Below are 72,089 nucleotides of genomic sequence, written 5' to 3'. Positions count from 1 at the left end.
TATTCAAACATAATTTTTAGGGCTAAAAATAAAAGGATATGCGTAATCAACCATCTTTGTTGACATTTAAGCTCTTTCAAGATTTTTGCAATTACAAATAATGTGATGAATATGTTTATACACTCTCTTTTTAAGGGTACATTTTAGAAATGGAACTATTGATTCAAATATTATGGATATTTATAAAGCTTATGATACATATTGCTGGATGCTCTCCCAAGGGGTGGCAACAATTTACACAAAAATTAGCAATGCATGAGATTTTGTCATCTTTCAGCACACTTGAAAGCATTTCATACTGACATTTCAAAAAAATCTTTGCAAATGTATTTAAGCAATGAAATTTCATTGTGATGATTTTAATTTTGCATGACTTTGATTACTGTTAGATTTAAACATATTCTCATTGTTTTTTAAACAAATACATTTCTACTACGGAAGAGCTATTCTTTTCTGATTTATCTGTAAACTTCCAAGTACATTTTCTTGATCTGTTTGAGCTGTCTATTCATTATTGATAAAACTTTCTGCCGTATTTGTTATAAATATGCTGTCTCAGTAATACATTTGCATGATCATTTTATATACCATAGGTTTCTTTGCTTTAATTTACATTAAAAGTCTTTTTTATTTCATTCACTCCTTTTTATTTCATCCAACCTTTTTGGGATTAGAAGGAACTTCTGCTCCTACAGCAGTAATTTTCAAAGTATGATCTTTAGATTTCCATCATCAGAATGATCAGATGTTCTTGTTAAAATAAGCAGGAGTAACTCAGAATCTCTCAGGGTAAGCTGGAAACCTGTATTTCTGAAAGCTCTTTGTGATTCTTATTTTTGCTAAAGTTTAAAAACCACTGCTCTAGAGATTTGAGCTGCTGTTCTCCCTTAGTTTTTAGAAAGTATATTTTAAAATGTATTTAATGATTATTATGTTAGTAGTTGTAAGGTGGTATGTGATTGATGGGTGGTATGTGTTTTTTTAATTCTGAAAAGAAGAGTTAATACATGAATACATGTAACTTTATAAACATATTTAACAATTAAATTATTAAATAAATATATTGATGTATTGATTATTAAATAAAAGTATTTAATATTTTTATATTACATGTAAAATTATTAATATTTAGGGAGCATAATTCTGATATTTATACTTTGCTTCATCTCTCTTTTTAGGCTTGGGTCAAAATTATACAGATTTTTTATTTTGTAGCTTTATAGTATTTTAATATCTGATAAGATTAATTCTCCCACATAAGACTTCTGTTTCAAAACAATTATCTGCTATTTTTGCATACTTATTTTTTACAAGATAAATTTGGATTAATCTTTTCCAGTTAAGTAGACAATCTGTCATGATTTTGATAGAAATGCACTCTAATTTAGAGCTATCTGAAAAGAAATAATAGTTTAGAGTCTTTACGTCTTCTAACTCAGAAATATGATCTCTATCCTAGTAATTCAAGTATTATCTTATATTTCTCAGTAATATTTTATAGTTTTCCACAAATGGCCCTGCATATTTCTTGTTAAAAATGCTCCTAAGTATTTCCTTCTTTTGGTCGTGGTTAATGGAATATTTTCTGATGAAGATTTTTAAATCCAGTTTTTTGCTGAATATACATGTGCTATTTAGTCAGTTTACTGAGTTTTCATTGATTATGGCAGTTCTTTGGATAATTCCTTTGGGAAAAAGCATCTGTAATAGTAATCTATGGCTGCATGACAAGTCACTTCAAACTGTGTGACTTTAGACACAACATTTATTGTCTCACGATTTCTGTGGGTCAAGAATCTAGACAGGGCTTAACTGGGTTCTTTGGTCCAGGTTTTCTTTTTGTTTTTAAACTTCACTCCTATGTTCATTGCAGCACTATTTACAATGGCCAAGATCATTAATTTGCCTAAGTGTGTGTGTGGTTTTTTTTAATTTTAGCTTTTATTTTAGAAACAGGGGGTATACGTACAGATTTGCTACATAGGAGTATTCTGTATGAGATTTGGAGTACGGATCCTGCCACCCAGGTAGGTAGTTTGTTAACCCACCCCTCTCCCTTCACCCTCTAGTAGTCAATAGTGTCTATTGTTCCCGTACTTGTGTCCTTGAAAGACTGTATTTAAGATGTAGAGAGGGCAGCTTGAGTCATCTTGAGGCTTACCTGGAGGATGAAGCTCTTCTAAGCTCATGCACGTGGCTTTTGGCAGGACTCAGTGCTTCATGGGCTGTTGGAAGCCCTTTGTAGCTTGCTGGCTGCTGACCATGAGCCAGCTTCAGTTTCCTGACACATGGACATTTCTGTAGGCAGCTTGCTTCATAAGACTGAAAAGAGTCAGAGAGAGCAAGAGAGAGAGAGAGATAGGTTGAAGTCACAAATTTTATAACTAAACCTTGCAAGTGGCATTCTATCATCCTTGCCATGTTCTTTTGGTTAGAAGTGAGTCACTGGGTTAAGTCCAGCCCATACTGAAGGGAAGTGATGCACAAGGAGGGAAAACCAAGAGGTTGGGGATCATTGGGTATCAATCCTGAAACTGTCTACTGCAGTACATTTTCAATAATTTAATAAATCAACAATTCCTACTATAATTTTAATTCCAATTAATTTACTACATCTACCACCAGGTAATCACAAAAGCAGTTCATTCCCTTAGTGAAGACTACAAAATTGGACAACTCCGTATAAGAAGACCACAGCTGATTGTGTGAATTTTGGGTTACTCTTGTAAAGCTTTTAGGCTGGACTGAGCACAATGTTCTCAGACCCAGAGGATGGCCAGCCATAAAGTTATCACTTTGGACCAGGCTACTCCTATGTATTCATAACCTTATTCCATCACACAATCCCAGGTAAGGAAAATGAAGATGAGGGTACATGGGTGGAGAATTATGTATAAAATTATAGTGTATGTAAAGGAGAGAATGGTATTTTGCTCCCCAATCACCAAATCAGAGTTGGATTTTACTTTATTGGTGAAGAATTAAGTTGCTGTCCCTTTCATTTATTTTGAAATAGAAAAATGAAAGTTCAAGGGGTCTCTCCAGCTTTCAAAAGTTTGCAATCCAGGACTCTATAAGCACTACATGAAATGACACTAATCACTTAAGGAACTTCTTTGAAACTGAGTGCTTTATTCCATCTTCAGGGAGAAAGAAATGGAGTCAATGATTCCCTCTTGCAACAATAGACACTTTGTCCTGCCCTCAGTTGAAAGGAGAAAATGAAATAAGTGTTAAGTGAGAATTGACAAGTGCTTGTGCTGGACTACCAAAGGAAAGTGATAATGAACTCCCGAGTTTTTACAGTGTCTCCCTCTATGATCATATCCATACTCTCATGATGCATATTTCCTCAACCAAACACAGGCAGTAAGCCCTAGATTTTTCTTTTTCTCTTGAAAATTAGGAGATTGAATTTAGAAAGAATGAAAATGACTTGAGTTAGTAGCAAGACCATGTACTGGAGGGAATACAACATAGGGTCTGAAATTTACATCTGGGCTTGAATCCGACTAATCCAACTGCTTAACTCCAAGGTCGCGGTCCACATGACCTCGGAGATCTCTGCTTTTCTGAGTTGGTGGCCCCCATATTCTTCAATGGTAATCCCTTGCTTATATATTCATCCACTCATTCATTCAATATATACTTACTGAGCACTAATTATGTGCTAGGCATTATTGTTTATTCTAGAGATATGTTAGTTAAAAAAAACACAATGTCCTATTAAAGAGATGTAAGTGGTAAGATATGTAAATAAATTCAGTAGTGATATGCGATAAATCGGGTTAGTGTGAGAGCCCTGGTGATCAAGAAAGGCTTCTCTAAGGAGCAGAATAATCTGTATATTTTATAGATGGGGAGACAGAAGCCAGAAGAAGAGATAGGATGGGGCTGAGGTAACACAACTGGATTTTAGTCTAGGATATTCCACATGCAGAGTTATCTGGGGGCTCTGTGTTTGAGTCCAGCTTTGCCCAGTTCTGGAACCAAAGAAACCCTGATCTGGATGGACATTGCCTGACTGCCAGTGGAGCATTTTCTTATTCTTAGAGTTCTGTCAACTCCCATATCCTACAGAGCATCAGCCCAGAGCATGTGGGAAGTAGAAAATGGAGTGAGGGCGGTGGAGAAATCGACTGGGCACGGTGGAGCCAGGCATGGGAAATCCTGCTTCCTGCAGCCCTCTCCCTTCTCTTGTACTCTCCCCATTCATCATTATGACTCTCAGACCTGATCCAGTCACTCCTCTGCATGGCTGGGTCCCCTTTCTCATCAGAAAAAGACAGATTCCCTCCATGAAGAGGTAACTTCGTGACCTGCGCCTTGGTCACCACTCCGTCTTTCTCTACTGCTATTATCCCAACTCCTCTTGTAACAGTCTGAAAAAAATTAAGCTTGTTGCCATTTCATAAATAGGCCATGCTCTCTCAGCCTCTGAAATTCGCACTTGTTTTTTCTCTGTGGTTTCAATATCCTTTTATTCCCTGATCCACTCAAAACATGCCCATTCATCCTTTGATCCTCAAAGTTGACATCACCACCTCTGGCCAGCCGACAAGGACTTCCATGGCCCAGGCCAGGTGCTTAGCTCAGCTGTGTGTTTTCCACTCACTGCACACTTAGCTTCATCCTGATGCCTGTCCCCTTGCACCTGTGCACTGTTTTTTGTCTTTTCATGTCTCTCTTCCTTTCTCATTAGACCATAACAAAGTCTCCCAGAGCCAGGCAGTGGCTTGTGCCTGTAATTTCAGCTACTCTGGCGACTGAAGCAGTAGGATCACTTGAGGACAAGTGTTTAAGACAAACTTGGGCAAGATAGCAAGATGCTGTCTCTAAAATAATAATTAATTTAAAAGCTGAGCATGTTGACATGTTCCTATAATCCCAGCTATTCTGGAGGCTGAGGTGGGGAGATCACTTGAGCCCAGGGGTTCGAGGCTGCAGTGAGCTATAATCACATCACTGCACTCCAGCCTGGGTGACAAAGCAAGATCCTTTCTCTAAATAATAATACTGATAAAGTATCCTGAAGCAGGGACTATGTTTATTTCACTATGGAATCCTAAAAGCCTTACACTGTATTGCAATGGAATAAACACCAATAAATATTTGTTGAATAAACTTATGGATGAATGTTTGAACAGAAAACCATAGATGGAAATCATTAGGTCTCCTCAATATTTTAGGATTTTTCCCCTTTTTGAGATAAAATAAGGAAATCAAAATTTGATATGTTTAAGGTGGAAAACATGATGTTTTGATACATGTATATACTGCAAAATTATTACTACAAGCTGATTAACATTTTGATCTACTCACATATTTATTTATTTATTTTTTGGTGTTGAGAACATTTAAGATCTACTTTCTTAGCAAATTTCATGTACCCAGTACCTTATTATTAACTATAGTCACCATGCTATACATAAGATCTCCAGAACATATTTTATAGGGTTTGGATGTTTGTTCCCTCCAAATCCACGTTGAAATGTAATCTTCAGTGTTGGAGGTAGGGCCTGATGGGAAGTGCTTGAGTCATGGTGTGGATCCCTCATGAATGGCTTGGTGTCCTCCCCTTGGTAATGAATTCATATGAGAGCTGGTTGGTTAAAAGAGCTTGGCATCTGTATTAGTCTGGTCTCACATTGCTATAAATACCTGAGACTGGGTAAATTATACAGAGGTTTAATTGGTGTATGGTTCTTCAGGCTATACAGGATGCACAGCAACTTCTCCTTCTGAGGAAGCATCAGGGAGCTTTTACTCATAGTGGTTGAGCAAAGGAGCAGGCATCTTACATGGCAGAAGCAGGACCGAGAGAGAGAGAATAGGTGCCGTACACTTTTAAGAAATAAGATTTCATAAGAACTCCATATTGGTGATGACAGCACCAAGGGGGAATGTGTTAAACTATGAGAAGCTGCCCCAGTGATTGAATCATCTCCCACCATGCCCCACCTCTAGTATTGGGGATTACATTTCAGCATGACATTTGGGTGGGGACACAGATCCAAACAATATTATTTCACCCCTGACCCCTTTCAAATCTCCTGTCCTTCTCACATTGCAAAATACAATCTCCTAATAGTCCCCCAAAGTATTAACTCATTCCAACATTAACTCAAAAGTCCACAGTCCAAAATCTCACCTGAGACAGGGCAAGTCCCTTCTGCCTATGAGCCTGTAAAATAAAAAACAAGTTAGTTACTTCCAAGATACAGTGGAAGTATAGGGATTGGGTAAATATTCCCATTCCAAAGGAAAGAAATCATACAAAAGAAAGGGGCTACAGACCCCATACTAGTCTGAAACCTTAAAGCGCCAAAATAATCTCCATTGACTCCATGTCTTTATCCAGGGCACAGTGGTGTGAGGGATAGGCTCCTGTTAACCATCACAGCTCCCAAAGTCTTAGGCAGCTCTGCCTCTGTGGCTTTGCAGAGTTTAGCCCCTGTGGCTGCTCTCATGAGCAGAACACAAGCTGCTGGTAAATCCACCATTCTGGGGTCTGGAGGATGGTGGCTCCCTTCTTACAGATCTACTAGGCAGTGCCCCAGTGGGGGCACCAACCCCATATTTTCCCTTCATACTCCCCTAATAGAAGTCCTCCATGAGGGCTCTGTTCCTTCTGGGTGCTTCTGCCTGGGCACCCAGGCTTTTCCATACATCCTCTGAAATTTAGGCAGAGGCTTCCAAGCATCAGCTCTTGCACTCTGCATACATGCAGGCTTAACACCACATAGAAGCTGCCAAGGCTTATGGATTGCACCCTCTGAAGAAGCAGCCCCAGCTGTACTTTGGCCCCTTTTAGCCACAGCTGCAGTGGCTGGATGTGCATGGCAGTGGGGCTCAGGGCCTATCCAATAAACCAGTTAGTCCTCCTATGCCTCTGGGCCTGTCATGGGTGGGGCTGCTGCAGACATCTCTGAAATGCCCTGGATGCCTTTTCCCCATTGTCTTGGATATTAGTACTTGGCTCCTTTTAACTTTTGCAAATTTCTGCAGCCAGCTTGAATTCCTTCCCTCAAAATGGGCTTTTCTTTTCTACCAAATGGTCAGGCTGCAAAGTTTCCAAACATTTACACTGTGCCTCCTTTTTAAATATAAGTTCCAGTTTTAGGTAATTTCTTTGCTCAGACATATAAGCATAGACTCATAGAAACAGCCAACTCTTGAAAGCTTTGCTGCCTAGAAATTTCTTCTGCCAGTTACTCTAATCCAACACTCTCAAGTTCAAAGTTCCACAGATCCCTGGAGCAGGGGCAAAATGCAGCCAGGTTCTTTGCTAAAGCACAGCAAAAGTGACTTTCACCCAAGTTTCCAGCAAGCTCCTCATTTACATCTGATACCTCCTCAGCCTGGACTTCATTGTCCATATCACTATCAGCATTTTGGTCACAATTTAACAAGTCTTTAGGAAGTTCTAAATTTTCCTTCATCTTCCTACTTCTTCTGAGCAATCCACACTCTTCCAGCCTCTGCCTTTTACCCAGCTCCAAAGCTGCTTCCACATTTTCAAGTATCTTTACAGCAATGCCCCACACCTCTGTACCAATTTTCTGTGTTAATCTGTACTCACATTGATCTAAAGAACTCCCTGATACTGGTTAATTTATAAAGAAGAGAGGTCTCACTGGCTCACAGTTCTGCAGTCTATATAGGATACATAGTGGCTTCTGCTTCTGGGGAGGCCTCAGGAAACTTTCATTCTTAGAGGAAGACAAAGTGGGAGCCAGCGTCTTACATGGCAGGAGCAGGATCGAGAGAAAGAGGGGAGGTGCCACACACATTTAAACAACCAGATCTCACAGAAACTTGCTATTGTGACAACACCACCAAAGGGGAATGTTATTAAACTATGAGAAAATGATCCAATTGCCTCCCACCAGGCCCCACCTCCAGCACTGAGGATTGCATTTCAACATGAGATTTGGGTGGGGACACAGATCCAAACCGTTATCAGTATATCTCTTGCTTCCTCTCTGGCTATAAGATATACATGCTCCCCTTTCATCTTCCACCTTGATTGGGAGCTTCCTGAGGTCTCACCAGAAGCAGATGCTGACACTCTGCTTCCTGTACAGAACCATGAATAAAAATAAACCTCTTTTCTTTATTAATTACCCAGTCTCAGGCATTTCTTTATAGCAATGCAAAATGGACTAATACAATATTCATCTTGCTTAACTGAAACTTCACATCGTTTGGCCAATATCTCTCCATTTCTCCCACTCCCCAATCCCTTTCCACCACCATTCTAATCTCTATTTCTACGAGTTTGACTTTTGAACATTCTATAAGTAAATGAGATCGTGCAGTATTTGTCTTTCTGTGCCTGGCTAATTTAACTTACCACTGTGTCTTCCAGTTTCATCCATGTTATTGAAAATGACAGTATTTCTTTCTTTTTTATTTTTAAAACCTTTTAACTGATACATCATGGTTGCACATATTTTTAGAGTACAAGTGATATTTTCATAATGTATACAATGTGTTATGAGCAAATCAAGGTCACTGGGATATCCATCACCTCAAATATTTATATTTTGTTTGTATTGAGAACACTGCAATTCTTCTTTTCTAGCTATTCTGAAATAAACTAAATTATTGTTAAATATAATTTTTATTCTTATTATCAAACTCTAGAGCTTATTCACTCTATACAACTGTACATTATTACTCATTAATCAATTTCTCTTCATCCCCATCTTCCACATTGTTTTCATTTTTAAAGCCAAATAATATTCAATTTTGGGTGTGTGTTTGTGTAGGTGTATATGTTTAACATTTTCTTTATCTATGCATCCATCTGTGGACACTTAGTTTAAGTCTATATCTTAGCTACTATGAATAATACAGCAATGGACATAGGAGTGCAGATGTGTCTACAACATACTAATTTTATTTCCTTTGAACATATACCTAGAAGTGGGATTGTTGGATGATATGGTTTGGCTCTTTGTCCCCACCCAAATCTCACCTTGAATTGTAATCCCCCTGTATCAAGGGAGTGACCTGGTGGGAGGTGACTGGATCATGGCAGTAGTTTCCCCCATGCTGTTCTCATGACAGTGAGTGAGTTTTCACAAGACCTGGTGGTTTAAAAGTGTTCTTTAGTTCTCCCCTCACTCTTTCTCTCTCCTGTCACCATGTAAGATGTGCCTTGCTTCCCCTTTGCCTTCTGCCATGATTGTAAGTTTACTGAGGCCTCCCCAGCCATGTAGAACTGTGAGTTAATTAAACCTCTTCTCCTTGTAAATTACTCAGTCTCAGGTAGTTCTTTACAGCAGTGCAAAAACAGACTAATACAGTGGATCAGAAAGTATTTCTACTTTTTATTTTTTGAGGAATCTCCATACTATTTTCCATAATGGCTGTACCACTTGACATTCCAATCAATATTAAACAAGGATTATTTTTTCTCACATCCTCATCAACGCTTGTTAGATTTTGTCTTTTGGATAATAGCCATTCTTACATTTTCCTGATAAATAGTGATATTGAACATCTTTTCATTAATCTGTTGGCCATTTGTTTGTCTTCCTTTGAGAAATGTATTTTTGGGTCCTTTGCTTATTTTTATTTTATTTATTTTTTCTTGCTAGTGAGTCGTTTGAGTTACCTATATATTGTGGATATTAACTCCTTATCAGATTATTGCTTGCAAATAGTTCTCCCATTCCATAGGTTGTCTCTTCACTCTACTGATTGATTCATTTGCTGTGCAGGAACTTTTTAGATTGATGCAATCTCATTCGTCTATTTTTGCTTCTGTTACCTAAGTTTTTTGGGGTCAAAAATCCCCCCCCCCAAAAAAAACGTTGCTCAGACCAATGTCAATAAGCTGTTTGCCTATGTTTTCTTTCCGTAGTTTTACAATTTGAAGAGAGACTTACATTGAAGTCATACAATTTGTATTCTTTATCTTTTAACGTGTTATATCACATTTATTGATTTGTGTATATTTAAGGATCCTTGCTTCCCAGAGATAAATCCCATGTCATCATGGTGTATGATATTCAATGTGCTGGTGATTTTAGTTTATTGGAATTTTGTTGAAAATTATTGCATTTATGTTCATTATAGACATTGGCCCATATTTTTGTTTCTTGTGGTATTATTATTTGACTTTGGTATTAAGGTAATTCTGGCTTCATAAGATGAGCTTGGAGATGTTTGTTCCTCTTTCATTTTTGGGAAGTGTTTGAGAAAGATTGACGTTAATTCTTCTTTAAATGTTTGTCAGAATTCAGCAATGAAGATTTTAGCTCCTGGGTTTTTCTTTGTTAAGAGATTTTGCTTACTGTTTCAATCTTCTTACTCACAGTTGCTCTGTTAGATTTTCTATTTCATCATGATTCAGTTTTTGGAGGTTATATGTTTCTAGCAATTTACAGATTTCTTCTAGCTTGTCTAATTTATTGGCATACAATTGTTCATAGTAGTCTCTTATGATCTACTCTGTGGTATCGGTAGTAATGTCTACTCTGTCCTTTATAATTTTATTTGTTTGAATCTTCTCCCTTTTTCCTTAGTTAGCTTTGCTAAGGATTTGTTAATCATATCTTTAAAAAAATTCTTAGTTTCATTGTTATTCTCTGTTGTTTTTCTAGTCCTTAGGAATATGAAGAGTCAGGACACAGCATGATTATGAGACAGTTCTTGGAATCTTTGAGTTTTCTCTAGTATAAGTTTTCTTCTAGTTTTAACTAGTCCTTGTTCTGTAGTCCTCTGGCAAAAACTGTTGGACTTTTCTAATCTAAAATGTACATACATGTTATATCTGTATTTACTTCTTAGGGCTGCCTTAACAAAGTACTACAAACTAGGTGATTTAAACAACAGACATTTGTTGTCTCACATAAATGACATCACATATGTATGAATGTTGGGGCAAAACAATTTAATCCGTAACAGATCTGTAGTGAGTTGAATAGTGTCCCCTCAAAATTTATGTGTACCAGGAACATCAGAATCTGAATGCATTTAGAAATAAGGTCTTTGCAGATATCATTAGTTAAAAGTAATAGATTTCTGTGGTTTAAGACCTCAGTTTGTGGTACTTTTTCATGGAATCCTTAGTAAGTGAATGCAGGGTGTATTGTGTCTACACTTCAGGTTAGGTAAGCCCAAACCAGGTCTGTCAGAGATTTACAAAGCAAAATCTAGTTCTACAGGAAGGGATTATTGCAACTGGATTAGGTAGTCAGGGTTTAAAGATTGACTATCAGACCTAAGAGGAGAACGCAGAGACTAACAGTTAAAGTCTAGCTTTAGAGTTACAGTGTTCGGTGTTCATTTCCTAACTCCATCACATATAAAGTGGTTAAACCTGAGAAAACAATTTAACCCCTTGGTGCTTCCATTTCCTCCTAGGTCAAGTGAGGAAACCAGCCCCCTCCTTGCTAGAATTGAGTGAATAATAAAATAGTTGATTGTGTGTAAAGTGATTGGAGTGCTCTTGGCTCAAGGTAAATAAGGGATAGACAGAGAACCTCCAACTCACCAAAGGCAGGCATAGATAAAAGTGTGTATATGGAATCTGTAGCATGAGGCCCATGTGAGCCCACTGGGCTCAGTCACTCCTGCACCAGGGCGGAGTGACCCTGGGTCACATCCCGGTGTGAAAGAGTTCTTTATAATAGCAGATGGATCGAGCTTCTCTAGCTATGCTGGGAGGATAATGGGTGGGTCTGATTGTGATCCAAATCCTTAAGAGGCTGCAGTATTGTCTATTACCAAGTAGATCAGGAGAGGCCTTAATCCTATCTTTCTTGAGCTCCTCATTCTCAGCCAACCAACAGAAGGGAAAACCCTAACTCTTACAAAACTGAGAACCATCATTTTGCCAGATTAATAATCCTTGTTTGTTTGTCTGAGTTCTAAACTCCCAGGGCACACTATTTCCATGCACATCATTATCAAATGTAAACACAGCCTCTGTAGTAATTATGTTTCTAGGTCTGTGTTTGTGGTTTGAGCCCCTTCATCAGGGAGGATTTTCTCTTAGGCAAGATGTGGTCAGACGTTATCATGTTCATGTGAATTACCTCCCCTTATTTCTGCACCCTGGTATAGTCAAATGAATTCTTGGGCAGGATCAGTTTGTAAGGAAGATGTTGTTCGATTATTACGTTATTTATTTTCTCTTTACTTTGGTTGCACTTACCTGGAATTTTCTTTACCCCATTCCCCATCCCTATCTTCTAAGTAAAAACACAAGACTTCAGGGAATATAGAAAATCACTTGAGAAGGTGGGAGGGTTTAGTACCAAAATTTTACTTTTTGCCTTTAATAGTACCCAAGTCACCACTTGAATGCTTTGCTGCTTAGAAATTCCTTCCACCTGACACCCTAAATCATCTCTCTCAAGTTCAAAGTTCCACAAGTCTCTAGGGCAGGGGCAAGACGCCGCCAGTCGCTTTGCTAAAACATAACAAGAGTCACCTTTGCTCCAGTTCCCAACAAGTTCCTCATTTCTATCTAAGACCACCTCAGCCTGGATTTTATTGTTCATATCACTATCAGCATTTGTGTCAAAGCCATTCAACAAGTCTCTAGGAAGTTCCAAAGTTTCCTACATTTTCCTATCTTCTTCTGAGCCCTCCAAATGTTCCAACAACTGCCTGTTACCCAGTTCCAAAGTCGTTTCCACATTTTCAGGTATCTTTTCAGCAACACCCACTCCTGGTACCAATTTACTGTATTAGTCCATTTTCATGCTGAGAAGGTGGGAGGGTTTGGTACCAAAATTTTACTTTTTGAGAAATTTAGCTAGCCATAAATTCCTCATCCAGTTGTGTGATAAGTTAAAATCTGTTTCACAGTCAACAGCCTTCATGGAGACAGCACACAAGCTCTTCAAGGCAACATGTCAAGCAGTGTCATGAGGCTGCTCACTCACCCCTAGAAAAAATAATACAGAATGGGAAACTCATCCTGGGAAGCAAAGAGGCTCTCTCAAGGACCCCTAAGATCAGAGTTAGTGACAACAAACAAATATACCATATTAGTCCGTTTTCACACTGCTGGTAAAGACATATCTGAGACTGGGAAGAAAGAGGGGATTAATTGAACTTACAGTTCTACATGGCTAGAAAGGCCTCAAAATCATAGTGGGAAGTGAAAGGCACTTGTTACATGGCAGCGAGAAGATAAAATGAAGAAGATGCAAAACCGGAAACCCCTAATAAAACCATCAGATCTCGTGTGACTTATTCACTACAACGAAAACAGCATGGGGGAAACCACCACCATGATTCAAATTATTTCCCACCAGGTCCCTCCCCAAGCCCAGGTACTTGGTGCCTGGCATCCCAGCTGTTCCAACCATGGCTGAAGGGGGCCAATGTAGAGCTCAGGCCGTGGCTTCAGAGGGTGCAAGCCTCAAGCCTTGGCAGCCTCCATATGGTGTTGAGCCTGCAATTGCATAGAAGTCAAGAATTGAGGTTTGGGAACCTCTGCCTAGATTTCAGAGAATGTATGGAAATGCCTGGATGTTGAGGCAGAAGTTTACTGTACAGGCAGGGCCCTCATGAAGAACCTCTGCTAGGACAGTGTGGAAGGGAAATGTGGGGTCGGAGCCCCAACACAGAGTCCTTACTGGGCCACCACCTAGTGAAGCTGTGAGAAGAGGGTCACTATCCTCCAGACCCTAGAATGGTGGATCCACCAACAGCTTGCACCATGCACCTGGAAAAGCCACAGACACTCAACACCAGCCTGTGAAAGCAGCCAGGAGTGGGGAAATACCCTGCAAAGCCTCAGGGGCAAAGCTGCTCAAAGCCATGGGAGCCTGCCTCTTGCATCAGTGTGACCTGGATGTGAGACATGGAGTCAAAGGAAATCTTTTTGGAGCTTTAAGATTTGACTACCCAGCTGGATTATGGACTTGCATGGGGCCTGTGGCCCCTTTGTTTTGGCCAATTTCTCCCATTTGGAATGGCTGCATTTACCCAATGCCTATACCCCCATTGTATATAGGAAGTAACTAACTTACTTTTGATTTTACAGGCTCATAGGTGAAAGGAACTTGCCTTATCTCAGATGAGATGTTGGACTGTGGACTTTTGAGTTAATGCTGAAATTAGTTAAGACTTTGGGGGATTGTTGGGAAGACAGGACTGGTTTTGAAATGTGAAGATATGAAATTTGGGAGGGGTCAGGGGCAGAATGATGTGGTTTGGCTCTGTTTCCACTCAAATCTCATCTTGAATTGTAACTCCCACAATTCCCACATGTCAAGGGAGGAACCCAGTAGGAGGTGATTTGGATTATGGGATTGAGCCTTTCCTGCACTGTTCTCATGATAGTGAATGAGTCTCTTGAGGTCTCATAGTTTTAAAAAGAGGGGTTCCCCTGCCGAAACTCTCTCTTTGCCTTCTGCCATCCATGTAAGACATGACTTGCTCCTCCTTGCCTTCTCCCATGACTGTGAGGCTTTCCCAGCCACGTGGAACTGTAAGTCCAATTAAACTTCTTTCTTTTGTAAATTTCCCAGTCTTGGGTATGTCTCTATCAGCAGCATGAAAACGGACTAATGCAAACATGTAGGAATGGGAAGAAAGGAGTATTGCAATGTTATAGTCAGTGTCTCAGGAAGACTTCTTCAGCAGGGTGGCATTTTAGTCAAGGCATAGGGCGATATGGCAGTAAGTCCTGTAGATGTTTGTAGGAACAGCATTCTACCCAGAGGGAACAGTAAATGCACAGGAAGACACAGGGAACATTTGAAAAGAGCAGGGAGAGACCTGCATGGCTAAGCTGAACAAACAAAGGGAAGGGGCTTGGAAATGGAATTGGAGATGGCAGCAAAAGTACCCAGGGCCTGCTGAATTAACAGTTTCATTTATTTATTTATGTATTCATTCATTCATTCATTCATTCATGTGTCTATTTATTTTTGAGACAAGTTCTCACTCTCTCACCCAAGCTGGAGTGCAGTGGTGCAGTCATGGCTCACTGCAACCTCAACCTCCAGGGCTCAAGCGATCCTCTCACCTCAGCCCTTGAATAGCTGGGACTACTGGCTTGCGCTACCACACCCAGCTAATTTTCAATTTTTTGTAGAAGTGGGGTCTCCCTGTGTTGCCCAGGCTGTTCTTGAACTCCAGGACTCAAGGGACCATCCTGTCTCCGCCTCCTAAAGTGCTGGGATTAGAGGCGTGACCCACCATGAAATAACTGTTTTTCACACCAAGTAAGATCGGGGAACCACTGGAGTGCTTTAAAGGATGACTAAGATGATGTGGTTTGTATTTTCAAAGCATCACTCTGTCTCTTAGGTAGACTAGAGGAGAACAAGCTCAGGAACAGGGACTTGCAGCCCCGATCCAAGCAAGAGATGACGGTGGCTTGGATGAAGGTGGTGGCAAGGGAGAAGCTCTGCAGTGGTCAAATTCTGGACATAATACAGTGACAATTCAATGCCCTTCACTGAGTTGTTATTGCAAGGAATAAATGAGTAACTATGTAAAACATTTCCAGCAATGTCCTAAGTAAGTGTTACTTGTGTTTCTGCCTACAGATAGACACACCATTATTGGTGACAACATATTATAAAATTTTCCTAGTACAAAACCAATAGTTTGATCTCCCTTTTTCCTCTTTCCCTTCCTTCATTCCTTTCTTTTCCTTTTTTTTAGATGGAGTCTTGCTCTTGTCACCTAGGCTGGAGTGCAGTGGCATGGCTCACTGCAACCTCTGCCTCCTGGACTCAAGTGATTCTCCTGCCTCAGCCTCCTGAGTAGCTGGGATTAAAGGCAACTGCCGCCATGTCTGGCTACTTTTTGTACTTTTAGCAGAGACAGGGTTTCACTATGTTGGCCAGGCTGGTTTCGAACTCCTGACTTCAGGTGATCCGCCCGCCTCAGTCTCCCAAAGTGCTGGGATTACACATTCCTTTCTTATTTTATTTATTTCTCCTTCTTTTCTTCCTTTCCTCTTTCTTCCCCCTTCCCTTCTATCTTTCATACGTTAATGTATCCATTCAAAGGCAGATAGTTATAATGATTAATCATGTCGGGTGTGGAGTCATACAGACTTGGATTGGCTGTGCCATTGAACATCTGTGTTACCTTAAGTAAGATTAAGATTCTCAACTTCCAGGAGCCTTAGCCTCATTATTTCTAAAGTGAGCACAACAATGGTGTCTACTGTAGGTGGTTGATTTGAAGATTGGGGTAATTCATAGAAAACCCTTAGTCTGGGGCTTGATGCTATAAATTGTTATTAAAAGCTGGCTTTATTATTTATTGTTGCATCAAGTCTGTATTGCCACTAATAACCACTGTGTTTCATATATATAAAGAAAGGGTGCAAAACATATTTACATAGCCCCAACTCTCTACCAGCTCAGAGCTACAGGGGCCCAAGGAAGCAGCAGAGAGCAATAACAGACAAGTCATCTAGAACAGCAAAGCAGGGGAAAATATGGTGTGCTATCCAGTGGTATCTAATCTAGCCCATGAATTTGTAAAAGCCTTTCTGTTGGAGGAAGCAATATTTAAACTCAACCCTAAGGGATTAGTTGAAGTTAGGCGGAGGTTTCCCAGCAGTTTAGGCAGAAGAAGAAACAAGAAAAAAGATTCTGAGGCAAAATATGGCATTACCCAGTCAGAAACTGTAAGCTGTTCCAAGAGAGATTAGTAGAAAATCCTTCTGACAATCAGGTGGTTTTGAACTGGTGAAACGAATTAAACATTTGAACATCTTAAAGCTGGATTTCTTCTTTCACAATTATTCTCTTTGGCCTCAGAAGGAACTCATGATTATAACACCTGTCTTAGCTAATGTCCAAATAATGATATCAATTAGAGGGAAAGAAAAACAGATTCACCACTTTGCCCCACAGCCTCTCCTCCTGTGCCCCAAATCCCCACCATTTTTGTTAATAGCATCAGTATCACCCAGCAGTGAATGAAACTTACTTTCTTTGACAGCTCCTTTTCCGTGTTCCCTGGCTGTCCTTCCCATGCAAGTATGTACATGCATACACAGACATACAAGCAAACACACATAAATTCACCCAGCTAGACACAGAATTATGTCAATCATATCTCCACTACATCTCCTTTTTCCAGCTCCTTTTAGTACTATTGCTGGATCCATATTATGACGTCACTCAGCAAGAATGTTGTGATAGCCCACAATTCATCTTCCCGCACTCCTGCTCCTAGAACAGGCCAGTGGTTAGAAGGCCATTGCTACCAGAATAATCTTTAAATCAAGGGTCAGCAAACGTTTTCTATAAAGGGTCAAAAAGTAAATATCTTAGGTTTTATGGGCCAAGGTTTCTGTGTTGCAACTACTCAACTCTATCATTGTATTGCTAAGGCAGTCACAAACCCGATATGAATGAGAGGGTGTGGCTATGTTCCAATAATATTTTATTTACTAAAACAGAGGTCAGATTTGGCCCTGCTCTTAAGTAAAACTCTTAGCAACACCCCACAACTTCTTCCCACACATACCTTCTGTAGTAATGTCCCCAACCTGAAAGTACACATACTCACTACCACTTCTCAGTTATCATTTCAATCACTTTTCTTCTGGTGACCCCCACCTTCTCACTATGTCTTTACCTTTCTGCTTCACTAAATATTCTCAGTCTTCTGAACATCCGCTATTTGGGTGTCTCTCCTGCCAAATTGCCTAATTAGACTCTTATTCACCTTTCAATTCCATATCTGACACTGGTTCCTTCTCCCAGGGATCTTCTTTATACTGGGAGTTCATCTAAGAAGGTCAGGAAAAAGCTTTTGGGCATTAATGTTCTTACTAGTAGACTTCAGTAGGAAAGAACATGTTGTCATCTTGACAGAGACATTAAGACCACTGCTCTTGACCGACAAATTATTTGACTCTCTTTGCATTGAGTTGCACTGTGAAGTGAGGTATTTGAGTTGAGAAGTTGGGTATTTGATCCTTTCTCTTTGACCACAGAATATGGACAAAAGAATCTGTGACAGTTTCCAGGCTCTGGATTAAGAGAGTGGAATCTTTCACTTTCTGCCTCTTAGAACATTCTATCTGGGAACCCTAGATACTGTTTAAAGAGTCCGACTTTTCTGAGACTGACTACCATACTGGAGATGCTAGGTGTTGGTGCTCAAGTCAGCAGTCTTAGCTGAACCCAGACTTTGAGCCAAGCCCATCAGAACATGAGCCATGTGAGTAGAGTCATCTTGGACTCTATAGCCCATCCACCAGCCAAAGAGATTTGAATAACCTCCATCAGCAGCACAGGGAGCAGGACAGTCATCCAACCAAGCCCTGCCCAAATTCCTCACCAACACAATCATGAGATAAAACAAAATGGTTGTGTTATTAAGTCATTACTTTTTTTGGCTAGCTCATAACACACAATACATAAGCACAATGTAGACTTCTAAATGAATGAACCTGTTGTCCTCAACATTTTCCCCAAGCCAGTAGGTTTTTCACATTCCTGTTTATTTTGTCATTGATCTCCTTCTGCCCAGAATGCACTTCTGCTGTGATTGTTCCTGTGTAGTCTTCCCTTTATTGTCTGTTAAAATCCTAATTTTATTTTATATCCATGTATAATATCACTTCCCCCATGAAGCCTTTTTTGATTTCTCCAGAGAGTTATTGACTGATTCTTTAAAGTTCTCCAGGCACATGATTTATAGATTCATCCATGTAGTGGTTGACTTGTTTTCTGAAATTTCTTTTAATGTAGCTGCCTTCCCCAGCTCAGTTTTTGATATAGTTGTTGAAAATTAGTAGCCACTTAGTAAACATTTATTGAAAGATTCAGTGCAAAAGCTGGGATTTGCACTCTAGTAGTTGGCATATTAGGTTAAAGGTATTGAAGAAAACATAATCATTTACTTACAAATCTAATACAAACTATCCCTATCCCCATCTTAAAAGATAAATGAGTTTTGATATTTCCAACATATAATGTATGTCAGAAAAACATATGGAGGCTAAGTTTTGCTGTGATAATAAGTAAACCCTAAATTTCATAGTTTAAGATGGTATAGGTTTAATTCTCACTCATGCAACAGTATAACACAGATTAGGCAGCTCTCTTGGGCAAAATATTCTTAAGTGGTTATCCATGTATTCAGACTTGTATCTTACAACTCTGCCAATATTGCAGTTATTTTCTTACAGGCCAACAGATAGAAGAAAGGAGTATGGAGAACATGTACCACTATGTTTTGTCTGAGTCAGGGTGACATATGGCTTCTGCTCACGTTCCAGTTGGAAGACACTTAATTACGTGGTCTCCACCTGCATAAAAAGAAGTCTGGAAAATGTAGTCTTTCTGTGTATCCAGGGAGAGAAAATCGCGTGGCAAACACATGTTGTCTCTCTTACAGAGACTGTATTGGTTAGCTCTTGATGAGAAACAACCCAAAATGTAAAATATTCATGTATTTTTTTTCTTTAAATTATTTGAGTCAGCTAAGCAATTATTTGAGTCAGGTCTGTGTTGCATCATCTGGGATTCGATGGTCTAGATTAGTAGTTTTCAAATGAGCCAATTTATATACCTACTTCCAACACCACCAGGGGACATTTGGCAATGTCTGGACACACTTTTGCTTGTCATAACTGGGGGATTTTATTGGCATCTGGTGTATAAAGGCCAGGGATTCTGCTAGTCACTCTACAATGCACAGGACAAGATTCTGAAGAAAAAAAACACTTCAGGCCCAAAATATTAATAGCAGGGAGGTAGAGAAACTCTAGTATAGGATGACCTAACTCAGATGTCATAGGCTGTTCATGCTAAGGAGGACTCAGCTGAGAGGGATGGACTTTCTTCCATGGGGCTTCCATCTTCCAGTATGAGGACAAAGGCTTCTTTACATCACAGTCTCAACATTATAAGGAGCAGCAAGAAAGAGAAGTTCTAATATGTAAGCATTTTTAAGCCTCTGTTTAGATCCACTTTTCAATGTCTCATTGGCCAAAGCATTTAATCTCTTGAGGGGAAAAGCTGAAAATGTGGACCATTTTGCAAGCTAAAACAAAGATCTTGTGTAAAAGTTTTAGTCCTCTACTATACTCTCAAGCTCTATGTGATAAATATGTGTAATAATTCAATGCATTACAACAGGTGTAATTATTATCTCCTTTTTACACAGAGCATTCATAGTGATTTGTAATGATTTAGACTGTGGGCTATGGTGTCAAACTGACTGGGTTCAAATCCCAGCTCCAATATTTTGTATAGAACATAGGGTAAACAGCATACTTTCTCTGTACTTCTATTTCCTCATCTGTAAACCAGAAACAATGACAATAATAACTATTTTTGAGAAGATAACATGAGATATTATATGTAAACTACTGAGTACCCTCTGGAATATAGTAAGAGCTTAATAAATAGCATGTATTAATTGCTGTTAGTAGTGTTATTTCTCTGATTTTGGAAGGGAGCCCAGAGGGGTTCTAACTCCTTTGATAAGATGGTAGACATTTTTTTTTCCTTTTCTCCTATTCTGTCCTAGATCACAGATGAAGAAATGGCAATAACAACTCTTTATTTTTAGCTTGTGATGATGTGAGTGCTGAGCCATCATTCTCATTCAAGTCTCTTGTGATTGAAAAAGACTAAAAGGCACCTATAGGCACCATGAACCATCTGAAAGCCATACACGTGGATGGGAATTCGATGTGTACTCTGTTATGTTGGAGGACAGAATAGATCTGTTGGGTGAGAGTTATTAGGAGTTTCAGTTTTACTAAATGTAAGGACAAACTTGATAACAATCAGGGCATCAAACAATGGATGTGCTGCTCTAGCATCTTAAGTTGGTTTCCAAGAAGCAGCTCCTGATTTGATGAAGTACATGTAAGTGGAGAATGGAGAAACAGAAAGTAAAATGAAGACAGAAAGAGACCAAGGAAATCCGTCATATCAAGTATGCAATATCAACCTTTGGAGGGTGACTTGGGCTCCATCCCAGAAGGGAGCCTTGGAAACAGTGAAAACAGTGATAGTCACTCTCAGAGTTTCTGAATCAGAGCAAGAGGACTGGGGTATTTATACTCCTGCCCTCATCACTGGTTAAGTCATGAGGAGGAGTTGGTATACATTCACAGATACTTCTGGTTCTATGCGTTGTTATGTATGCAGGTAATGAGGGTCCTGGTAGTCTGAGGGCAGCCCTCTAATTGCTACTGTTGGGAGCAGAGGCACACCAGAAGCTGGTAGACAGAAAAAAAGTAGTGAAAGTGGTTTGCACGAATATCCTTGCAGCTCTGAAATCACCAGCTCTGCTTTGTCTGTTGTTATATTTCATTTCTGGAGAGATCCAGGCAGAAGCTGCCAACTTCAACACCTATTTTGACACTGAGAGTCATTTAATAAAGGCTTTCTTTATAATAGTACATTACTATTGCTTGGTTTTGTTTGGCAACCTTTGAAAACAAAGTGCTTAAAGAAATCCTTCCCCCAAATATGTAAGCCTGGTCTTCAGTTGACTGATGTCTGCCTGGGCCTTCTCTGTGGTGATTCTGCAGTTTCTGACTTCAGACAGACTTGGCTTCTTAATCTTCCTTTGAGCTCTTTGGGCTGAAGAATTTTGAGCAAATCACCTAAAACCCTTGTTCTTCCATGACTTTACCTGTAAAATAGAGCCAATAATACTTACCTTTTGGGTCTAATAAGATTTATCCACCTGGTTCACAATAGGCACTTTTATAAATACTGTATGCATTTCTTTATTCTCAATTTGAAACAGGAAAATCGAAGGCAGAAAGATTAAGTTGTCTCTCAAGTCACTTAGGGAGAATAGGGATTATGAGTGTTCTACTGACTCTTTCCCTAGCACAGTTTCTAATGTATCATTTTATATGGAAAATGAGATAAAGCCAACTAGAATGTAGAAAAACAATAGATCAAAACCTAGCACCATTGTTGATGTCACTACTATTGTTGTTGTTGTTATCATCCATCTGTCCTACTTCCTAGCTATTTGACCTTAACAAATTACTTACTTACTTTCTTTGTGCCTCAGTTCTCTCTGATACAAAACATGAGCACTGGGCTACATGGGTATAATGTTCCTTCCAGCTCCAACTACCCACCATTCTAGAAGGCTGTATTAGTCCGTTTTCATGCTGATGATAAAGACAGACATGAGACTGAGAAATTTTCAAAAGAAAAAGGTTTTATTTTATTTTATTTTATTTTACTTTATTTTATTTTATTTTTTGAGAAGAACCTTCATCCTTCTTGCCTATGCTGGAGTGCAATGGTGCAATCTCAGCTCACTGCAACCTCCGCCTCCCAGGTTCAAGAGATTCTCCTGCCTCAGCCTCCCAAGTAGCTGGGATTACAGGCACCTGCTACCATGCCCAGTTAATTTTTGTTTTTAGTAGAGACGAGGTTTTGCCGTGTTAGCCAGGCTGGTCTCGAACTCCTGACCTCAGGTGATCTGCCCTACTTGGCCTCCCACAGTGTTGGGATTAAAGGCGTGAGCCACTGCGTCCAGCCGCAAAGAGGTTTTAATTCATCTCACAGTTCCATGTGGCTGAGGAGTTCTCACAATCATGGTGGAAGGCAAGGAGGAGCAAGTCACATCTTACATAGAGAGCAGCAGGCAAAGAGAGAACTTGTACAGAGAAACTCCATTTTTTAAACCATCAAATCTTGTGAGATTCATTCACTAACACGAGAACAGCATGAGAAAGACCCACCCTCATGATTCAATCATCTCCCACTAAGTTGTTCCCACAATGCATGGGAATTATGGGAGCTACAAGATGAGATTTGGGTGGGGACACAGAGCCAAACCATATCAGAGGTAAAGATGAAAAGAAAGCATTTCAGGCTTAGGAGCCTAAGTGCAGTGATATGAGTGGACTTATACTTTTTTAATAGGTAGTGAGGCTCCAGTGTCCACAGGTGGAAGTGAGAAAATATAGCTGGTTGCCAGTGGAACTCGTATTCTCTGGTGACTGGTTGGAAATAGTGTTTATTTGTTTCTTTTTAAGATTATTTTCAATCCTGAGGTTTGGAGATTTGGTAATGATTTTAAAAATTATAATTCTAATGAAGGTTACCTGTCAGGTACTGAGTATATTAGAAGGAAAAGCAGCCACAAATCAAGCAGAATATTGTGCAGTAAGCTGCTTTTCCCACAAACACTGTGAGGTTACAATACCACAACTGAATAGCTCTTTGAAATACTTCACTAAATTACTCTGTTGGGTACCCCTTATTAAGCAATCTGCTTCAGAAAGTTCTTTATTTTCCAGGACTGGCAAAGTCTCACAATTTCTTTAAGCTGGGGGGCTTGGTGCTGTCTGTTTCGAGAGATTTGTCTGCCTGGCGAGTGGCCCATATTACCTTCCTTGTTGGGCCTTGATAAGTGTCTCTGAACAAAGGGAAAACAATTTTTACAACTCTTCCAGTCAATTGGAGGCTGAACTGTGGGATGGAACAAAGCTCTGTTCCATCCCACAGTGCCAATTTGCCCTTATCAAGTGCAACAGAGAAAATGTGGAGGCGCGTTACTGCGAGAATAGGAAAGCACTCCCAACAAAATGAGAAAACAGTTATTGGACTCATTTTATCAACCCAGGGCTAGCTCTCCAGCAATTTTCATACAATTACGCCACGTTCGAATCGCCTCACCATATGGCTTGGCATTGATCATTTTGCCGTGATGATAATTTAATATGTAGTGTGGATGTTTGCTTGTTTTGTTAATAAAATTTTCATTTTGGTGTTCTGATTTCATCACAGAATGTCATGAGCATTGACAGATTTTTTTAATAAAAATTGTTAGCATTTGTAGAATAAAAATCCCTTTCACAAATATCATGCTATTTGCACTTTCATAGGAAACCTGGAGAAGCCTGGGCTGGCATTATTTAACCCCAGGAACGGAAGGACTCCCTGAGGCTGAGCAGTTCCTAAGTTGCCCGAAGGTCAAACCAGAGGTAACTTGAAGTCCAGGCTTCAGTCCAGGACAGTTTTTCAGTGTGATATCCTTTCCATGCTGGGACTCAGGTATTCCTTTAGTAGCATACTTTACAGGTATTCTATTGAGAAATATTCCTTTCAATACATCTCAACATATTGGGAAAACACAATTATAATTAATAACTAAAACTCCTCCTGCCCATGTTAGGAGCTCTTCGAGGCAAATCACATACCCTGGAGGCCAGAGACCAGCTCATGTAGATAAAACAGCCACTGATGAAACATAAAGAGGTTATACAAAAGGCTAAACTGGATGGCAGAGATGCTTTTGTTTTTAAATAGTCTTTTCCAGAACTTCTAGGATTCTGTTCAGCTATCTCAGAGCCCACTGCAGGTGCTGAAGAACAGGATTTGGGGCTTTCTCCTCTCTCCCTCAGATAATGTGGCTCCACTAACACCTGTTTTTAAACATAGGATTTTTATGAACATTTTCCACTGGTAAGAAGATCTACTATAGGATAAAATTTTTGCAACAACTGATCTAATCCAATTAACCCTTTTTAAAGATGAAGAACTCAGACCTGCAGAGGCCATGGGACCTGCCCAAGGAGAGAAATCTTTTTCCTGCAAGAATGTCTCATCTCCTAACTCCCAGTTCCATTGACAGGGTGAGCATGGGGACCTGGTAACTCAATACCATTGATTTTAGATCCACTTCGGCTTTACACAACAGATTTATCTAGAGGACAGGAGTGCAGAGTTGCTGGAAAATACATAGTTCATACTGAAGCAAAAGAATCTATACTTTGAGGGTTGGAGAAGAGTAATTCCTAAGTACCAGTTATGTCTCTAAGGACATTTTCTTCACTAACTTTTTATTAATTAATTTTAATTTATTATTCCATGATTGATTTTCATCTGTCTGTCCATTCCTACTGTCCGTCAGTTACCTGGTCTCTCTGCCTTCTGTCTTGCTCACATCAAAATCATTTTACTTGCAATTACTAAAAACGCCTTTCCGACATGCAAACCTGACTATGTTTCCTTTCTGCTTGGAACCTGCTTTTTCTTTGACGTGGCAACATCCTAATATCTAGGATGGCTCTTCTTCCCTTATTTACACGTCTCTGGCTAGGTCTCCCGTTCTCCAAGCTCTAGCCATAATCATCAATGTTTTTCCTCTGCATGCTCATAACTGCTTCACACATAGACACCCTGGCATAAGCAATGCCTCCTGTCTAAAATGCCCTTGATGTTCTTTTTTTACCTGGACAACTCAAGCTTCAAGTTTTATCTTAAGAACTGCATATTTCAGGAAACTATTTTTTTTTTTTTTTTTTTTGCCTATACCCATCATGTGTTAGATAAGTGTTCTTTAACACACCTTTATCTAGCAATTGCCAGATTCTAGTTAAATCTGCTCCTGGGAATATATCTCCCGTTAGTAAACTAGTAAACTTTTACAGGACAAAGGCTTTTTTTTTTTTTTTTTTTTTTTTTTTTACTTTCTCAAGCCTCATAACACACAGTGTAGGGCTTGACACATAATAGGCACTTAATAAATGATTGTTGAACTCATATGCATCTATTTCTCATCCAATATATTAGTTAAGACTCTTCAGTTCTAGGTTAATAATTTTTCTAAAAAATAGCATCTGATACAAAAGAGGCTCTCCGTGAGGGTGTGCAGGGGTATTTTATAATATCCTTGAGGGGGAAGTTTAGCTGGACTTCATGGGGGTCAGAATGCCAATAGAATGAAGTCCCTTCCTCTCTTGGGGAACTCGAGTTCTCTCAGTCCTGCTTCTTTCCAAGGATCTGATTAATCATTTGCTTGACTTCTTTCTGAGGGTCACCTTTATCTGCTTCCAAGTGCATATGGAGAGAAAGATGCTTCTGAGTACATATGGAGAGAAAGATGCTTCCGAGTAAATATGGAGAGAAAGAATCCCGATAGCCCTAGCTCAACCTAACCATCTGAGTTCGACCTAGAACTTCCGAGTCTTGATTTGAAAGGAAAAGAATATGACCCTTTCTACTAATCTAACTAAGCACTGCCTATGGGTCAGGGATGGCCTAATATGGTTACTAATGTGGAGGTTATATTCACCCACTCATTTAGATCTGTTTGAAGAGAAATGGCTGCAGGCTGCATAGGTATCTCCAAAACTGACAACTCCAAGCAAATGATATGGACCAAAATTAGGCGTTCTGGAGCTAGGCAAGCATTTCCCCAAGTGTCTGCACAGAATATTATTTCCACAGGGTGATAATAGTTGGTAGGAGAGAAACAATGCTGCAGTTCAGCAAGTTTGAAAAACGCTTAAACAAACTTAAATATATTTCTTTACTGAAAGGCTTCTCAATGACTTTGTCATGCAAATGTGATATATGAAATGGAAACAAGACAGTATCATCTGTTGCATTCTCTAGACTTAATTGTCCAGAGAAACATTATTTTTCCTCCCCCGAGAAACACTTTGTAGCATTAGGGCTCTGTGGAATAGACTTGGGGAACACTGAAGTAATCATATGCTAATTCTCTCACTCCGTTGGTGGATATACATACTAATCAATATGTTATACTTCACCAATTTAGAGTAATGGCATTTCCTGAACTGTGTTTAAGAGTCTTTGAGGGACTTTAAATTCTTCTTCCTCTGTTTCTTGCTTCCAGCAATTTTGAATCGTGATTTCCCCAGTGACCATCACGCAGGTGGAATTTTCTCTCTCCATTCAGTTGTATGCCTAATAAAGTGACTGCTATGTTTTTAACAGGTTTGACTTAGGATGTGAGCACTACTCCTTCTCCTGAAGTTGTTTTGGTAAATACAATTGTATTGGGAAAACAGAAGCCATAGTTGTTTATAGGGGCACATCCGAAGACATTTACCTAATGTTTCCATCTTAATGATTGGTTCAGTCCCATTCATTGAGTACTTATTGAGTGTTTGCTAGATTCTGGGCTCTGGACTGGGCATTGCTGATGCCAAGATGAATAAGTCTAGGACCTAAGCTAACATAGCTCAGGGTTTAGTAAAGGAGACAGACATGTCTGCAGATAACTTCTGAGTGTGATAAATGCCTTGGTAGAAGCAAGAAAATGATAAAAAGCTAGCAGAGAGGAGAGAAGGATTTATTCTAGGGGAGGTTGCAGAAAACACTGCAAAGAAAGTGACATCTATTCTCTATTTTGATGAAAGAGTAAGTGTTCTTGAAGAAAATAAGAAAGGAAAGCTTTTTATGCATGAGAGAAAAGAAAAGTGAAGGACAAAACCCTGGATTATGCCAACAATGAAGTGGCTGGCAGAGGAAGTGAATCCAGGCCAGGAGACTGAGAGGGAATGGCCAGAAAGTCGGGAGAAGAACAAGGAAGAAGGATGTCCAGGAAGACAAGGTAGAAGAAAGAGGGTTTCAAGCAATAATAATAATAATAATAATAATAATAATAATAATAATAATAATAATGAAGACAGGATCAAAAGGATCAAATGCTGCTGTAGAAAATCCAACAGGATACCAAAATTGGTTCAAGGTTAATATTCCTCAAACCTGGACTTGAGTACATTAAGGGGCTCCCAAAGAGAGCAATTCAGGCTTCCTTCAACTATTTCTATTATATGTCCCCAGTGAAAACCTCACATTTATCCATGATAAAATAGTGTAGGCTGAGTATTCCTGAGTGCATGCAAACTTACAAGACATAAACATTTCAAAGCCTGAGAATAAAGGGAAGGGATGGAAATTAAAGGGGTCTTTGATTTGACTTTTGATACTTGATCTTCCTTCAAAAAACATACGCTGGGTGTTAGGAGACCTATAATTTATACTGGATTCTATGACGAAGCAACTGTGGGAATTTAGGAAAGTTATTTCATCCTCTGGACCTGGGTTGCCTGTTCAGCACTGGAGTTTGGCTGGATCTCTCTGGCTTCTTCCAGAGAATCAAAAGTCCCTGTGATGCCTTATGTGGAGTGATGGGGACTTTATACTCTGCTACATACCAACATTTACAATGTACCCTTTCTCCCTCCATCACAGTTCAAAGGGGAAGTAGAATTTCAGACAGATATTGAAGATATCTTTACACAAAGCTGAACCTAGTTGGGTGTAACTAGTGACTGAAGAAAGGAGAAAAGGCAGGAGATTTTTTTTTCTCCCTTACTGATGAAGAGGCCACTGTGACTTGCTTACTTGCCTCAGGCAAGTTTCTTCAGTTTTGCATATTAGGTACATATTGGTGCATAGCTGATTGCCCCAAAACTTCATGGTTCAAAGAAAAAATACGCAGTTATTTTCTTTCACTACTTCAGTGGGTCAGGAATTTGAGGTCAACTTTTCTAGCTCAGATTTTTCATGAGTTTATCAGATATTGGCCAGGGTAGTAGTAAAGGCTTAAGTGTGGCTAGAAATCCATTTTCAGCCTAGCTGTCTCATGTGGCCCCTGTTAGAGGGAGGACTGAGGTTTTTACCACTTGAACTTCTCCCCAGCCTATTTGAGTGCATCCTGAGGACACAATGGCTGGCTTTTTCCAGAGTGAGCAATTTCAAAGATGACCTAGCCCCATAAGTCACACGTTTACCTTTGCTGTATCCTATCAGTCACATGGGACAGCCTGGATGCCCCATACACCAGCATGAGTATCCCCAGGAAAGCATCACCGGGGGTCAAGACTGGTTACCACACTTTGTACACTTCACATTTTCATGCTAAAATGAAGATGATGACACTTAGTTCTTTACATCCGTGCTGCAGAGAATATGCCCATTTAGGAGGCGTTAGTTGTTTGTCTTTTGATGTCTGTCTCAAAGCAGAATGGAATAAATGGTATTACAGAGAGACAGGGATGCTGCTCTAGGAACAAGCAGGAGGAATTCCCTTCTGGCTGGGAACGGCTCCATGAAGAAAATGGAGTTTTTGAACGAGGCCTTTGGGGATATGTAGAGTTTTAACAGTCAGAAAATATTGGGATGGAGTAAAATGGTGGGAAAAGTCATTCTAAATAAACACTGGGATGGGCATGAACAGACACTCAGAGGTAAAGGAATATAGGAATTGTTTGGGAAAGTTGAGCTCTCCTGAAATGGTGGGTCTGTGTGTTTGTGTCTTTACACAACATGCCAAGACAGGCAGAAGAGGAAACAGGAGCATCAGGGCTGGAAGTGCAGTTAAAAAACCTGCTACACAGCCAGGTTTCTAAATGCCAGAGTCAGGATTAAAGGCAGAACTCGTTTTCTGAGATAATCTTCCTTTTTGGAGATGATATGTTTAGTAAGTGCATTCCCAAACTTTAGTAATTTGCACGTAATGACTAGAATGTAATTGTTGTAACTTTCTTCATACACAGGTGTGTGGTGGGCAGCCCCTAAGATGACCCCTGCCTTTTGGTAACTCCCTCCTTTGTGCATGTGGGATGGATTTAATGACGCACTTCTCATGAATAGAATGAGCTGCATGTTGTGAGGGGTCTGATGGAGATGCCTATGTGGCAAGGTACTGACGTCTTCAGCCAACAGCCAGCACAACCCAGAGCCCTGCAGGCAACCATGTAGAGAGAGGTTGGAAGCTAAACCTGCAGGTCCAGGACTGGGGAAGAGGGCAGAGGGGGATGGGTGAGACTTGGAAGGACAAAGGCCCAACCCTATGGACACTGACACTTTGATACTAGCCCCATGAGAGACTCTGAACTAGGAACATCCACCAAGCCACACCCTACACAGATTCCTGGCTCACATAAACCGAGACAATAAATGTTTGTTAAGTGGCTAAGTTTGGGAGTAATCTGTTATGTAACAACAGATAACAAATACACATGTGCCACCCAGACAATGATTTACTTAAGACATCTGTCTTCAGCTCAACTGACTTTTTTATATACATATATTTATTTAAAAAGGAAACTTTATATTTCAAAGTAAGAGATTGATATCAATTTCCATAAATAGGTTACTGTGTGAGACGTAAAATCATCTCTTTAACGCTAACTATGTTTACTAACATTACTAATATTCCTTGAGAGACATGAGCTAATTGAAAGACACTGGGTTTGAATTCCATGTTCCCCTCTTGTTAGCTGTGTGACATTAGAAATGTTCCATTAATGATTTGAGGCTTTGTTTCTTCATTTCTAAAAGAGATAATTTGACTCGATTTTCTAGTATTTTTTAGGATTAAGCAATTATTGTGAAAGCATCTGTAAATAATAATGATGATAATAATGATAATTGTCATGTTTTATTATCTTTAACAATGCACCAAGTGCTACATTTAAAAAGTTTCAGAGAGGTTTAGTAACTTGCTCAGGATCACAGCTGGTGCCATGGTGAATGAGAATTCAAATCTGGATCATTTTCATTGTGAAGCTCTTACTCGTTAGTATTACAGATTATACACCACACACAGTGAGCAACATTCAGACCATTCTTTTTTCTTGCTTGGAAATGAAACTTTGCAGTTTTCCTGCATCTACTTTAATGTAATATGGAACTTTTGTTCTCTGCCAGGTTCAACTCTGTTTCTGGGATCACTCACTGTTTACCAAGGAGGTTGTTGTCAGGACCCAATTTTTCTAGGTTCATAGCAGCTAGTCAAACACCACTATAGGTCAGCTGGGGCTGTCTATAGTAATGATAAAATCTATGCCTTCAATTTCTTAATTAACTAAATACAATGAAGTCTTTAAATTTATCAAAGCAGGGTCTCTTGTGGAATTAATTAGAAAATTATAGGGGAGGACTTGATGATTAATCCAGACTTCATAAACCTACTGGGAATTTTATACAAGCTCAAAATAAAACAGACTTGTGTTAAAAATTAATTTATAATGTGATAACCATTTCAGCATTTTTCGTGACAGAGTCGGGGGTAGGGGCCGGCAGTGTTCCAGCCTACATCTCAGGATGCTGTCTGAGGAGTTCTGTCTCTGACATTCTGGGATAACACTGAGTTTTGAAAAGCGTTTAGTGGCATTGCCATGGGCAGACAGATGGAGGTCTTTTATAAACTCCATTAGCAGCCTTCCCCCAACAATGCCTGCAAACATCACTACTGACACTATCATTTTCCACGAGCACTTTCAACTTTTTTCTGTTGTATAGAAGTAGAAATAAAAGCATTCTTAGAAGACTTTGCCATGTGTATGTCCTGTTACAAAGCAATATGCAAAACAAGAATGCTTAATATGGCCGCAAGAAAAGTCCCACAACTTCTTCACTGCAAGCCGAAAGCACCTATGCACACCATTCTATACAAGACCCTGCATCTGGCCCTCTGGAGAGGCTATGGCTAAGGTACCTGTTTATGCATTTGTATTAGTCCATTCTCACACTGCTGATAAAGACATATCCAAGACTGGATAATTTATAAAGAAAAAGAGATGTAATGTGTTCGCAGTTCTACACGGCTGGGGAGGCCTTGTAATCATGGCAGAAGGCAAAAGGCACATCTTACATGGCTGCAGGGAAGAGAGAGAATGAGAACCAAGCGAAAGGGGTTTCCCTTTATCAAACCATTAGATCTTGTGAGGCTTATTCGCTGCCATGAGAGCAGTATGGGGAAAACCAAACCGCCCCCATGATTCAATTATCTCCCACCAGGTCCCTCCCACAACACGTGGGAATTATGGGAGCTACAGTTCAAGATGAAATTTGGGTGGGGACACAGCCAAACCATATCAGCCTTCCAGGAGCACACAGGTGAGCAGAGGGTATGGACATGCACAGACAAGTCCGGGAAAGTGAGTTTGATGTTCAGACCAGCAATTGTGTGGTGCCACGGTAGCACGTAGAAAAATGTGACTATTTCTATCCAGGGGCCTGAAAATCTTCCCTGAGGGACTGAGGCTTGAGCTGAGTTGTGAAAGAGGAGAGACTGTCACCAGGCAAACTTGAGGAAATGGCATAAACCTTGACTCGAGGACAAGGGCACATCCAGAACATTAAGGGAAGTGTAAGGGTCCATGATGTCTGAAGTGCCTTATTTTCCTGGGTCTTGACACATTAGAAGTGATAATTGTTCTATAATAGCACTTCTGTTGTGTTGGCTAAGGCAGAATCTTTGTGATAGTGAATTAAAAATGCAATTAGTAACAAACACAATTAGCTATTTTACATTGTGTTCACATATGCAAATTAAAAAGGAGACCATATAATTATGTAGAAAAAACAAAGGTTAATAAACAGCAGGTTGGGCTATCATTATCTGTATATTCCTGGGGAAAGGTAGTTCAGTGTCTGCATTAACAGGGTAAGAGAAAAGAAGGACTGCATGTCAGTTACTTGGCTGTGTGACTGGATCACGCTTGGCTTGGTCTGATTCCAAAGCTCATGTTTCTTCCTTTTCCCTCCACTTTGTGTTATTATTATTTGAGCTTTTGGTAATTTCAGGGTGTTGTAATTCCTGGATTTGAATACTAACATATGAAAATTTATTAATGGTTATTTTGGTTTCATGTAATTTAGCTAACAACATCCTTCAACAATATGACTGTCAACAGTCATAGAACAGTGTGTACAATTTAGATTATCTGATTTTCATAATCTTAGTTTTTAAAAATCTGCCAATTAATTCAAAGCACAAAACTGAGCCCACTAATCATTACTTTTCCAAATTAGAAATTACCAAAATTTACCATAGAGAAAACTGAGTAAATTATGCTGTATTACTATCATGGAGTAGTAAAGAGCAAATAAAAATATTGTATTTGAAGAATATTCAACACACCCCCCTCAAAAATAAGAGTTTGCTATGAATGCCTTTTTTGAATTTTTATATATCAGGCAAGTATTATTAATAGGAAATTTATTATTATTTTAACTGAGCAGATATAATAAAGACTTCATAAAAATTTTACTTTCCCTCCTATTTGAAATAAGGTCATTTTGCTTTAAGAACAAAGGACAATAAATAGTTCTAAATAATAATATGAATGCATGATTAATGATCCTCTCATTTATACATGTTAGGTGAATAAATGCAAGGATATCTGTAGCAAGAGTGGCAGTGCAGACGTGGGAATGAGCTCTGGAGCCAGCAATTACTCTGAGACACCTTTTATTTTCAGCTATGGTTTCTGCATTTACTTTTGTCACTTTCTATTTGCCCTTTGTGGTTCATCTTTTTTTACGCAGACTTGTGTGATGCCCCATCTGGTGTGATTCACCCCATTCTAATTATGCAGCACACATCCTGTCACTATGAACCAAAATTTTATCAGTTTTTATAATTAATCAGAGTCTTGCAGATAAAAGATGCAAATGCAACATTTTAAAAAGAGATGTTATTGCTGAAAGTAACTCACACAGGCCTGAATTCATTCGATACTCATGATGATTTGGGAGAGAGGGAGAATTCACATATTAACTATCTGGGTTTCCTGAAAGGCTGCTTGGCCCAAGGCAAGAACGGTAGCCTTAGAATCAGGTCACCGCAGTTCTGCCCTTTACTAGCAAGGAGACTTGGGCATGACACTTAACATTCCTGACTCTCAATTTTTCCGTCTTTATAATGAGAAATAATCCCTGGTCTTCCTCCCAGGTCTGTGAGCCTGGCACCTCCTACTTAACTGAGTCACTTTCCCCTTTTGATTCAAATGAATCATCAGTTTATTCAACAGCTATTATTAAGCACCTATGTATATGAGGCCCACGATTTGGAGACCTGGAGTCCAGTTATAGTTCTGTTACTGAATGAATAAGTCAGGCCTGAGATTTCATTGTCCTATGTTTCTACTTCTGTAATTAGCAAACATTTATATAACATTTATAAGGTATCAGCCACTATTCCAAGCACCTTATCAACATTGATTTAGAATCTCCAGTTTATGAATAAAAAGAAACTGAGGAAGAGGAAAATTCAGGAACCTGCCCAAAGTCACATGACTAGCACGTGTTGGAGCTGGGATTCAGAGTCTATGCATTTAACCATGGCACAATGCTGTCTCTGAGTGATATCAATATACCTTCCTTATTACCCCCAGTATGGGAGAGTAGAACGAGCACACTTTTCATAATGGAATACATCAGGTACTAATTAATTCCTGCCTGGATAATCCTTAGTTGTGTGACCTTGGTTAAGAAACAGACATTTTTGGTACGGGCGTGGTGGCTCACTCCTGTAATCCCAGCACTTTGGGAGGCTGAGGTGGGCGGATCACAAGGTGAGGAGTTCGAGACCAGCCTGGCCAAGATGGTGAAACCCTGTCTCTACTAAAAACAATGAAAAAAAATTAGCCAGGCGTGGTGGCAGGTGCTTGTAATCCCAACTACTCAGGTGGCTAAAGCAGGAGAATCGCTTGAAACCCGAAGGCAGAGGTTGCAGGGAGCCGAGATTGCGTCACTGCACTTCAGCTTGGGCAAAACAGAGAAATTCTGTCAAATAAAAAAAAGAAGGAAAGAAAGAAAGAGAGAAGGAGAGCGAGAAAAAGGAAGAAAGAAAGAAAGAAAAAGAAAAAGGAAAGGAGGGAGGAAGAAAGGAAAGAAGGAAGGAAGGAAGAAAAGAAGGAAGGAAGGAAAAGGAAGGAAGAAGGAAGGAAGGAAAGAAAGAAAAAGAAAGAAAGAAAGAAAGAAAGAAAGAAATGAAAGAAAGGGAAAGAGAGAGAGACATTCTCCATCCTCAAATTTCTCACCTATGAACTTGAAATGATACCTACCTCACTGAATTTCTAGGTAGATTAGAAAACATCCTATCTTTGTAAAGTACCTGCTACTGTAACCACATCCATGTTGGGCTACTTGAAAGCCAGGCTCGAGACGAGGATTGGTGGAAGGAAAAGCCGATTTATTCAGAGAACCAGCAAACCAAGAAGATGGTGAACCAGCATTCTAAAATACCATCTTCAGTCAGTGCAAAATTCAGGCTCTTTTAATGTTAAGGTCAGGGGGAAGAAAAGCGGGTTGGGATCAAGGGGTAACCAACAACCACAGATATCTGGATGGCAGTGAGAATCCAAGGAGGTTAGAAACTTCTTTGTCCTTGGTCAGGTCACAATGTTTCCATAAATCTTTAACAAATATGTTTGTTTACATACTTCCGTGTTAATCTCAGACTTAGTTTTAAAAACTACGTAATTGTTGTTTTTGCATAGTATCTCAGTTCTCAGTGCCCTAAAATTACTGCAGCCTACGTACAGGAAGGGGTAAAGGCCCCTTAAACAAAAATAGAGATAGTTATGTTCATTCCTTTGCTGTTTCCCTGTTACACTAGGGTATGTGAAACACAGAGAAGATTCAAATGCCTCTTCCCTTCCCCTTTCAGGAGATAGTGGAGATGGAGGAGAGATAGGAACATTTCAGGGGAAGGTCTGCAGCATTGCTAATAGTCACTGCATTATATTTTACACCTTCCACCTGCCAGACATTTGCATAGGCCAGCTCCAATTTCCGTGAGACAGCTCAGTAACATTTGTACATTTACCCCCATTTACAGCTCAGAAGATGGAAGCTCAGAGAGGTTCAATAACTCACTAAGGTCATAGAGAGTACCTGACAGAAGGATTTGTCCACAATGGTTCTTACGCTAAAGCCTCAACTCTTGCTGTTGTTCTGTTTTCTGTTAAATGCCGTGCTAATTGTGACCTAGCAAATCCATACACCTCCCGAGGCCAGGAACTGTATTTAATCATTTTTGTGTGTGGCTTCCATTCTAGACAGCATCATGAATGGGATAAATACAAAGATATTAATAGTTAAGTAAGTGAGTAGGCCGAGTGCGATGGCTCATGCCTATAATCTCAACACTTTGGGAGGCTGAGGAGGGCAGATCACATGAGGTTAGGAGTTCAAGATCAGCCTGGTCAACATGGTAAAACCCTGTCTTTACTAAAAATACCAAAATTAGCTGGGGACATGACTGTAGTCCCAACTACTTGAGAGGCTGAGGCATGAGAATCACTTGAACCTAAAAGGCAGAGGTTATAGTGAGCCGAGATCTTGCCACTGCACTCCAGCCTGGGCAACACAGCAAGACTCTGCCTCAAAATAATAAAGAAATAAAATAAATAATAAAGTGTGTAAGTAAACACATCAAAGATGCTGAGTGTGCCAGCTTTAGATTCTGCTTGGTTTCTCAGGTGAGTAGAGGGCAGGGCCCTGAGCTGACCATAAACCTTTGTTGGGCCATCTTTAATGGGTGTGACTTCCACACCAGAATGACAAGCACCACCAACTGCAATCTAGAATCCACCTGATACAGCAAATGAGGGAGGAGGAGAGGACCTCTCTGGCTCCCAGCAAAGCTGAAGCCCCACCACATTCATGTTGCCCCTAAGCTCCGGGCTGTCAGATCCTCCAGGGAAGTGATAAAATAGGAAACTTCCAACTCTCCTCACCGCAACACCCCAACACCTACTTTTTAATATTCAGGGCCTCTGGCCTCCCACCAGATCAATACAGCGTGATCTCTCACAGAAAATCACTTCAAAATGATGCCCCACTGGCAAGGTAAGCAGCTGATCAGATTCTTTGAAGATCAATGGCTGTACCCTCGGGAAAGCAGGACGCCTTGTTTTCTTACTGCAATTTGAAGATTGTACTTCCCCTTGCAAGGAGGGTACCTTTGAATGCGTAAGTAGGTGGCTTTTGATCTGGGTCTTGAAAAGGAAGAACTTTGCAAGGGAAGGCAAAATAGGCTGGGAATTGCAAGAAGAAGGAACACCATGTGCAAAAACACGCAGGTGAGAGCCTGAGCACTGAGAACAAAACTGGATTTACTGAACATATACTTTGTGCCAGATGCTATGCAGGGAGGTTTACATAATGCTAGAAGGTAACTACCTTTATCCACATTTTATAGAAGAAAAAATCTGAACCCTAGAGAGTAATGTTAAACAACTTGCCTGAGATGACTTATCTCTGCGTTGACAGAGTACTTGCATACTGGGTTAGCTGATTCATAGTGTGCTCTTTCCAGAAAGACAAGCAAAATACAGAGGCTGGCCTTTTAGCTCTCAAGTTCTGCTCTCAGACACTTCTTTATGGCAGGGCATTTTTGCTTGTTTCTTTGTTTGCTTTTTAAGTGACAGTTTTACAACTTGGTAAGTGGTGTGGTCTGCAGTTACAGGTTACAGGGGATTTGGAAAGATTTATTTATTTATTCATTTATTTACTATATTTTTAATTTTTGTAGAGACAGGGTTTCTGTACATTGTCCAAGCTGGTCTTGAACTCTTGGGCTCAAGTGATCCTCCTGCCTCAGCCTCCCAAAGTGCTAGGATTACAGATGTGAGCCACTGGGCCCAGCTAATTTAAAAATATTTTACTTAGTAGGAGAAGTAGTAGTGCCTATGTTCTGTTTGCAGTCCTTGGAGAAGCTGGCTGCTTTTATGAGGATAGGAGGAGACAATTTCAGATGTTGAGATGGAATCTTAGTAGGAAACACCATACTATCTAATAAGATATCTGCCTCTGAGTGTGAACTATTATCTCCATCCAATAGGACATTATTTTTTCATTTATTTATTTATTTATTTATTTATTTATTTATTTATTTATTTATTTATTTTGAGACGGAGCCTCACTTAGCCATCCAGGCTGGAGTGCAGTGGTGTGATCTCAGCTCACTGCAACCACCGTCTCCCGGGTTCAAGCAATTCTCCCGTCTCGGTCTCCAGAGTAGATGGGATTACAGGCACCCGCCATCATGTCCGGCTAATTTCTATATTTTAGTAGAGATGGGGTTTCACCATGTTGGCCAGGCTGGTCTTGAACTCCTGAACTCAGTTGATCTGCCCACCTGGGACTCCCAAAGTGATAGGATTACAGGCATGAGCCACTGTGCCCAGCCCATTTATTCATTCTTTACTCCTCAAATAAGCATGTAGGCCAGGCACAGGGGCTCACACCTGTAATCCCAGCACTTTGGGAGCCGAGGCAGGTGAATCACTTGAGGTCAGGAGTTTGAGACCAGCCTGGCTAACACAGCAAAACCTGTCTCTACTAAAAATACAAAAATTACAAAAAAAAAAAAAACAAAACAAAAAAACCCTGTAATCCCAGCTACTCAGGAGGCTGAGGCAGGAGAGTCACTTGAATCCCAGTGGTGGAGGTTGCAGTGAGCCTATTGCACTCCAGCCTGGGCAACAGAGCAAGACTCCATCACATAGACACACAAAAAAGGCTTGTAATCCTCAGCACCAAATATGGTGCTAGTCACTGGGCACTTAACTGACAAATGACCCTCTGTCAATGACCTAAGAGGACTTATTCTCAAGAGTTTAGCACAGCATGCAGGAAAATGAGTCCATGAATATGAGAACACCTGAGAGTGCCAGAGAAAGAAGTAAGTGATGCTTCCCTGGGTATGGTTTCAGCAAAGAGGAGCCCACAGTGTTCCAGAAAGTTTTCGGAGGGAGAGATGGACTGCTTGCCATCTGGCTTCAGAGATGGGACAAGGCCCGGGCAGCAGCCTGAGGACCTGGGAGTACATCAAAAGCTGGGAATGGTGGCTCCAGCCTGGGCACTTGAAAAATGAAAGGTCACCCAGAGTGTGTGTCCAGGCTCAGAGGCCACCTTGGGCTTTCTGGTTTTGAAAAAATTGGCTTCTTCTGAGCAATAAAGTTCAGGCTTGTCAGTAATAATCCATCTTCTAAGGCATTGGTTCTGGTTAGGATTTAAGGACTCAAACAGATGTTATATAATGTGGCTCCTCAAAATCAGTTCCAGTTTATTTAAAAATATTTTTTATTAAGTGCATACCCTTGCACGCAGGAGGCCTTTTCTAAATGCCACCCTGCATGATACAGACTCGGCTCTCTTCTCCAAGTTCTTGCCTCAGTCTCTTCAACCTCCTTTCTTTGCTTCTGATTTTCTCTCTCTCTCTCTCTCCTTGCCACCACAGTCTATCTGTCACTCAAACACACACACACACACACACACACACACACACTTATTTTCAAATCCGATTTTCTCTGCCTTTTTGTTTCTCTCTTACTCCCTCTGCCCCTCATAACTTTTTCTTCATCAGTCTAATCCTAAAATCAGTTTGCTAGGCCTATTAGGATCCCTGTGCCAGGCAATGGTCGTAGCACAGTAGAAACACTCCTTTGCATGTGCACAGGGCTTTACAGTTTATGAGGGAATTTTCACTTTTGCATCAGTTTTCTCCATTAATTCTTGCTGCAGCCCTGGAAGGGAGGGATTCAGCCCTTTTTCAATTCAATCTGTGCTTAGGGAGTCCACCAACCACATTTCTTGAGGCTGCTGTCAGCATGGATACGCCTAGTGAGTTAGACATAGTCTCCTCTCTTTAGGATGCCTTACCAACCATCTAGAAACTTGGGAAAATCCAGATTCCAGGACTCTTGCATGGGACTCTCAATTAGCAGATGCAAGGAATCTGCATTTTAAGGAACTCTCAGATGATTCCAATGAAGGTGACCTACACTTAGAGAAAAGTGCTTGTCTTAGTCTATTTTGAATTGTTAGTATACCACAGACTGGGTAATTTATAAAGAACATAAATTTATTTATCACAGTTCTGGAGAATGGAAAATCCAATATTAAGGTGCCAGGATCTTGCCAGGGCTTTTGAGCTGTGTCACGCTATGGCAGAAGGTGGGCAGGTGAGAGGACACCCACATGAGAATGCAAAAGGAAGGGGGTCAAACTTATCCTGTTATCAGCAACCTACTCCTATGCAAACTAACCCACTCCTGAAATAACAGCCGTCATTCATTCATGCAGGCAGAGCCCTCATGACCTAAGGAGGATTAAGTTTCCAACACATGCTTTTTTTATGGAACACGTTTGAACCACAGCAGTGGACTAATGCAACACTTCTCCAACCTTGATGTTCACGAGGGCTACCCGGGATGTTGATAAGATGCAGTTTCTAAGCCAGCAGGTAGGACCTGTGATTCTGTGTTTCTAACAAATGCCCAGGTGATATCAATGCTGCTGGTCTAGGGGCCACACTGGGTATAAGCAAAATGTAGTTATTATTTTTCTCCCATTTTTTGTAGATCTGGAAATCATGGAGATAAAGCTGAACTCAAGGGGTCATGTTGTTTTACTACATGGCGCAGGGATTCCTTATGGGAGATACAGGAAATGATGAGAAACTGGGGCTTTTGCATTTGAATCCTGTAAAAGACACAGGATGGAAACAGGGCCTAAATTTTTCAGCCTTTTGGAAGCCCTGCTCACGCATCTCTTCCAGTTAGACCGGCCCACTCGCCTGCTACGTGGGCCCTCACCACTGTCTTCTTTCCCCAGGACTGGCCATCACCTCACTCCTTAGGAAGCCCAGAACCATGGAATGCTCATGGCAGATAGAATCCCTTGGTCCACAGTTAAAATACTGGTCCTGGCAATTCTAACCATGTTAATACAATATTGAGAATATTAATGATTACGTTTCATTGCATTTCCCTAAACCTTAGTTTTCTCTTCCATAAAGTGAAGATTATCTCTGCCTCTCAGAACAGCATAAATGTAGACATGGAGTCAAGAAATAGGGTGGGTAGCAGAAAGCTCTTAACATGTAGCTCTTACCCATGTAGGAGAGGTGAGGGTAGGGGTCAGAGCCCAGACCAAGCTGCTGCTGGAGCCAGGAATCGAACTCAGACCCTCTGCTGTGGGTCTTTTGCTCTTCACTGTCTCTTGTCCATTTGCTGTTCTTTGTGAGCTCTTGAAGGGCAGTGACTGTGAAGATTCATAATGATAAAAACACTCAGCCAGTTTTGGGGCACATGAGAAGTGATCCATAGAGTTACCATCACCCTCATCATCATTACTAATACGAGTTATCTAGTTTTCATACATGGCACCTGGCACCCAGCTCCATGGAAGCCTGTTGCTGGGGCTTATGTGGTAGCCATAGAATCAGATCAAAAGATATTGAATGTCTTCAGGGCCTATTTCCATTAAAGTTCTGGACATTGAATGAATTGTCCTTGGAGCCATGTGTTACTATTTAGATTCTTATTATCAGAATCTGAGCAGCCTCTTTCTTGACACCCTGGAGACTTGCTTCTTTTCCTTTACATCTGTGCTATCAGCCCTCTTCCTCATGGGTGGGCAGCGCTGCCTGGGGCTTGGCCCCAGGAGTGCAGCTGTCCTGTTACCAGAGACTGATTTCCTTTCCCTGGCTCCTCAACAGGCAATCTTCTGGCCCAAGTGGAGCTAATGCCCTGCTCTCCATTTCTATTCAAACATATCTAGAAGAGAAGCCACCATTTTTCCCCTTTTTTTAGCAACAGTACAAATGCTCAGGCGAGTGCAGTGGAGCAACCATTGCTCACTGTAACATCAAACTCATGGGTTTAAACAATCCTCCCACCTCAGCCTCCTGAGTAGCTAGGACTACAGGCACACACCACCATGCCCAGCTAATTTTTAAATATTTTTATAGAGATGCGGTCTCATTATATTGCTCAGACTGTTTTGAACTCCTGGCCTCAAGCAATCCTCCTTACTTAGCCTCCCAAAGCTTTGGGATTACAGGCATGAGGCACCATGACCAGCTTGGAAGCTATCTTTAGACACAGGTATAGAGGAAGCTAAAGAGAAGATTCCTGTGAATACTTCTAGCTTTTAACGTCTTTCAATTGTGTAGTAACTATCATTCTAGTTCCTTAGATACTCTTAGGTTCCTCTATGGCAAAATTCAGATGATCACACCCATCTACTAAGGTAATCATGGTGATCAAATTATAATGAAAAAAAAAAATAGCTGAGACTACCGGATGCTCAGACACTGTGCTAAACTCTATGAGGATTCTGTCCATGATTTCTAGAAGGAAGGTCTTATAAAACTAAGGCAAGAAAAGTTATGTAACCTCCCCAAGAGCACACAAGTGCTAAGTGCCTTTTGGTAATGATCTTCACTCATATTTTGCAGATAATCAGTCTCATTGCTCTTAGAACAAAAACAAAATTCCAGCTCTTTGGTGCAGCTTACAAGGTCCTGTATGAATTGGCCCATGCTTGTACCTGTAGCCTTGGCTTTTGATATTTCTCCATGCTGCTTGACCCATGATGTTCACTTGGGCTGGAACACTGGTTGTCCATTCTTCTCCATCCATCCTCACCCTTGGACTGGCTATATATCTTTTAGGAACTGTGGAAGCTTGGTTTGTTTTCCATGAAGTCTTTGCTTGAATCCCACTCCTGCAAGTAGAATGCTCCTGACAAGGGATTCTCATCCCTTTCCATGTTTGCCTTTCACTAAGTAGTGAGCTACATGAGGGAAAGATCTTTATCTATCTTATTTGCAATTTTACTCCCAGTACCTAGCAAAATGCTTGGCCCAAACAGGCATATTTTCAAAAAATAGCTGAGTGAATAAATCCTCTGTTATTTTCTCTTCTTGACCCTGTCCCTGGGTTCTGAGGTTATACTTCAGTTAGGTTCTGTGACATGACAGTATCATTCATATATTTGAATGGGTTAGTTTTCTAGAGGGCATAGATCCTATTCATTTCTTCTGAGGATGCCAGAAAACAGATGCTCAGTGAATACATGCTTATAATCAAACCAGAGAATATTAGATTTAAAAGATTCATTCATGATCATGGAGTATAAAAATCTCTGTTCACAGATGGGGGAGTTGAGACAAATTTTTGAATTGATTGATTTTTAAATCTTGAGTATAGACACGTAAACACACACATAGAGCGAGCACAAGCTTTGGTGTCACACATTTCTGGGTATGAATTCTAAAACTGTCACAAATTAGTTTTACGACCTTGTACAATTTATTTAACTTCACTGAATCCCAATGTTCTCATCTGGAAAAGTGGGCTTAAAATAAATAACTCAAGAGAGATTTGTGGGAGTTACAGATAGAAAACATCAACTAGGAGGCTGCTTGTAAAGGTCCTTGAAACTAGCATTAAGTATGGTGCAGGCTCAGTCCTGTGGTCAGTCTGGGCAGGCTCTACCCTGCATTAACTGGGTGATTGAACAAGTGACTTAACTCTCTGTGCCTCAGCTTTTTCACCTGTCAAATGGAGGTTATAATAATTGTACCTACTTCATAGAATTGCTATGAAAATGAAAGATCCTTGTTAAAGGCACACCACGCACACAGGAGAAATAAACAGGACCTGCCACATTGGAACGCACGGCAGATGTTGGCTATCACCAGGAAAAGAAAAGGGATTCTGAACTATCTTAGCTACAGGTCTGGCCACGTGGGCACTTGGATGGCTGAGCATAGGTCTCATCATGAAATGGCCCGGCCACCTCGGCTACCGGATTCTGGCCTATCGCAGGAGAAGGTGCATCATTTTTCAACGTGACACCCTTTGTTTATGGGCCTAGCAGAAAAATTGTGACAGATGCGCTCTCTCTGAGAGATTGATCCTGAAGGAGTCACAATATGTGGCCAGCAGTGGGGAGACTGGATTGCTATTTTGTTTGTGAGTGTTATTGCCATTTCTGTTTCTAACTCAGTGAGAAGGGAGATGCTCAGAGAAACCCCTTGCAGATTTTGGGAGATAGACCATGTGGAGTCGGTGATGCGGGCCAGGGAGCGATAATGCCTTTAAGCTGCTTCCTCCAAGTTGCCCAGTCGGATGCCTGCACCAGGACCAGATGTGCAGAGAATCCAGGAGTTCTAAATGCTCAATGATTCTCCCAGGCATTCTTTCTCTTCTTTGGGTCTTTCTTTATGTATCCATGTAGTCACTCTTTGATTCATTCAGCAGAGATTTATTGGGAACTGCTACATTGTAGGCACTGGACTGCCATAGCAGCAAACAAGTGAGAGCCATCACCCTTGGGAAATTCACAACCAGAGGGACAACTACAGAGGCATGTAGGAAGGGCAGTTACAACTCCAAGAGAAAGGAACACAGATGAGGAGCACAGAATCAGACCAGGGAACAGGCTGGGAAAAGCTCCCCGGAGGAGGCAGAATGGGATAGAATTAGGTGCACCACCCACTCAAGACACAGGTTAGCATGAAACCAGAGAAGTAAGGCTGGAAAATAACCTGACTCAGTTCCCCATTTAATGGACAGAGACAACAAAGGAAGCCAGAGCAGGGGAATGTTGAGCTGCACAGTGTAGAACATGTAGGCATTTAGGTATCTAGACATCACAGTTTGAACTAATTTTAAGTGACTTCCAATGTCAGTGACATTGGAATGTGTTGTCTATCACATAAATTTGATTCATATACGGTGAGTGGTTATTAAGCAGAAGTAAGGTAGTGAAAAGGTAGCCATATAAGTTATGAAACAAATCTGAGGCACTTTTGAAAGTGAAAGGGGAAATAATAATTGTCAGGAAACAACAGGCAGCAAACAAAGCCTGTCTTTGTAAAAAAAAGCAAAACAAAAAAGATGTATGACCATCTGTTTAATGGTTAACAGTGGGAAGTTAGAAGACAGAAACGTGGGTTCAAAAACACATTTTCTCCACTCTGGATGTGATCTTAGAGGGTCAGACTCTGAATCTCTGGGGAATATAATACCTAAGCATGATCATTTTTCTCCTGTGTTTAGGGTTGCCAGGTTTCGTGAATAAAAGTAGACTGTTTAGTGTAAGTTGAATTTCAGATAAACAATGAATAATTATTATAGTATAAGTATATCCCAAATATTGCATATCATACTTACCAAATCATCTCTTGGTGTCTGTGGGAAATTGGTTCCGGATCCACCAAAATCTATGTATGCTCAAGTTCCTTACATAAAATGGTGTAGAATTTACATATAACCTACACATATCCTCCAGTAAATTTTAAATCAACTCTAGATTACTTATAATACATAATACAGTGTAGATGTCCTGTAAATGGTTGTTTACTGTATTGTTTAGGTAATAATAACAAATGATGTCTGTGTATGTTTACTACAAATTCAGTTTTGTCAAATATTTTCATTCTGTGGCTGGTTGAATCCACAAATGCTGAACCCATGGATACTTGGGAACAACTGTGGTAAAAATACATACATACAGATAATACGTGTGTATATATATAGAGAGAGTTTATATATAGTTTTATACTATATATACAGTTATATATGTGTATATATATATACACATATATGTATATATACAAATTACTCTAGCTGGTTCTTACTATCTATCTATCTATATCTATCTACACATATGCACATATATGGGCCTACTGTATTAAAAATACATACATACATATAATGTGTGTATATATAGAGAGTTTATATATATATAGTTTTGTACTATATATACTTATATACCTAGTTTATATAGTTTTATAGTTATATGTCTATGTATTTATATAGTTATATATTTGTTTATATATCTATATATAGTTATATATATTTATATATGATTCTATTTCTAGTTTCTAGTTTATATATAAGCTATATATAAAACTATACATGTAAACTAGATATGTTGCTATGTATAAAAATAGTCTTAAATATATAAATACATATGGTTTTTATATCGTTTTATGTAAAAACCATATATATTTTCAGTTACACAGTTTATCTGGAATTCAAATTTAAATGGACTGCCTATATTTTACCTGGCAACCCTAACTTGGTTCAAACCCTAGTTTTTCCATGTTTTAATTGTGTCACCTTGAAGAGCTACATTAGTTTCTGGTGGCCTTTAAGTTGCTGTGAGAGGATGGATATAAAACTTACAGTAAAGTCCGTGACACATGTTAAGCTCTCAAAAATGTTAGACACTACTAAACAACACCGCTACTACTATGATTATTATTTATTTGACACATATTTTTGAGTGCCTACTATGTGCCTTATCTCTAAAATGGAGGTGAATCACCTCCTTGAGGAATTATCATTGGGCTTAAACATAATGTGATGAGGATATGATATGGGTTTGGATCTGTGTCCCCACCCAAATCTCACCTAGTGGCTCCCATAATTCCCACGTGTTGTGGGAGGGACCAGATGGGAGATGATTAAATTATGGGGCAGGTCTTTTCCAATGCTGTTCTCGTGATAGTGAATCGGTCTCATGAGATCTGATGGTTTTAAAAACAGGAGTTGCCCTGAATAGGCCCTCTCTTTGCCTGTTGCCATCCACAGAAGCTGTGACTTGCTCCTCCTTGCCTTCTGCCATGATTGTGAGGCCTCCCGAGTCACGTGGAACTGTAAGTTCTCTGTTTAACCTCTTTCTTTTGTAATTTACCCAGTCTCAGATATGTCTTTATCAGCAGTGTTAAAACAGACTAATAGAGTAAATTAGTAAGAGTAGAGTGGGGTGTTGCTGAAAAGATACCTGAAAATGTGGAAATGACTTTGAAAATGGGTAACAGGCAGAGGTTGGAACAATTTGGAGGGCTCAGAAGAATACAGGAAAATGTGGGAAAGTTTGTAACTTCCTAGAGACTTGTTGAATGACTTTGACAAAAATGCTGATAGTGATATGAATAATAAGGTCCAGGCTGAGTTGGTCTCAGAGGGAAATGAGGAACTTGTTGGGAACTGGAGCAAAGGTGACTCTTGTTACATTTTAGCAAAGACAATGGTGGCATTTGAACCTACCCTAGACATTTATGGAACTTTGAACTTGAGGGAGATGATTTAGGGTATCTAGTAGAAGAACTTTCTAAGCAGCAAAGCATTAAAGATGTGACTTGGGTGTTGTTAAAGGCATTCAGTTACATAAGGGAAGCAGAACATAAAAGTTTGGAAAATTTGCAACAGGACAATGTGGTAGAAAAGCAAATCACATTTTCCGATTTCATGAAAGTCACATTTCATGAGGAGAAATTCAAGCCAGCTGCAGAAATTTGCATAAATAACAAGGAGCCAAATGTTAATTCCCAAGACAGCGAGGAAAATGCATCCAGGGCATGTCAAGGTCTTCACTGTAGCCCCTCCCATTACAGGCCTGGAGGCCTAGGAGTAAAAAGTGGTTTTGTGGGCTGGGTCCAGAGTCCCCGTGCTGTGTGAAACCTAGGTACTTGGTGCCCTGCATCCCAGTCACTTCAGCCATGCTGAAAGGGGGCAATGTAGACCTTGGGCCATGGCTTCAGCCTTCAAGTCTAAAGCCTTGGCAGCTTCCATGTGATGTTGAGCCTGCCAGTGCATAGAAGTCAAGAACTGAGGTTTGGGAACCTCCACCTAGATTTCAGACCATGTATGGAAACACCTGGATGTCCAGGCAGAAGTTTGCTATGGGGGTGGGGGTCTCATGGAGAACCTCTGCTAGGACAGTGCAGAAGGGAAATGTGGGATCGAAGCCCCACACAGAGTTACTACAGGGGGCACTGCTTAGTGAAGGGGTGAGAAGAGGCCACCATCCTCCAGAACCCAGAATGGTAGATCCACCAACATCTTGCACCGTGTGCCTAGAAAACCCACAGACACTAGAAAAGCCACAGACACTCAATGCCAGCCCGTGAAAGCAGCCAGGAGGGAGGCTGTACCCTGCAATTCCACGGGGGCAAAGCTGCTGAAGACTATGGGAATCTACCTGTTGCATCAGCGTGACCTGGATGTAAGACACAGAGTCAAAGGAGATCATTTTGGAGCTTTAAGATTTGACTGCCCCACTGGATTTAGGACTTGTCTGGGGCCTATAGCTCCTTTGTTTGGCCAGTTTCTCCCATTTGGAATGGTTGTATTTACCCAAAGCCTGTACCCCCATTGTATCTAGGAACTAACTAACTTGCTTTTGATTTTATAAGCTCACAGGCAGAAAAGACTTGCCTTGTCTTGGATGAGACTTTGGACTATGGACTTTTGATTTAGTGCTGAAATGTGTTGAGACTTCATGGGACTGTTGGAAAGGCATGATAGGTTTTGAAATGTGAAGATATGAAATTCGGAAGGGCCTGGGGCAGAATGATATTGTTTGGCTCTGTGTCCCCATCCAGATCTTATGTTGTAGCTCCCATAATTCCCACATATTATGAGAGAGACATGGTGGGAGATGATTGAATTATGGTGGTGGGTCTTTCCTGTGCTGTTCTCGTGATAGTGAATGAGTCTTACCAGATCTGATAGTTTTAAAAGTGGGATTCCCTGCACTAGCTCTGCCTTTGCCTGCCCCCATCCACGTAAAGTGTGACTTGCTCCTCCTTGCCTTCCACCATGATCGTGAGGCCTCCCTAGCCACGTGGAACTGTGAGTCCAATTAAACCACTGCCTTTTGTAAATTCCCCAGTCTTGGGTATATCTTTATAAACAATGTGAAAACACACTAATACAGGATAAAACTTTCCTGGTGCAGCATCTACTCAGTTCATTATCATCTGAGTCCAACTGACTGATTGCTGTCTCTACTGAGCCCAGATCTGCTTTCTCTACTCACAGTCATATATCTACCCCGCAGGAATCGGACTATGGGGAAGACTATGAGCAAGAGATCTGCCTTAAGAGCAAAATTTAAGGAGTTCCAAAAATCTCAGTAATAAGATACATAATATATTTATATTTTATTTTGATATATTTAATATGGTATCTAAAAAGCAAAATTAATGCCAAAAAACCCAAGCTAAACAAAATGTCATATTTTAAAGGCAGGCAAGACCAGACTACACTTGCATGACCTGGCCTCACTTGACTCATCCTACTTCCAGCCCTGCTAGCCCTGTCACAAGTGATTTAGACTTTTCTTCTTGAAAAATGACTAGAAAAGAAGGGCATCCTCTATTGCTGGTGGTGAAGATAAAGTAAAAAAGATGTTTGAAACAGTTTGAGTTCTTTCTTAGAATACAGCATGTACCAGGTTTAGTCCTTTTTAGAGGACACTTCTGAGACAAAAAACATTTTGGTTATCTTACCAATCATTTATGGGAGAAATGGTATTTTTCCTAGTAATATTCCCAAACTTGAGACATTTCTGAAGGTCTTAGGGCTTATCCTTGAGAATTTCCGACATTAGAAGAACCTCTGTGTTTGCACTTACCTCAATATATTGAAGTTTATAGAAAGGAGGTATGTGTAAATTCCTTTCATGACTATGAGCTTCTAAGGGTCACCTAGTCTCCAACACCAAACCTGGCATGGATAAATGTGAAAGAATGTGAAGTGACTCGTAAAATTATACAGGAAGTGTATTGCCCAAAACTTATGGTGACTAGAAACTTGAAACATTTACTCCCACATTTTCCCCCTTCTTTTAAAAATATTTAATATTTGAGGAGAGCCTAATAGGATGAGTCACTGTTTCACATGCTCACAGGCATCATGAAATGTGTTGTGTAATACAATTTAATCAAGTTCTCCAACACTTTGTAGTTGATACCATTAATCCCATTCTGAGAAGAAGACACAGGTTCAAGTAGATAAACCACTAACTAAAGGTCACAAAACTGGCAATTCAGCTGGACTCCATGCTTTGCCATAACACCATGTGCTAGCACCCCAAGTCCAGAGAAGAATGGGATCTAAAAGTACATTAATAATGTGGAATGTTTGTCCATATCTGGCTCATCCTCCAAGGCTCAGTTCCAGTATGTTCTGTTCCATGAAGTTTGCTAGACATCCACTTGTTTAGAATGACATTTGCCTTCTTTATCATGTGAATACACTGGCAGCATGTAACTATGGACTTAATTAGAGTTATCAATATTTTAACTAATTTTTTCTTAGTTGGGTTAATGTCACCAGATTTTTAGCCACTCAAGGGCTAATCCCTTGTCTCATTGTTGAAGAATTTTATCTATCACAATCTCAAATCTTAAATTCAAGCCCAAAGGGTAGAGAGTTCATATATTGAAGGACTTCCTTTTAGAATGTCTTGAATTTATAAATGTAGACACTGAGAACTAGAGAGATTAAGTAGTTTATATGAAGCCACACGACTAATTCGGCCATTCATAGATATTTATTAACTATTTCATGGGAGGCACAATGAAAAGAAAGACAGAATGAAAAGAAGGAAAGAATGAATAAACGAGATCATTTCTGTCAAACGCTACCTGGCACAAAATACAACAGAAAGATGTAACAGAGAATGGGTGGGGGCTGCATTGTGTTATGTAGGGAGGTCAGAGAAACCATTTTGAAAGAAGTAATAATAACATGAGGACCTGAATGTGGAGAAACAGGTGATCATGCAGAGTTCTAGGGAAAATGCATTTCATGAAGCAAGTGCAAAGATCTATGGTGAAATAAGGCTGCTGTATTCAAAAAGTAGATGAAAACATTGAGTCCAGAATGCAGGAAGCCACAAAGAGTTGGGGTTTGACACCAATATAAGGGGAAATCATTTGAGGGTTTTAAGCAGGGAAACTGCAGGATCAAATTTCCATTTTATAAGAGTAAATGTATGTGAACAATGGAGAAGCAAGAGTGAAACAGAGACCAACTAGAAAAGCATTTTACTATTAACTGAACCAGGATTGGAACATAGTCTTTGTGCTCCTCGTCCATCCCCGTCTGTCTTCATGTGTTCCTTCTTGCTGCTCCTCTGGTTTTCTCCTCATCCTAAAATATCTCTCTGGGAGCATCTCTCACCATGGATAAGGCATTTTACTTTAGAGGCAACCCTGGTGAGCAGATGAGATTACACTTTTAGGGTTTTTGCATTGAATTGGACTTAAGATGCATTTCTGAAAAAGAGGTTCTGAACTGTGAAGCGTCACTGTACAGGATGTTCAGCAAGCCACTGCTCCTTAAGCACACACACTGCTTCTTGGTGTGTCATATTTCCAAAACAAAACAAAGAAACAGAAAGGAGCAAGTGAAGCTCCTATGGGGCTCATTTCTCTAGGTTTCAACTCCTCGTTGTCCTTAGTGGTACAATGTTGAGAGACCAGCCAGACAGTGAAGTCGATTGAAGAATGGAGAGTGGCCACACTGCCCTATGCATGTTGGCTAAAGGTTATCAGTATGTTCCCTCATTTTCCCAAGAAATGCTAAGTGTTTTCCCACAACCTTCTCGATGTCTTCCATGTTGATGGGCTAGCAAGCGTGGATGCATTGGGAGGGGCTCCAGCTGCCAGCAGCCACTCAAATTCTAGGCAGAGATTTTAGCTGACTCCAAAGAGGAATTACCAGCTAATATTATTACAGCGTCCTTTTGAAAAACGTATTTTTATAGCCTCATAATATGCATACTTTTGATTCACCCTCAGCATTAACCTTGAGTTGTTTAAACTTATAACTAAGCCCTCTGAGTGTAGGGACCCTGGTATTTTTGCAAGGAAATGATCAATGGAGAGAAATGGGGGATGTGTGGGTCTCTGGTTGGCAGTAGAGATACTGGAGCCAGCAAAAGGTTCCCAAAAAAGTTAAAGGGAGTTCCCAATCAGAATGGGCATATCAGAAAAAAAAAGTGGGGGAGAAAGACAAATGCCTGGATAATGAAATGAGAAGAATAAGAGAAAGAGACTGATATATAATCAACTCCAACTCCACTCAGAGCATCTCATTTAATCTGCTCAGTAGCCGGGCAAGGACAGATTTCCTGTCCTTGTCCTGCTGATATGACATGGGAGGCTCTGGGATGTGAAGTTGACTGTTAAGGTCATGCAGATGGCAAGAGGCAAGGGCAGGCTTCGAACCCAAGTATGCCTGATGACATGGTCCTGTCCTATGAAGGGTTTATGATGTAAAAAGAATGTACAGGAATTAAAGGCAATGCACCCTCTATGTAGGACCATGGGTAGGAGAAACTCTCTCTGGAACTCCTTTCAGGATGGACAGGCAGGGAGCTCAGGAATGAGAGAGCTCAAAGCCTTTGATTGCCTCTGCCTGTGTAAGTAGCTGGGGCTCAGTGAAGTTTTCTGGGACGCCTGAGAATCTTCAGTTTCTAGGAGTTCAGAGGTTTCAGAGTAGCTTGTTAACAAATTTCCATTTCTCTAAACTGTTCGACTGTTTGACTTTTTTTAAGTTACCTTTCCTAATCCTTCCTGACAGAAACTATATTAAACAAGATTCTTCTGGTTACAAATGGCAGAAGTTCAATTCAAGAAAAAATTGGGAAGTTATTGGCTCATAAAACAGAAAGGTCGAGGAGGTTAAGCTAGCATCAGGTACAACTGCATTCAGATATTCAATGGTCACCTGGATGCAGGCACTCAATGGTCACCTGGATGCAGGCATTCAATGGTCACCTGGATGCAGGCATTCTATGGCCACCTGGATGCAGTCATTCAATGGCCACCTGGATACAGGCATTCAATGGTCACCTGGATGCAGGCACTCAATGGTCACCTGGATGCAGGCGTTCAATGGTCACCTGGATGCAGGCACTCTATGGTCACCTGGATGCAGGCACTCTATGGTCACCTGGATGCAGGCACTCAATGGTCACCTGGATGCAGTCATTCTATGGTCATCTGGATGCAGGCATTCAATGGCCACCTGGATGCAGGCATTCAATGGCCACCTGGATGCAGGCACTCAATGGTCACCTGGATGCAGGTGTTCAATGGTCACCTGGATGCAGGCACTCAATAGTCAATTGGATGCAGGCATTCAATGGTCACCTGGATGCAGGCATTCAATAGTCAATTGGATGCAGGCATTCAATGGTCACCTGGATGCAGGCACTCAATAGTCAATTGGATGCAGGCATTCAATGGTCACCTGGATGCAGGCACTCAATGGTCACCTGGATGCAGGCATTCTATGGTCACCTGGATGCAGGCACTTTATGGTCACCTGGATGCAGGCACTCAATGGTCACCTGGATGCAAGCATTCTATGGTCACCTGGATGCAGGCACTCTATGGTCACCTGGATGCAGGCATTCTATGGTCATCTGGATGCAGGCATTCAATGGCCACCTGGATGCAGGGATTCAATGGCCAGCTGGATGCAGGCACTCAATGGTCACCTGGATGCAGGTGTTCAATGGTCACCTGGATGCAGGCACTCAATAGTCATTTGGATGCAGGCATTCAATGGTCACCTGGATGCAGGCACTCATAGTCAATTGGATGCAGGCATTCAATGGTCACCTGGATGCAGGCACTCAATAGTCAATTGGATGCAGGCATTCAATGGTCACCTGGATGCAGGCACTCAATAGTCAATTGGATGCAGGCATTCAATGGTCACCTGGATGCAGGCACTCAATGGTCACCTGGATGCAGGCATTCTATGGTCACCTGGATGCAGGCACTTTATGGTCACCTGGATGCAGGCACTCAATGGTCACCTGGATGCAGGTGTTCAATGGTCACCTGGATGCAGGCGTTCAATGGTGTCATCAGAATGCAAACCCTTTCTCCCTCTCTAGACCTACATGCCTAGGTACTGAATTCTTTTCTGGGCACACATTTTTAAACAATGTTATGGCTACTGTGGCTCTCAATGAGTCCAGAGAAAAATCATTGTGTGTTCCTCAATAACACTAACACACTTTGTAATGTCTCTGATCTACATGGGTTGCATCATATGCCCATTGAAAAAATAATCAATAAGCCCAAGGGTGTAGAATGTACTCATTTGCCAGGTGTGCCTACAAGCCCACACGTGAACTAAAAGCCCACCCGTGGCCTACAAGCAAACACCTGATCCCAAGATGACTCTTCCACCACTAGCGTATTCCTGGAGCTGGGAGGTAGGAAAGCATTGGATGGACTTGAGGACCTTAGATTAACAGTTTGCGGGAGAGAAGGAAGGGCTGGGTCGATAAAACTTAGATGCTAGTGTCAGAAGATGAAGGAAATAATTCTGGAAAGTAGTACAAAATGAACAGTTGCCCCCTATAGGCGTCATATTATTCTAATCTGCATTGAGCCTTTTAAAAATCTTTGCTTTTCAAAGAGTGGTTTGTGGACTGGTAGCATCAGCGTCATCTAGGAGCTTGTTAAAAAGCAGAATCTCAGGCTTCACTGGGGCGCACCAAATCAGAATCTGCATTTTAACACGATCCCTCTGAGAGCTATGTGAATACTGACGTTTGAGAAGCACCAATCTAAACTTTGTCAATCACTATTTTATCAATGGACAAACATTCCTTAGGTAGGAAAATGAAACTCAGTTTCCTAATGAGGAGATTTTGATTCCAAAATACAGGCTCTGTTACTAAGCTTAATAAATCTGGGCTGATTATTTTTTGTTTGTTGTCCTTTGCTTCTGTTTTCACGTCAGGAAAGTGTGGGATTTGGATTGGAAAATCTCTGAAATTTCTGTCAGTGTCTGACCTTTCAGAAGTCTAGTTTTCCTAGGTATCAGAAGGGAGGTAATTTGGGGATTATAAAAACCATAATAAAGGGTTTTCTGCAACTGTCAAAAAAGAACAATGCGGGCTGGGCGCGGTGGCTCACCCCTGTAATCCCAGCACTTTGGGAGGCCGAGGCGGGTGGATCACGAGGTCAGGAGATCGAGACAATCCTGGCTAGCATGGTGAAACCCCGTCTCTACTAAAAATACAAAAAATTAGCCGGGCATGGTGGTGGACGCCTGTAGTCTCAGCTACTCCAGAGGCTGAGGCAGGAGAATGGCGTGAACCCGGGAGGTGGAGCTTGCAGTGAGCGGAGACAGTGTCACTGCAGTCCGGCCTGTGCAACAGAGCGAGACTCCGTCTCACAAAAAAAAAAAAAAAAAAAAAAAAAAAAGAAAAGAAAAAGAAAGATGCATTCAGAGGTAGTCTTTGGAATACAAAATCAAGATTTCCAATTTAGAATTCAACCAAGTTCTACATTAACGATTTTAAACAGTGGGTCCAAGGAACCTAGAATTCCAAGGAGGTGACAACATGTTGAAAATTCTTAACCTGATGGTATGGTTCTAATAGGTTCTACAGAAACTCAGATAAAAGATTCTTGTACCTGCTACAAGAATTCAGGTACCCGTCGTGGAGGAGGCAAGTTATAAATTTTGCCTAGAAAACTGCATAGGATTGGGTTCTAGGAAGCCCAAATAAAGCTCCACAAAGCTAATGCTTGCCTCTTCTCATGCTATTAATTGTTCCTTAGAAAATAAAAAAAAAAATTAAGCAACAACAACTTCAATTAAATAATAGAAGCTACCACTTCCCGTGGTAATTAGAGAGATAGATCGCATGTAATTAATCCGGAGCCCCCAGAAGCTACTTTCACCCTTCGGAAATTGGCTTTCAGCCGTTCCCTTTGCAATGGAATGTTGGGGATTTTTAGTTGCCTTTTATGTTCAGTGTGTTATTAATAACCAAAACACCTCTGTGTAAAATATTAATTGCCTGTCTGCCAGCTTTCACCTGAATTTGAATACTTGGTCTATTGAAACCAAATCCATTATCATGCTTTGCTGGGTAACTGACCTCACTGGCAGAGCTTTAATGGAATCCTTGATGAATCTGATGCACACACTTTATCCCATATGGAAGATTTGTCAATATAACTATCATCCTCAAGAAGAAAAAAATACATTTTAAAATAGAAAGCAGATGAAAGCAGGCTCCATCCCACTTGCGGGTGCTACTTATTTGTGAGCAAGCATCCCAGGGAGCAAATTAAAGAGATAATGACTTTGGTAAAACTTGACTTGAAATGGAAGTTTGGAAGGGGAGCCCTGTTAATAGCTTGTCACTGCCTTTGTTAGAGGAAGCCCAGGGGGAAATGGAAGAGATAGCAAGCCAGTGTGCTCATTGCACCTCTAGCTAAAAAGCAGTGAGCTCTGCTGAGAGTAGATCTTAAGGGTGCAGAAAATTTATCCTGGGTGAGCTAACCCAATGTCATGACTTGCAGCATCATTTATAAATGAATGACCTTCAAACCCTGAACTCCAGTCTTCACCCCTCACTGTAACTCCTGAGCATGCTTGGCTTTTCCAGTTCATTCTTGTATTACTTGGGGGCACAGTAGCAAAGAGATGGCACATGTCAATCCACAATTTAAATTCTGCATACGTGACCATGTTTTAAACTAAAAGGACTATACTTCCAAAGGTTAGGTGGAGTTCAGGAAAACCAACAAGGGACAAGACAAAACCCTGAACTAGCAATAAGGGGAGCACTTAGACCATGAGACCCGAAAAGGCAAGAGGAGAACAGAAGTGGCTACAGTATATGTAGAAAGAAACAGAGGAAAGAATCATCAGCTGGGAGCTGTGGCCTTCAGAAGAGGAATGCAGTTAACCCTTGCAGGCCACACAAGCAAGGAGCCTGGGTGATCTATGTCCTGCTTTCACTCACGTTCCATTGTCTAATATTCTGGCACTTTCTATTGGATAAAACCAACTGGAAGAGACAGAGCATGGAGGTCCATGATACCATGGTCAGTCTCCCAGGATAACAAGCCTGATGGAAAAGACAGGAGAATCAGTGGGAGGGTCAAATAAAATATATTCTACACAGCTGGTTAGTGCATACCTCAAACCTACCAAGCCCCAAACGGAACTCGTTATCTCTTTTTACCATGTCCCGATCCTTTGCCTACCCCAGTCTTCTGCATCACAGGAATGACATTGTCAGCCACGCTGAGAGCCAAAACCTCAAAGCTACTCTTGAGCATACCCCCTTTCCCTCACCCCCAACTTGCCTTCTTTCAGCAAGTCCTATAGATTGACTTCCAAAGCATGTCCTTGACTTAGCTCTATCTCCACTGCCTCCATTCTGAACTGAGCCACGTTTCGTTCCCTAATGGATTATTGCAGTGGTCTCCAAGTTGCTCTCTTGCTTCCACTCTTCTGCAAAATCCATTACTGATGCTGAACAAAATCCAAACTCCTTGTTTATCCTTACAAAGGTCTGTGTCACGGGGTCCTTGCCCACCTTTACACCATTATTCCTTACTGCTCATTGCTAGCTACACCCTTCCAGCTCTACTGGCCATCCCCTGCCTTTCAAGTAGGTCAAATGTATTTCAACATAAGGATCTTTGTATTAGCTAATCTTTTTGCTTGCAAAGTCTTTTCTGAAATCACATGGCATGCTCTTTTTGGTCTTCAGGTGTCAAATTAAATGTCATTTTCCCAGAGGTGCTCTCCAGACCATCAAATCTGAAGAGGCCACTGGATTATTCCCTATCATGTTGCTGTGTTTTAGCTTCTTATATATTCGTTCATTCATCTGTTTACTTATGTATTGTTTCTGTTTTTTTTTTTTTAAGTTTAACTATCTGATGCTTTCACCATAATACAAAGCCCAGGAGGTCAATGGCCTGTCCCTCTTGTTTGTATAGGAGAATAGTAAGAGCTCAAAAAGATATTTCTGATTCAATGTTTGAGAGCAGTGGATATTAGTATATTTTTTCAAAAATATCCAGACTACAAGTAAAGGGAAGGCAAAAAAAGAATTCTGATTTGTGGATACAGTTTATGTGAATTAAAATCTGAGCTCTACCACTTAAGAGTTATAAGACACTATGGGAGAAATTACTGTTTTGAGGTGTCTGCCTTTTCATCTGTTAAATGGTGATCCTAATGTTACATATGTCATAGGTTTTGAGGGATTAAATAAAAAAATGCATATAAGATCCTCAACAAATTGCATAGCAAAGAAGTTACACCCTAACAATATTGGCTGTAATTTTATATAAAACAAGATTTTTAGTGTTGTTAGGGTGAGAACCAAAAATTTACAAAAACAAAACAACTAAAAATGACTTATGTATTTCAATTGACAAGTAAATTCCATTCACAATTATGTTTGTTTCCTTCACCATTATAGAACCAGAGCATCAGATACATAATAGACACTCCTTTGTTGCAAATGAATGAATGAATCAGTAGATGATATGCAGCATAATAGAATGGGAACATTTGCAATTCAAACAAAGTTAATCAGTTCACTCAAAAAAAGGAGTTATTGAGCTTCAACTATATGCTGGTGAATGTTTTAGGTAACAGAAAGACATGAATGAATAAAACATGCATGCCCTCTTGAAACGTAGATTGAGAAAAATAATTCAGGAAAGGCAAATCGGGCATGCTGAAGGGTTCTGCTTTTCAAGGGGTTGTCACAGAAGGCCTCATTGGGAAGGTGACATTCAAAAAAACCCTGTAGGATGTGAGGAAGCAAGTGCATGTGTATGTGAAAAGAACAATATTCCTGGTATAGAAAGTGCATGTGCAAAAGCCCAGGAGTGACAGCGTGTCTGATGTTCAAGAGGCAGAGAGGAGCCCAGCCGGCTGGAGTGGAGGAACAGGTAGAGCCTGAGCCCAGAAAGGTCATGGTGGTCAGAGAGCATACGACTACCAGAACCATTGCAAGAACTTTGGCTTCTACTACAGGTGAGAAATGGATTTGTAAAATAAGTGTGCAGTGGAGTGTGATGGCATCTGAATGACACTTGCAAGCACTCTCTGGTTGCTTGCATGAAAACAGACTGAAGAGGTGCAAGTACCAAAGTAGAAATACTGGTTAGAATGGTGTGGAACAGAATGGGAACAAAGGCAATGGTAAAACATTGGTCATGTTCAGAATTTGCTGGCAGATGAAATAAGACTATGAAAAAGAGAAATGTCTGAGACAACACAAGAGTACAAATGCACATTGGGTTTGATAACCATTTTTCTGAGATTTCATTTGGTGATGTGCCCAATTCTACTTTTCTTTTCAAAGATGACATCTTTGAATTTTGGTTGTTCCAAAACTTTGTGAACCCAACTCTCCAACACAGAGTCAGAATGAACATACTATGTGTCTAACTGACCTTAGTCCAGCATGTCTGGACAGGATGGCAGGATTTCTCAAAGTGTGTTCCTTGTAACATTTTCCCCAAGAAATTTTAAAGAATGTTGCAGGAAAAAGCCACAGAAGTTTACTAAAGATAAAAAAATTAAAGAAAAATAGTTAAATATTTGTTACCAAATTGATAAGAGCCTCTATTATATAACTGTACCTTGTGAATTTTCAAGACCATAGCATTACCACAGTATTATAGGCTAAGTTGTTTTCTCTCAAAATTTATGTGTCGAAATTCTAACTTCCAGGTCCTCATAATCTGACTGCATTTGGAGATAGTGCCTTTAAAGAGGTAACTAGGGTAAAAGGAGGTTGTGTGGGTAGGGTCCTAATTCAATAAGACTGATGTCCTAATACAAAGAGGAGATTAGGACATTGACACATATAGGCACAGGGAGAAGATGGCCATCTACAAGAGGGACACAAGGAGAAGATGGCCAGGGAGGGACACAGGGAGAAGGCAGCCATCTGCAAACCAAGGCCAGAAGACTCAAAAGAAAGTAAGCCTGCTGACACCTTGATCTTGGACTTCTGGCCTCCAGAACTGTGAGAAGATAAATTTCTACTTTTTAAGACACCCAGTTTTTAGCATTTTATTATCACAGCCACAGTAAGCTAACACAGGGTGCTTTTTTGTTCCAAAGGAATGAGAGAGGGAGGGCATTTATCCTATGGGAGGACAGCTCTATGCCTTGGCATTCATAGGAAATCAAGATCACTCAGGTACTATCGGAGGCAATAGATGGGTGCATGATTACAAAGTCTCTGAAAGGTAGAAGTGGGTCTTCAGTTACTAATGGTAAAAAAAAAATCATCAAAAAGCAGAAAATAAAAGCATATCAAAGAGGAAGAAAATAAAGTTTTATGCAAAACAGACATGTGATGGTTAATATTGACTGTCAACTTGATTGGATTGAAGGAAGCAAAGTGTTGTTCCTGGATGTGTCTGTGAGGGTGTTGCCAAAGGAGACTAACCTTTGAGTCAGTGAACTGGGAAGGGCAGACGCACCCTCAATCTGGGTAAGCACCATCTAATCAGCTGCCAGTGGGACTAAAACAAAGCAGGCAGGAGAAGACGGGAGAGCAGACTTGCTTAGTCTTCCAGCCTTCCACCCTGTGCTGGGTGCTTCTTGCCCTTGAACATCAGACTCCAGGTTTTTCACCTTGTGAACTCTTGGACTTACACCGGCAATTTGCCAGGGGCTCTCGGGCCTTTGGCCACAGACTGAAGGCTGCACTGTCAGCTTCCCTACTTTTGAGGTTGTGGGACTCAGACTGATCCAACACTGGCTTCCTTCCTCCTCAATTTGCAGATGGCCTATCACGGCACTTTACCTTGTGATCATGTGAGTCAATTTCTCCTTAATAAACTCCCTTTCTTATATACATATATCCTATTAGTTCTCTCCCTCTAAAGAACCATGACTAATATAAGACACAGGGGATATTTTTTATTTAATCTGAAGAAAACATGTTGAAGATTTTAAATTAAAACAAGGAGACCACACCCACCTAAGAATGCACCATAGATTCTTAGATACCCAGAGATGGTACTATGCCATGATCCAACAAGTGGCTTTCCCTATTTAGCTGTTAATTTAGACTAATTCTACATCCTAATTTGGGAAATTTGAGAAGAATGGATAATTACAGAATCCATGCATGCTAAACCTAGTATGCTTATGATATGCTTTGCCCTGTTAATTGCATTTTATTTTGATAATTTCTTAAGACTGCTAACAAAGCTCTAAAAAGGTGCGCGTGCATGTATGTGTGTTGAGAGTGATGGGTAATACACTATCAAAGGCTACATTCCATAAAAATCGATTCATGGGAGAACTTGCAGAATGGTGTACTAAAAAAAAAATATATATATATATATATATACAGAAGAGTTTTCTTTCATCCAACTCAGTTGATTCAGAGGTCTTTAAGGGTCTCCCATAAATTACCAAGAGAAGGAATTAAATACTCTTCCTGAAGTGTTTCTTTTTTATAAGTGTCACGAGCTGCAGAGATAATTAATTTCTTCCCTGTAGACTTGTCCTAAACACCTGATGAGGTGTTACAAAAAGAAATTTCATGTTTCATATCAGCACTTTCAGATGCTATCATTAACTACTAGACTAATCGTGAAATGGATCACAAGATAGACATGCATACAGAACTAGTACAAAGTTTCTAGAAAGAATTTGGCATTTAAAATTTTATGCACTGAATTCCTTCGAAGCAAACCTGAAAATGGAGAGATACTAGCTTGAAGAACATAGCTCAATAGTGAGATAATTTTAATATTCTATTAATTTTTGAGGGCCCTTTCCTCTGAGTATACATTAATTAACTCTACATAGACCTCGGTGTTAAGAAATCTTGTCTTTATGCCTCATAAAATACATGCTTATGCATTCAAGTCCCAACTGTTTCTTCCCATTTCTAAATATCTTCCTCTTACCAAAGCCTTCATGGCCATCATAAACCTCTCTCCATCTGTACTATCTGTAGAATTTACATTTGATTGTTTTATAGTAGTCTATATATTTCATACTATTCTACAGTATTCATTTTAAGGCTTATTAAAATAAATTAGGAGGCTATGGATATAGAAGAGGACTCAAAAATGAACTTTGCCTACTCTTCTGTAAAATAGGGATATTATTGCTTTCCATGAAGTATTCTTGGGAAAGTTAGAGGGAATGTGTAACAAATACATAGTGTCTGCTGGGCAGGGTGTCTCATGCCTGTAATCCCAGCAATTTGGGAGGCTGTGGCAGGAGGATTACTTGAGGCCAGGAGTTTGAGACCAAGCTGGACAATATAGTGAGACCCTATCTCTACAAAAAAGATGAAAATTAGCTGGGTGTGGTGGCCCGCACCTGTAGTCCTAGCTATCCAGGTGGCTGAAGGAGGAAGATTGCTTGAGCACAGGAGTCTGAAGCTACAGTGATTTATGATCACCACTACACTCCAGCTTGGATGATAGAACAGGACCTTGTCTCATAGATAGATAGATGAATAGATAGATAGATAGACAGATAGACAGAGTCAATAAATACCACCTTCTTGTTACTGATGATATTATCATCAATCTTTATTATAATCTCATTCATGCTTCTCATTTTGTAAATGAGTGATCTAAAAGTTTAACAAGGTCCCATTTTAATGTCATGGAAGAGGACAGACCAGGTTTCAAGAATACTACTTACTAGCCCCATGAATATTGTGAAAGGTATTTGACTGATCTTACATACCTTAGAGGAAACCTCAGTTCTTTCGTCTCTCTTTTGAGGGATAATTTTGAAGATTAAATAATATAATAAGTATAAGCAGCCTATGTGGAACCTAGTATATTTTAGACACTTAATAAATGTTAGAAAAGTAAAAAATGATATTAAAATAACTATAAGATACAAGTAAAAATATTTATATCCAAGGAGCATAAAATTCCTTCTAGGCCTTGGTGACTGATGCAAAGTTGGAGAAAAAAATAAGAGCATTCACTCTGCAAATCTGAGCTATAATAATACTAGGAAAAACAAATCTGATCATTTCACCTATATAGGATGATGACCTGGAAATTGGAAGAAAGAACAGAGTCCCTTTGGGGAAAAGATTGAAACCAAAGGTATAAGCTGACCTTGAGTACTTCAGGAGGTCACCAGTAGTATTTATTCAGGATGGAAAGAAGGGGTAGGGGCAGGGCACTCTTTCCTTTAAAAAGAAAAAAAAAAGCAGTGTTCACAATATAAAGGAGGACTTTTCTGGACTTTCTTATACTTACTTTACAATTTAATATGATTATTATTTAAATTACCCATGAGAAAGGTGGATACATCATATTACAGTGTTAAGACTTCTAAAGGCATTAACCTGGCCCTCATGAGCTAAATGCCAACCTGCTATTAAGATAAAAGTAAATGAGGTGCTTTGTACTTATGCCGAATCCCAGGCTGTAATCAGCAGAAACAAATAGAAAATCTGCTCCAATGTGCTCTTGTCCTAAGCTCCTCAGTAGAAGGAAACTGGAAGATAGAAAAGCCACACTCTATTTATGAAGTCTTATAATAAGAGCTGTTAAGTTGAGTAGGGTCAGGGTTGCTGCTTACAGTACAAATTATGTATTGCACAACCTCTGTGGCTTCGTTTACCTGGTAGTCATTGTTGATGTGTAGAGTTGTAATGTAGTTTATAGGCAGAATGGAATAACATGACTTGAGGAAGTAGTGCTTCTGTATAATTGGCACAAAATTGCCATACTGGCTACTCATTGTAGGTTGGGTAGGGAGAAAACTCATGCTAAAGTTGACCAGGTGACATTTTTTGGCTAAAAAAAATAATAATAAAGTCAAGAAAAATAAAGAAAATATTAGCAAGAGGGCAAAAAATAGAAAGAAATGATCAGCGTTCTGTAGGCACTGCTTCCTCTCCACAATGCTAGGACATGCCCAGAGAAGGTGCTACTTGTAATGATGTCTGTGAGTAGAAGGGTGTTGTATATATTTGTAAAACCTGGGTGTTACACCAACAAAGGAGATCAAATATCGTCAAAAGAAATTTGATGGAGACAGAAGAGTAGTCCTAGAGTGTCAGATCAGATGGATGGGTACAAAATGGAGTATTTACTCTTGTTTCTGATTTCTTAATGATCATCATTCAAGATGCAAACCAAGACTTCAAGCTCAACAAGATGAATTCAACATGTAAAAGCCTGCTTACTCTCCCCAGAAGCTGGAATAAGTGATGGCAGAGGAATGTAAACCCCAAATTAAAAGAGCACACAATAGAAGCAGCAGTTGAGGGATATCAACAAAATTTTGGAAGTGGCAACTCACATGGGTTGGTGGCAGCTGACTTGGCAAAGCTGAGAAGACTGAGAGCCAACACAGTGGAACTGATGTCGGGGGAGAAGCAAGGAGAGACGCAACAGGAAACAAGCTAAACTCCAAATGAAATGTTTCATAAACTGGAGGCTCCATGTGCCTTAAATGATGGGACTTTTCTTGGGGATAAAGTAGGAAGACTGTTTAAAAGACTACACAAGGAGCAATTGCATGCCCCAGTTCACCTGCCGACAAGTGTAGTGAGGCAACTGACAGAAGACTTTCTCTTTGGAGAAGGTGCCATTACGTACAGCTGAGAGCAGGAGGGAGGTCCGGATGGAAATAAGGGGATTAGGAGGAAGTCAACGGAAAAAGAAAAGAGATGCTCAGGCTCCTGACCTTGCTCATCTCAGAGAACACTTACAGTCAGGCTCCTACCACTGTGGCAGAACATTAGACGATTGTTGCTTGAAGAAATAGACCGAGAGAAGATAAATTTCTATGGATGTTACCACTTGGAAGGCCAGTAGTGAAATGGTAATGTTGCCTGATTAATTGGCTGCAGTGTTCCAGTCAACAGTAGGCACGGGCATGAAGAGCTTTCCATCAAAATTTTGAACTCTTCACTTTAAACAAGAATAAGAGTCAACAGACATTTGAAGGAAGACTCTAAGATCAAAGAACGATGTCATAATAAGAAACACAGTTTTAAAAAAATGAATTTGATGAAAGCAGAAACATGTAAGCAGCATAAAAATCTATCATTTGGATTCTTAGATAAAATAAGATACTGCATATGAAACAAGATCAGGAAGCTGTAAAAATATGAACATTCAAAGAAAAAATTATATAGGAAACTGAAATGTTAATAGCAGCAATTAAAATTTTCAATAAACTGGCTAAGAAATAAGGTTAAAGAAAATTGCCTAAAAGCATAGCAAAAAGATAATAAGATGAAAAATGGTGAAGAAAAGTTTAGAAATTTAGATGGTTTCAAGAGCTTCTACAACTGATTAGCATAAGTTCTGGGAAGAAGAAGCAGAGAAAAATAGAAGGAAGAAGTTTTCTAAGGAGAAAATCAGAAAACACCTAAAATTAAATGGTATATACTTTAATATTTAAAACAGCTTACCACATCCTCTCTCCCTGCAAAAAGGAAGAAAATCTATAAGAAGGCACATCATTGTGAAATTTCAGAAAATAGATTTAGACAATGTCTTAAAAGTTTTCAGAAAGAATGTAGAAGACACACAGAGAGAATTAGGAATCAGAATGGCATCAGACTCCTCCAAAGCAATATTAGAAACAATAGTACAATGACTTTAAAATTCTGACAGAAATGGAATTCTATAACCAGCTAACCTATCTTTTGAGTGTGATAGTAGAAGGCATTTTTAAAGTTCTCAAATATTTAAGCTCCCAGGATTTTAAAAAGTGAATCCATTGGAGATAATAAACCAAAAAAGACAAATTCCCCCAAATAAGATAGCCACACAGAGGACAGGTGAAGGGGATCCCAGCAGTGAGGGGGGATCCCCCCAAAATGGCAGTGCAGCAGGTCTGGGTGGCAACCGCTCAGACTGTGGCAGAGTGGCTGAGAGTGCAATGGGGAATATCTCACAAGAAACAAAACCAAAACCGACAAGCAAACAGTAGTCTCGCAGGTTACTTCCTATTGCGATAAGCTACACTAAATGTTACCGAATTTGATTATACCCGAAAAACATTGTACGGTCTGTCATAATGTTGGGTGTTAAATTAATAGTTCATTTGTTTTCTCTCAAAAAAGCATATAAGGAACAAAACAATTTGGGCTTAGAAAAGTGAACTATATGGAAAGAAAATGTAATGAAGTTTGCATAAGCTAAAGACTGTAAGTGCTGAATACTGTTTTATGTGAAACAGCTGCTAAAACTATGTTGAGCTGATGAAAGAGATGGAGTTGGTGGAGGTCTATGTTTAGGATAAGAAGGGACATGGTATTTCATCTCCCTCTGTAGCATATCAATAGATAATATCAAAGGCCATAAAGCAAATCATGGCCAGTCTGTTCTCCTGCAACATGTGTCTCTGGAATAAGAATTGCTTTGTATGTGTTTTTCACTCATATATGCAGAGATTCTGTTGGTCCATGGGAGAGTTTTTTTCAGTAGTTATTTGGAATTTATCAAAGGTAAACTTTCTTAAAATTTAAGAGGAAAGCGTTAGCAATATGCAAAGATCTTAAGAAAGAAAAAGATGAAAACTTTTATTGAAGTGCCTTCCTTCAGGAAAAATTGTGACATTTTAGTGCCTTTAATAATTACTACAATTTCCATTAACTGAAGGTGTAGGGGGAAGCTGAGGAGATGTTGATGAAGAACGTACAAGGTCATTTCTCTCTGTATTAGGAAAAGATTGATGATGAAGTCTACCCCTTGAGAAAGATTTTTAATTTTGATGAAACTGGTCTCTATTAGAAGCAGATGCCCCCAAGTATTAACATTTTGAAGAAGAGAATAAGAGCTCCAGTGTGGTAGGCTGCACAGGATCCAAGCACTGTGTTGCTGGATGAAAATGACACTGGAGATTTATTTGTGTGACTCATTTTATTACGTTTGATATGTAGTTGATGCTCCACATTTCAAAGTTTTGAGTGGTCTGCCCTCAACCCTAGTTTGCTCATAAATCTGTTATTTTTAGCCCTCAACTTCTGGAACTCTCAGCCTTTTTGGTAATATATTTGCCATCACAGCAAAAATACTTGTGCTTAGAACTATGGAGATAAATGCCAGAAGAAACAGCTAAAATAGATTAAAGTATTGCCTTTGGAGAATAGTAATTGAGAATAGGGAGGTATGAGAGCATGGGAATTCTCTTTTCTTTAAAAGCCTACTATGTATAACTTTGATAAAAATAAATTTTAAGTACAATAATAACTTCTAATGAAAAAGACTTGAGCAAAGAACACTATATGTCTAGGAATATAATGCATGAAACTGACATCCCACTTAGTAATATCATTCAGAAATACTGAGCAGATCTTAACAAGCAGTCTTTAAACATATAGCTGAGCCCTTAAGAAAGTAAACCACAGACAAAAAATAAAGAATTAAAAAACAGGGTTGCAGGTGTGGGGCTCAGCTCTCTGATGGGACAGAGAGGAAAGAAGAGTTGAGAAGTTGTTTTGAAGTCTCAGCAAAGAAAGACATTGGGGCTGGGACTCAAACATAAAGCCAAGACCCTCAAATGGCTTTGCCACAATTAATTGACATCATATCTGTCCTCACACTTAAAATTGACTTAAAAACATCCTTGTCTATCTTTTATTTTGGCCAGGACTGTATATAGAAGAAAAAAATCTCACCTGAGATTTTTTGCTATAACTCTGCTCTTGTGGATGTTTGAGAATTAAATTTATACTAGCTCCTTCAGCTAATAAATTAGACCAAAATGTGGTCCCAGGCTGGTGATACTCTGGGGTGTCTGGCAACGGCAAATTCAATGCATATCCTTACCAAGGCCACTCAAGAGACCACATGTAATATCCAGCTGAATGTGGGTTCACATCACAAAAGTACAAAATCCACCAAGAAATAGTCCAATTTTTAGCATTTCAACAAATGCTTATCAAGACCAATTCTGTGCCAGGCATTGATCTTGGCACTAGGATAACAGCAAAGAAGAAAAAATTAAAAAAAAAAAAAATTCCTCAGAGGAACTTATATTCCAGTCAAGGAGACAAAGTGCAGACCCAGCAAAAACTTCGACAGAATTAAATTCCCCAAACTTTAGAGAGTAGAACTATTGGATAACCTATGAAATACAAACATTGCTGAAAGAGAACACTAATGTATACATTAAAATAACTAAATAGAAACAAAAATGAAAAATGCAATCATTGAAATAATAACCAAAACCGATTTTGAGTGATGGTTTAAACAGCCAATTTAACAGAGACGAATGTAGAAACTGGCAAATAAATAGAAGAAAACTACTTGGAGTGCAGTAGGTGATATCCTGGGGTGCCTAGACAAAAAGAAGAGACAATGTGAAAGACAGTTTGAAATTCGAAGAAGGGAATGAAAAGGTCCAATTACTCTCAAGAGAATGAGAGAGATAATATGCAAAAAATACAATGAAGTGTTATTCAGCCTTAAATATAAAAGAAGATCCTATCATTTGGGGGGACATAAATGAAACTGGAGGACATTATGCTAAGTGGAATAAACCAGACAGAAAGAAAGATACTGCATGATCTCATTTATCTGGAATGTAAACAAAAGTTGAGAGCAGAGTAGAAAGGTGATTACCAAGGGTGAGAGATGGGCTGTGGAGAGATAGTACAAGGAATACAAAGTTGCAGTTATGAGGAGAAAGAAGCCTAGAGATCTAAGGTATCGCATGAAGACTATAGTTAATAATATCCTATTGTACACTGGAAATTTGCTAAAACAGTAGATTTCTCTTTTTAACACAAACACACACACATTATGTGTAACGACGGATACGTTAACTTTCTTGGTTATAATAATTTCACTCTATTTATGTACATCAAAACATCATGTTTTGTAGAACTTAAATATATACAATAAAATAAAAAGAAAAGTGAAAATAAGGGGAGCAAAAGAAAGACATAATGAGGTGGTGGTAACTTCTCAGAATTTATGAATGTCATGTTAGAGATAAACTGACATTTTCTCTTTATGTTGATAGGTCTATAGTATCCTGTGCATTCAAACAACATTACAAAATTTATATTCTATTGTTATTTTCTGTCTATAAACTGTTTTTTTCTTTCTTCTCCCTTTCCCTCTTCCTTCTTTTTCTCCCTTTCTTTCTCCTTTCCTTACTTCTGGCCAAAATTCCTTGAGTACCTGATCTTCATAGGCACTATTGAGAATGCAGTGCAAAGACTTGATGGGGAGTGTATTCCAGTTGGGAAGAACTTCTAGGTGAGTAGGGTCCAGAGAGAAAAGCTAGGGAAATAATGCAATCCTGGCCTCATCTGAATATTTCTTGCCTAAAGAGTCCATTGTGTTAGCATCCAATTAATTTGGTTAAATAACTAAAATGACAAATTTAATCTCCAATAAAATGTGTATAAAATAATGAGGTGGAAGAGGAGAGAGATGTAATATGAGGTTACATATGCCAATATGTCTCTATATGTATATATAAATGTGTGTGCAGAGATATGCGTGTGTGTGTGAGTATACACTTTCTCATGAACACATGCGCACAAGCAAGGAATAAAACATGCCTAGTTTCTAAAGCCTTTGTTTCTGTAACTGGTCACAAAGTTACAGTGGGTATTGACAACTTTTTTTTTCCATCAGCCTTTCCAAGTTTCCTTTGCTCTCAGCCAGGACCTCAGCTACTCAGTGTGTTTTTTTGTGTGTGTGTGTGTGTATCGTTGTTGTTGTTGTTTGCTTGTTTGGTTTTTGTTCTGTTTTGTTTTTTATCTTGTAGAGTGAGCCACACTCTCATTTTTGAAGGGTCTGCATCCTCAACTATTAGACATGGAAATACAGAGAGGAGCATTAGGGAATCCCCAGGGCACTAGACACAGCCCTGACTCTCCATTGTGGAGCAGCAACCCGTCTTCCCCTTGGTAATTGGGATCAGTCATGTCAGCCAGTGGTACATGTCCTTGCTTTCCTAACCTACTTTATAGGACATAGTGAGGGCTAGTTGAGATAGCGTATGGATACTGAGTACCAGGTATGTAGCAGGGTCTCTAAAAATATAAGCTCTTCCCCCTTGAGTTTTCCTTCAGATAGTACTTACATTACTGTTGATTACTGCTGGGGTTTTTAAAAAAGAGGTTTATTAATTTAAAAAATAAATAAATATATTTTCCTCCTTGCCTGTGTTAAAATAGTTTGGGAAATAATGTGTGTTTTTTTTAATGTTCAGTTATCACCTTCATTAACTATTGAGGCCATCCTGAAGGATGTAGCTTCAAGGATGAGCCAAGCTCACATTCTGAGCTTCAGGATTCAGTGGCAGATTGACCCATCTATTCCCTGCAGCACAGCAGAGCAGCTTGGCCAAGCAAGTGCTGCAGCATGAGCAGCAGAAGAGAGTCCATGCTCTCTAGGGGCAGCCAGCTCCTAAGAGGAAAGCAGAGGTCAAAGCTAACCAACCCCAGGTGATTCTTCCCAAATTTACCAATTAAGTAATTCAGCCTACCACCCCCATTCCCCTCCCCAAGGAGTATGAGGAGAGGAAAAACTGGAAATATGATGTTTGCTTAGGAGAAATCCCTCAACAAGGACCCTGGGGTAGAGTGTCTTACCACACTGTAGCAGTTACCATCCTAAATACATTAGGATGGGCCACATTCAGCCACCACTCCTGAATTTGCAGGCACGAATACAGTGCATGGCACTCATTGGTGAAATATGACCAGCCTGGCTTCCTAAGAGGAGCAGCAAGAGGAGCCCTCAAAAAGGATGAAGTTGTTGGCCAGGTGCAGTGGCTCACGCCCAAGACTTTGGGAGGCCAAGGCGGGTGGATCACTTGAGGTCAGGAGTTTGTGACAAGCCTGGCCAACATAGTGAAACCCTGTATCTATTAAAAATACTAAAAATAGGCCGGGCGCGGTGGCTCACGTCTGTAATCCCAGCACGTTGGGAGGCCGAGGCGGGTGGATCACGAGGTCAGGAGATCGAGACCATTCTGGCTAACACGATGAAACCCCGTCTCTACTAAAAATACAAAAAATTAGCCGGGCGCGGTGGCGGGCGCCTGTAATCCCAGCTACTCGGGAGGCTGAAGCAGGAGAATGGCGTGAACCCGGGAGGCGGAGCTTGCAGTGAGCAGAGATCGCGCCACTGCACTCCAGCCTGGGCGACAGAGCGAGACTCCGGCTCAAAAAAAAAAAAGAAAAAAATACTAAAAATTAGCCAGGCATGGTGGCATGCATGTATAATCCCAGTTACTCAGGAGGTTGAGGCATGAGAATCACTTGAACCCGGGAGGCAGAGGCTGCAGTGAGCCGAGATTGAACCAGTGCACTCCAGCCTGGGCAACAAAGTGAGACACCATCTCAAAAAAAAAAAAAAAAAAAAAAAAAGATGAAGATGTCAAGTCTCAGGTACTCCTGAGTCTGGAATCCTCCTGTGTGGAAATTTTAGATCCTTTTATCACTGTTTTATCCAAGATCCCATGACTCGTCTATTCAATAGTGTTTTTTTCAAAGCAATCTGTTGGGATAAAGTCCGATTCTGAAGAGGATTAAAACAAAATGTAGATTTAATTATATTTGTAGTCATTTGATAGGGAAAAAATACATATGTAACTAATTTTATGTGTCAAGACCCAGAAAGGATTTGGATACTTCATATGTTAGGAACAAAACAAACACACATTATTCTGATGTTCTTTCTTTAAATCCCCAAATCCCTGTATTTCTGCCAGGTGTGACGGTCTTTTCATTTCAGCAGTGAATACACAATGACACCACTTCTTAGAAAACCTAGACCAAAGAGAGGGTTATCTCCCCAGCTATCCATTTCTGCAAACAATCTCTCTTTCTCATGTTTCCCCTCCCTTCCTCTCATCTCAAACATGAGCCATCCTGTTTTCCCAGGGAACCAGGGTTGGAGAGCCACTTTCTTTTCACACAGTCTGAGGCTCTGTTTTTGGTGACAATTGTGCTGTGTCCTCTGAAGGAGGCCATCTGTTCACCTTGGCGGAGGTGAGTATCTCATTACCTGTCAAGATTTCCAAGTTGGCTCCTTTTATTGTATTGGAATCGACACCTTTTGATTCTTCAGCTCAAGTGCTGTTGGTGCCAGAATCTTTTTCTGGGGCTAGGGAGATGATTTCACAGCCTTGCTGGGGCCCCTTAGGAGATGTCTGACCAGGGTCCTGATGGCTTGGACATTGTTCACCCTCCTTCCTTATCATGCCTCACCAGCCCCACGTGGTGAATGCATTGTTGACATCATTTCTCAATTATTCACTGTTTCCCAAATAATGCAGAGGATGAAATAATGAAAGAAACAGGTTGACCAAAAAGCCTGCTAAATAAGCTCATTATTTGCAACCCAAATTAACTTTCCCAATAGATCATTAATGCCAGGTTAGTAAGCAGTATAAAGACATTCACCTATCTAGACTCAATTTATTTACCTTGATTGAAATAAGAAACAGAAGATAATTGCAAACCTTCCAATGATCTTATGAATCATTATAAATCCAATTACTTCCCTTTCTTCCCCAGATTGAGAAAGTACGTTATAAATAAATGAGGTCACTTTTCATATCTATGGAACAAACTGAAGCCCAAGGCCAGTTTGTCAGGGGATAGTATTAATTGGGGAAAATATCAAGGTGAGACATCAGTTATTTTTAGAACATATCTTCTTTTGGCAATCCTGTATGTCCCAATAAAACTTTATTTACAAAACCGAGTCATGGATCAGATTTATTCACTCCTGAACTAGACATTGTTGCCTATTTTTTTTACTATTGTGTTAAGAACACTTAACATGGGAACTACTCTCTTAATACATTTTTAAGTGTAAATACTGTGTTGTTATCTATAGGTGCTATGATGCACAGCAGATCTCTAGGACTTATTCATCATTTGTGAGTAAAACTTTATACCTGCTCAACAATAACTCCTCACTCCTCCCTCCCAGCAGCCACCATTCTATTCTCTGCTTCTACGAGTTTGACTCTTTCGGATTCCACATACAGATGAATTCATGCAGTATTTGCCTTTCTTTGTCTAGTTTATTTTATTTAGCATAATTTCCTCCAGGTATATACATGTTGTCACAAATGGCAGGATTTCCTTATTTTTAAGGCTGAATAGCATTCCATTTGTATATGTATCACATGTACAATTAGGTTGTTTCCATATCTTGGTTATTGTGAATGATGCTGC

The 72,089-nt window shown here is 40.1% G+C and overlaps 1 long non-coding RNA gene across 1 annotated transcript; it reads right to left on the bottom strand.

Annotated features, from left to right (window-relative positions):
• Positions 1-49,816: 49,816 nt before the first annotated feature.
• LOC105374488 (uncharacterized) lies at positions 49,817-71,240 on the bottom strand. Its single transcript, XR_925402.2, has 3 exons — positions 70,909-71,240; positions 58,360-58,470; positions 49,817-50,319 (listed from the first exon to the last, which is right to left on the bottom strand). It is a non-coding gene; the product is annotated as an uncharacterized LOC105374488 (long non-coding RNA).
• Between the last annotated feature and the right edge of the window lie 849 nt (positions 71,241-72,089).

This window comes from Homo sapiens, chromosome 4 (assembly GCF_000001405.40).
Source record: "Homo sapiens chromosome 4, GRCh38.p14 Primary Assembly".
Taxonomy (NCBI): domain Eukaryota; kingdom Metazoa; phylum Chordata; class Mammalia; order Primates; family Hominidae; genus Homo; species Homo sapiens.
This window is presented reverse-complemented; position numbering and strand designations above follow the sequence as displayed.